Consider the following 72,089-nt stretch of genomic DNA (forward strand, 5'->3'; position numbering starts at 1 on the left):
ATCCTACGGACTGACCAGATCTGGTCTCTAAGAGACATCCATGGCAGAAGCAAGGCCTTTTCCTCTGCGTGTTTCTGTTCCTCAAGCTATTTCTGCAGCCATTCTCCTATTGTTGAATCTTAATACCCAGTGATCATGTTTACGGCTACAATGGTACGAGATACCTGGCTTCGCAAACTCCTTCACTCATATTAAAGTTATGTTGAGATTCTGGGTCAGTGTTTCTTGACACACAAAATAAGATTTTAAGCATATCTTAGCTTAACTGTCACAAAGCATTTTGCTATATTAATCAAAAAAGACCAGGTGTGTTTAGAAAATTAACAAATAGACCATTAGAATGCAGGGATAGAAGGACCTTAATAGCACAATAAGCTTTAATTAAATTTGTGTATTTGCTATGGAAGAAATGTAAGTTAACCGATTGGTCCCCTTACTGGGCATACCCAGGTCTTCAGTTAAAGTAGTCCCAGGGACGTTGGGTCACCTCCACGTGCACAGAATTGGTGATTGCGATGAAAGCACAATTTTCCACTGAACCATCATGTGGTAAACACTGGTGGTATCGGATAAAGAAAATATCTTTGCCACTTTAGCTGAAGAGGCATTCTGCCACCCACCCCTCTGCTTGCATGCGAGACCATGTGACTTGTTAGAAAAGGCATTTGTTCCCAGTGTTGGTGGTACTTCTGGCCACCACTGCTGTCGTGGAGAAACAGCCCTGGGTGTGCTAAGACAACACACCCCTAAAGAGGTTAGGTTGTGTGGGGAAAAAAAACTGTGAAGCTATTTGTGGGAATTAAAGAAACCAATGGTAACGATGCAATATAGGAAAGGAAATATTAAATGTTCTGGTGTGTTCAGTAAAATGTGAAACATTAAGCATGTTTCGGCCAAATATGGTATGGGCTTCCTCAGAATAAGAATACACTTTGTTGATTTAGAAGGGTATCTTGTGAGATATTTGATGCGCCTTCCTGACTGATCAGCTTGGATCACGTGGCACTGTTTCAGAGCAAGTGTATTGGGTGAATGTGTCACACAACTTACCTCCTGGGAGAATATAAGCAAGTGCACGTAACAGTTTAATTTCCAAACCATCCAAACATCACAAATTGTGCCGGTAAGCAAGGTCTCATAGGCTAAGTTGCTGATCTAATGCAGGGTTTTCAGTGTGCCTTGCAAATGTTTGCAGTGTATAGATTCTACTGTGTGTCCTTTTTCTGTAGACCTCAGGCTTCGCTAGAAAAATAGAAATGCAGCGTGTCGCTGCAGTGCTTAACATGTATATTAATGTCCGCTTCAAAGTTATGGCCCAATCCAAGCACTCTATGGGATTGTTTGTAAACCCACTGATGTGCAAACCACTTTCATGAGCAACGGACGGATATCGTAGGAAGTACTGTTAGGGAAGAAAATGACACTTTTAGAAAGAAGATGAGCTCAAAGACAGCTCAGTATTTTTTTTTTATTAACCTATTAATTTCACCAAAACTAGTTGACATTTCTTTATTTGCATAGGTGATGTTCGTTGAAAATCTGTGTAAATGGACAGAGGGACTAAAGAGAACAAGAATTTTGAAGGTGCAAAAGGCATTTAGCCGCTGGGAAGATGTTGGGCAAGCGTAACTATTTTGTATTGTGCTTAGTACCAAGAAAATGGTGTTAGAAGATTCCCCACTTTCTCTAGGCTCAAGCAGTCTGCACCCAATTGTATGTTTGCCTGGAAATTATTTTACTCTAATCAAAGGGCAAAGGCTTCTTTCTCTGGCTTTTTAACTTCCTCAAATAAATGATCAAAGGTTATCAGAAGTTGTGGTGATTATTTGTGGAACAGTATGCCTACCAGGTCCCGTGATAAGCCTGCATTTGAAGAACATTGCAAAGACCCGCTTAAAAGGAGATTGACCCCTGGTGGCTACTGGGTGGGTCATAAGGAAATATATGCAACCGGAATCACTTTGAGAGTAATTTATTAAGTTTCAACTTTTACTTAGACATACACATTTATTCTTACGATTATCAATAACTTGAGGATCGAGTTTCAAATAACAGATGCTACATTTTCAGGTAGGGAGAGTGTCCAAGGCGGTGACCGATTTCCCTCCAAATGGCCAGTTACACAAAACTTTGCAACCTGACGTTCCAGTTTGTCGTCATGGACCCTGCGGTCTTGGACCGGGAACAATCAGACATTGCCGTGGCTACACTGATAGGCTAAACATAGGGGCATATTCAGTCACCTTGCTGCACTGCGTGGCATGGAAAGGGCAGGCATGTGCCATAGTTAAGGCAATACAGCGATTTCCTGCCTTTTCCCCTGCGCTGGTGCCCTTTCCGCAGTCTAGTGCCAACGCAGGCACCCTTACGCCATGGTGCTTCCGTTGCATGCAGAATCGTTTTTGTGCAGCAAAGGGCACCTTTCTTCACAAAAACAACTCTCCAAAGCATATTCCTCCATTTGCGCTGCAACCCGATGCAGCGCACATAGAAATAAAGATATTTCTCCTTGTTGTGCCTCCCTTGGGAAGGCATAGCATCTTGGCGCATTCCCAGGTTTACCTCTTCTGGTAAATCTGGGAATGCGTCAAAATCCATGGGAGTTGCATAATAACAATCACGCAACGCCCACAGAACGCCTTTCCAGGGCAGAGTGAGGCAACGCAGCACTTTGCGTTGCTTTGCTTCCCGATTGATGGAGCCAAACAAAGTGGCCTTACGTGGCTTCATTAATGGCATTTAAGGTCTGCGTCGCGCATGTACCAGGTTGCAAACCGGTTTGTAAATATGGCTCTAGGTTTCTTGGCTGCTTTCAGTTTCCTTCCTTAGCTTGTGCTCTGTTCTGTTGTATGCGAGGATGGGTAGCGGTGTGAACTTCTAGCTTCAGTGTGGACCAGTAGAAATTGATTAGGCAGAGCTTCCTCCCTCCTCTGCCCGCTAAGTAACCAACAGGACCTGTGAGTTGTTGCAGATAAGTACAATGTGCAGATCCCAGTTCATAGATAAAGGAAATCTATGGGCCTGGTCCACATGTAAGGTGGTGCACTGTGGGGTGAAGGGTGCCCCAATGGCGACCCAGACAACCATTCAAAACAGCAGTCTAGGTGTCATCCTCCTTATATTAACTTTACACCAAAAGCTGGTTGTTGGATGAATTCCAGTTGACTCAAAGTCTGTCAGTATTGTGCATGCCTTTGTTTCAAAAGCATCAGCACCTGGAAGCCAAGCCAATTGGATTTTCCAATGCTTGTTGGTTATTGTTCCCATGAGCCATACACAGAGATCAACTGCATCATTATTTTTCGAAACCGACTGTTGAGTAAAGGCCAATTAAACCCTGAGACATGATCCAAAGAAACGAAATGCAATCTTAAAGTGTACTCACAATCGCACCATGGCAAGCACAAGCGATCAGGCTTTGGGGCAGGGAGGGCCAATGCTGGCTATAGCTTGGCCCAAAACAGAGGGAGAAGGAGAATTAACCAATCTGTGTGCATAGGCCTCATTAGCCAAGTAATAATGCAAACATTTTCGAACAGGAGACATGCCACTTTTAGCATACTTTTATTTTCTGACATGCCTATATTTGCATTTCAGCTCATTTGTAACAGAAACTGCATGTGAGTAGAAGCAGCCCATCCCGACCACTAGCTACAGTAAATAGCTTACATCGTCCTAAAGTAACACACTCAATTAAAAACCTTGGCTCGTGAGATCCAGTGACAAGGTGATGGGCATTACAAAGAGTAAAACACTTATTTTTTTCAGACTTCTGGAAATACACAAATATCAAGTCAGTGTTGGTAAAAACATGACAACACAGTATATATTGATAGGGCTGAGCATCCACTTCACTGAGTAGGGGAGAAACCTTTTCAGAAAGTTACTGAGGTTTGAGAACGAAATAAACTAGGTCACCTTCCGTTTCCACAGACAGGCCTTCTTAGTTCTCATGGATCACTGGACACACAAGTTCCATGCGACCAAACACCGGCAGAAAAGGCTGGAGTGGGACCAGCCACAGACCACTGAAATAATCTTCTCATTCGAGTAGAGCATTTTTCAGCATCTCTGCTGAATGTCACTGTCGGTGAGGAAAGCACCAGATGACACCACCAGATGACACCACAGAAAGCTCTGGTGCATGGGATGAGTTCGATCTGTTTGTGACGTCGCAGCATGGAGTGAGTTTTTTTTTTTTTAATTTTATTTTTTTAATGTTTTTGCAGTTTTATATATAGCGCTAGCTGGACCTGAATATTAGAGCGCTTTACATGTGCACCAGTTACATTACTCAAGGACACATTCAAGTTTTTTCGGCATGGGGGGATTAAGGCCCATAGTTATACTTCGATGCAAATCAGTTTACCGCCGGCTAACGCTATTCCAACGCGCCAGCCGGGTGCCTTATTTATGGAATGACGTTAGCCGGCGCTGCGGCCTGGTTAGCGTCAAAATAAATTACGGTAACTGGGCAGTGGAGGCGAAGGGAAGACTGCGGGTTGTGCGTCAAAGAATGGTGCAAGTCAGGTTAGAGTAAAAAATATTGGCTCTAACCTGACTAGCGCCATTTTTTTGACGCACAACCCCCATGGAAATGACTCCTGTCTTAGCAAAGAAAGGAGTCATGCCCCCCTGCCCAATGGCCATGCCCAGGGGACTTGTGTATGGCCATTGGGCAGGGGGGCATGTAGGCGGGCCCAAGTTAGGCCCCCCTATGCCAGTAAAAAAAAAGAAATTACACTTACCTGCACTCACCATGGATGGGTCCCCCCATCCATGGGTGTCCTCCAGGGGTGGGCAAGGGTGGCAGGGGGTATCCCTGGATGCAGGGAAGGGCACCTGTGGACTGCTGTCATGGTCTCCCACCATGGAAATTAGCCCAGAGGTCCCTTAATGCCTGCCCTGATCCAGGTGTTAAAAAAAGGCGCAGATCTGGCCGGGCACCTTATTTTAAGGCCCGCCTCCTCCTGTTCATCATTTTGACGCCAGAGGATAAATAAGGCGCACATGCCTTAGTCATTTTGTGCACTGGAACGCCTACCTTGCATGTCATTAGCGCAATAATGTAAACAAAAAGGTATCCAGAAGGGATAAATATAAACTTAACACAGTGAAAAGCTCAATTATTCACTAGAAAATGATTAATTTTATTACCAATTAAACTATAGTGTCCACAGGTACCTGTGCACCCAGGGAAATCTTATATACAACTAGGAGAAATATACAATATATACATATTATACATCACAAAAATCATCAAACAAAAATTCCATTAAAGCACCGTGAGAAAATATGATCTGCAAAGCCAATCCATGACCAGCAGTCACAAAAGAAGGAGATGACTGTTATCCATGGAGCGTATCTTGCCTCGGTGGGAAAGAGCAATCACCGAGAAAAAGTCCGATACAATCCGTAATTTCTTAGCTCATAAATTCCAAGAGTCACTCCTCGAAAAATACAGTCGACGTGTTTCGGCCTTAACAAATCCGGCCTCCTCAGGACAATAAAGACAGTGCCTGTATATACACAACATACAAAAATTACAAAAACCATTATGGTTCATAACAGCTATATATACAACCAGGCGGTAAAATACCACACCTGTTCACCAAAGAAACACCCAAGGTGCACGAAAGCAAATTTAAAGACAAGTGAATGATGACCAAGATGAATAAAAGTGCTTCCCAGCGCAAGGGCCTTAGCTACTAACAAAGTGGTTGCAAACAAATTACATATAGTCCCAGAGAAGGAGACAAAACCTGTGAAAGATATAGATAAGATATACAAAAATACGGAAAGAAACACATATGCAACCATATATTTAAATAGGATGCATATAAGGGGCATAGCCAGAGGGACTGACCTGGATGGCGAAGGAAACGGGATAAATCATTAAATACCACAAACCAACTAAAAATCTGGAAGAACCGGGGGATTAGAAATAATACACACACCGGTTACTAACTCAAAAACCATAAATACGGGCGCTACAACAAAACAAATAGAAAGCGTAGCGCATACCTTTAGTTAAACAACATTGCCGAGCCGGGCGTTTTCCGAAGTCATGGCTATTAGTAAAAGCGCGCACACGCAGTACGCGTTTAAATAAAGAACCCAAGCCCCGGAGAGGCTCTCTGGCTATGCGGAAACAGAGTAAACATTAAAGAGGTGACTACGCAGTGTCGAACTTTGACATTAATGTGTAGGCGCCATCTTGGAGTGTGCAAATATGCAAATAAAGTGGCAAACAACTTCAGAACCAACTGGCCCTCACAGTACATAAATATTGCATTACAAATACACATGTCTAAGAATTACTAAGTCACAAATAATAAACAGTGGAAACTCACAAAATTAAACATACAGAATACATAAAATAACCATAATAAAATATATGACATAGGAACAACCACAGCTACAGAATATTGTAAATATATTTACCAAGGAAACCCACTGAAGTGTAAATAAATACACTATTTACAATTAATAACAGAAAACAATCGACCTAGAAAACAAATAACTACAACAAAAAACTCAACTCATGGATTGGGGACACACCACATATATTACTGGGAAGTGCTGGCTGAACCAACTAGAACGAACACAGTCACATTTATATTAGGGCCCACATTTCAGACAAGTCATTGAGGCCCCTTCTGGCCATCCCAAATCTCTCAATCAGGCGACTTCCATTCTGTCCAGAGCGGAAGCATTTAGGTTGCCCGTGTTTATTTTATTGGCTACATACAAAATAGACCATCTAATGTCTTCTGGACGATGATCCTGTTGGATGTAGTGGTCAACCATTGGAGCGCCGCGAACAGCACATCTAATCCTGGACATGTGCTGAAGGATACGTGTTTTCACAGGTTGTGTCGTCTGGCCAATATAGGTCAGTTGACAAGGGCAAGTGATACAATAAATCACGTTCCGAGTATTACAATTTGAAAAACGTTGAGAGTGTATTTTGCCATTTAACTCCACCTGACTACTCTTCTGTGTGTATTGACAAGCAAGACAATTCATACATTGGAAATGTCCAATGATTGGGGGTAGAGCTAGCATGCTCCTCAGATCAGTCTTTTTTTTATTATTAGAGCTGAACAGAGCATGAACTAAGGAGTCATAGATGTTCCGACCCCTTTTAAAGGCAAACAAAGGTCTATCTATCCCTACGGGGAGAAGTAACTTCCAATTTCTTTCAATAATGGCTCTAATGCGATTTGCTTTGGGGTTGTACGTCAATACACACGTAAGGGGACGAGCTAGCTTTTTTGGCATGGGTACCAACAGATATTCTCGTGGGGTGTACCAAGCACGTTTAGCCGCCCCTTTGACGATCTTCTTCGGGTAACCCCTATTAATCAGTCTGGATATCAGTGCTTCAGCATTAAAGAAGTAATCTTCTTTATGAGTACAGTTACGGCGAATGCAGAGAAATTGGCCATAAGGCAGATTCTCTCTCAGGGGCCGGGGATGGTTACTTGAAAAATGCAAGAGGGTATTTCTATCGGTAGGCTTTTTAAAGAGACTAACCGAGATACACCCTTCAGTAGATTGAATCCATAGATCTAAAAAGTTGATCCGTTTACGATCAGATGACAAAGTAAACTTAAGATCAAGAGTTAAGTGATTAATCCAATGATGAAACGCAGAGAGGGCCTCCGTACCCCCTTCCCAAATCATGAAAATATCGTCAATATAACGCAACCACATTTTAATGTGGGTATAAAAGGGGTTATCCGTCTCGAAGATCCATTTGTCTTCAAAAAAAGCCATAACCAAATTCGCAATTTCTGGGGCGAAATTGCACCCCATTGCTACGCCCTTGACTTGTAGGTATAGCTCATTGTCAAATGTGAGCACATTATTTTTTAGACATACCGTGGCTAATGCAAGCAAAAAGGAGGAGGGAACCTTATGTGGAAGAGGCCTCTGCTCTAGGAAGACATACATAATTTGTAGTGCCTCATCTTGAGGGATGTTAGTGTAGAGAGCCTCGATATCTAGCGTGACCAAAAGGTAGGTTTTCACGTACAAAAAATGACACAAACTCCATAACTTTGGCGCTAGACAGGTCTAGCGCCAAAGTATAAATATGGAGTTTGTTTTTCGTTGAATCTGCACCAAAATAAATGACGCAAATCCGGCGCAAACCGAGCATAAATATGGGCCTTAGTCATTTGCCCACAATCAAAGGATGATGCGCCGACGCCAGGACTCAAACCTGGTTCCCGAGTTCGAAAGTTGACAACTCACATAGTCTCAGAGTATGGCGTGACAAACGGGTGTGCATGTGACAATGATATGTTGAGAGTTGAATCCGTGTGACACAACAAACTGTGAGAGTTGGGCCTGCATGTGACACACTAAAGCGGGCATGCCTGTGACATAAAGAGGCATGGGATGAGTCTGTTCTTTACAGTATGCACTGACCCGAACTTCATGCAACGTTTACAATAGGTGTATTTCAATCGGGGTGTAAGCTTTGCCGCATCAGTACAGACATGCTATGGGTAAATATGGCAGCATGAAATAGAAGTCTGGTTAATAATCTTGGCTAAACAGCCATTACCTGCAATGGAGCAAAATGGTATGTATGCGAGCTCCTGAGCAATTACTTCCAATGCAGCAAAAGCGTACTCCGGTGCAGCTGGTGAGATACCACACCATAGCGTTTTGCCAATCACAAATGCACACACAGCTGCCATGACAGAAACTACCTGCTTTTACACCAATGCAAACTGTAAAGGTGGCACAAGTAAATTAGCAAAATGTTGAGAGACGATCTAAAGTTTGACAGACACATAATCCATGCAACGGCTGGAGGGGTCAGTGGTCAGACAGGTCAGTGGATGACTGGGGGCTGACCTAAAGTCCTCTATGTATATTTATTGTTTGTTTTGTCTTGTCTTGGTATAGAGCGGTCTGTAGCCAGACCTTAAAAAGTGGCTTGTTCAGTTTCTCATACAGCTTTTAAGAATACAGAGTTGGCACAATACTTGGAGTGGCACTCTTACTGCAGGCAGGCATTAAATCTGCCGTTAGAAGTCTGCCATTGCATTTGTTGGGTGTTTTGTGGAGGGTGACATTTTTCAAAGGCACATACTTGGCCAATGCGAACACACATTCTTTACCATCCTCATGCCTTTGAGTTAGAACCGCTCCTATGCCTTTTTTCACTTGCATCTGTGGTGGCGATGGATTTTAGCGCAGGATCAAACCCTTGTAAAGGCAAGACCTTACAAATGTCATGTTTCACCATTTCAAAATTCCTTTGACATGCAGAGGACCACTCAAATGTATTAGTTACTTTTAACAGTTGCCTGATGTAGTAAGATTTACTCAAAACATTTTCTACAAACTTTGAGTAGAACTCTGCAAGACCCAAAAAGGCTCTTACTTCTTTGATTCCTGGCACAGGGAAGTTCCTTACTGCCTCCAACAAATCCTTTTTTTGGGCTTATACCCTCCACCGAATCTTCATGTCCCGGATATGTGACACTTTGTTTAGCTAACTTACATTTTATGAATTCTGCTGTCAACCCATTCCTTTTTAAAACGACCATTACTTTCTCAACCATATGATCATGCTCACTTTTATACCTTCCCATGATTAGGATATCGTCCTGACAAAATTTCACATTTGCAATATCTTTAAATAACTCAGACATTACCTTTCTGAACATGGCTTCCACTAATCTAAATGGGACTCTAATAAATCTGAAACACCCAAAGGGAGTAATCATCGTGGTCAGACTCTCTAAGGATGCAGCGGGACCTGATAGTATGCTCCCATAAGATCTATTGTAGATTAATTCTTGGTAGAAAAACTGCTCCACCAAAATATCCTTATGGAAGACCAAAATATCCTTATTGAGGACCCTCAAATCCACGCAGATTCTTTGTTTACCATTAGCTTTTAGTGCAATTACTAACCGGGACACCCACTTTGATGTCTCCACACGCTTTACTACACTGGCCATACACTATTTTTCAGCTCTCTTGCAACTTCCTTCCTAAGGGTCAACTAGGGGTTACCCTAAATCCTAATAGTCCAGAACGAGTACTAATATACTTCTAAGTGAAAGGTATGAGCCCTATATTTTAGAATCTTACCCAGAAGATTTTTTTTCAGAGCTACATGCGAGTTAAAGGTTTTCCAACATTGGATTGTCTAAAAACCAGAGGCACTACCGTGTGTACACAAAGAGAGAAATATACAATTTGCCTTGATCACACCAGCCTAAGAGTGAAGGGCCTTTTACATGTTGCTTCTCTGTTTTTAAACTTAAACAACACCTTCCTGACTCCCACCATATCAATACTTTCACCTTGAATGTTTTGGGGGAAAATATCAGCAGGATGCATGTCACCAATGACTGGAGAAAATTATTCCCTCTATGCATCCTTATTCGTTATAGTGTATGGTGACCCTCAGTCGGCCACAATAGATATATGTATTCTTCCAACTGACATTTCACATAGTTTTTTTTTTTTCTTCCTAAGAGTCTCTATACTCAGCATTTCATCTTGATACTCAATACACACAAGTTCAATTCATCCTCCTCAACACCATCCAATTCTGTGTCAGAGATGGAATTGAGTAACTTCACCAATGTATCTTTCTTTTCTACATACTTTGTAAAAATGTCCTATCAAACTACACACAAAGCATTTCTTGTCATTAGCTAAATGACCCACATTTCCACATCTTTAGCACCCTCCCTTAAAAACACGCTGGCCTGAATTGTCTTTATATTATGCTATAGTGGATTAGAATTCCTTTTTATTTACTGCACCTGGGCGATTAACATCTTTTTGGGGCGAATCTTCGCCACTACATTTTTGTCATGGTCTCTGGTTTCTTTAATTTTTATCTTTTTGCTCAGATATTACAGCTTTGGCACACATTCATCATGCAGAGTTGCTTCACCTACGGACCTTAAATTATCCTGGATATTTGGATTTGCTGCGTGCATCACTACTTGGTCATGAATTAACTTGTCATGGAGCTGAGTAAATCTACATGTTAAAGTTTTTAAGTGCTGCAACATAATCTTCTATGGGTTCTTCTTTACCCTGCTTCCTGTGAAGAAAATGTGTACAGGTCCAATGCAACACATATTGTGGGACAATATGTGTCTAGATCCTCTCACATTTTAAAAAACGTACTCCTGTTCTGGAGGTCTGGGTTTCTTTTGTATGTGGCTACTGACCTTTAATCCCACTGGACCCATGCAGTTTAATAAATACCCCCCCCCCCCGGTGTGAAGTCCTCATCTTCAAAAATAAATATATAATTTACAAAATATTCCCTCCACTCATTCAATTTCATTAGCTGTTCCCCGGTTGCTTGTAAGAACACTTGTGGTGGGGAAAGATTCCACACATTCCCTGAAGTCATGTTCACTACTTAAACATACAGAGACAATATAAATAACAGTTTGCGCCGCATGACTGTTTTTGTCTTGTGGGTAAATCAAGGTCTCCTCACAGTGTGAGGGCAATGCTCCTTGAAGCGATGACACTATGGAATTCAGAAGAGAATTGTGAAATTCACGTTTAAATGCACACGGCGTGTTGATGATCAAATGTAATCACCAGCGTACTTGTGACTGGCTTTTGGTTGAAGCGCAACGTGTTTTCTCACGTGGAGTCAACTAGGACCCTTCTAATTGTCTTTGCGGCCACAGCGCAACGATGCTCCCATGAGCAACCAGAAGCCTTCACTCACTGGCTGACCTGCTCGATGGTTCTACCAATCAGGAGCCTTCTAGTTCCAATACTCTTTGACTTAAAACATTCCAGGGCATGTATTGCCAGCTTTCGAGGCAATCTTGAGAGAAGCTCACATGATGTAGAACATTCAAAACTAAACAATGTGTTTGAATTACTTAACAGTACTTGCTGTGCACTTGGAAAATTAATGACATTTATGCCAAAGTTGCTTTCCGCTAAAGCAAGCATACTTGCTCGCAATTCTCCAGCTTCTACGATTGTTGCACTCTGATAACTGCTTCTGTACGTGACACGATGCAGAGTAATTGCTTTCTTTGCTCAAGAGGCATACGTGGATTCTTAGTACCAGGATCCTTGTTGCCAAATCTTTAATATGAGCCTGGACTTCGGTAAAATTCCCAAGCTTTATTATGGAAATCCTGGTACTAATTAAAGAACGCAGAACAGTCTCTGCTCAGCTTCAGTCCTAGAATGTCCCCACAGGATTCCAAATGAACTAACAAGTGGCCGTATGTTGCCCTGCTAGATACAAGCTAAGTGTCTATTTTACTATAGACCCCACACAATCCCCTGACCACCGGGAGTGCTTCAATTTAGGAAAAACTTGAAGACTAACCTCTTTACATAATAGTACTTCACAAATGCATTAACTGTCCACACCCAGCTTCCCCTCTTGCTTGTTGACTTTATGCTGAACATGTAAAGTCTTTTGGCCAGGGTTGGGCTACAGAAGTACTATTTTTATCCATACATATATATGCATGCATGACCTGCTTCACAACTGATTTTCTCCAATCCAGAAGTCCATCTTCAGAGCTTCTGACATGCTTTAATTTTTTGGCTTCATTGCTTTTATCCCTAGTTGATTTAATGTCTATACAAATATAGCCAAGAAAGGGGCCTGGAGAACCAGGTGAAACCTCCCTCAAACTAATGCAGATATTGTTAAGTATGGGGACACCTACTGCATGTACATTTTCATGCTGAACATTTAAAGCCCTCAGTTCTGTACACCTTGCTGCCCTGGCCCCACCTTTGTTATAGAACAGACCTTTGCCAGCCGAGTTGGCAGCCTCCTCTTTTACAAATACTTAGTCCAGGTAGTGGGAGTAAAATGTATTTATGGGGAAGGGAGGATGGGAAGTCCACATGCAGGAATGGTTGTGCTTGACTCCTTGGAGAAACACCGGATTCTCCAATCTGGGACAAAACAAATGGATGCCCACAGGAAGGGACGCAGACAGCCAGACTTGATGTCGCCCTTGAAGACATTACAGTGCTCAAGTGACTGTACCCACAGGTTGAGCAAGCTGAATCCCATAGTACAATGATGACTGGGACCTCCACATCCAAACCAGGGAATCATACTAGATCCTGGAGTGCACCACTATCATAAAACACCACAAAGTGTATCTTTTGATGTTTACAACTGTTCAATCAATCCCAAATGACATAAAAATTGATAAGAACGCTACTTTGACAAATATTGATTACTAACGAAGAAGATATCCAGACCAAATTAGTTTCCAGGTCCTTTGAAAGGACCTACAGAGTGCTAAACTTACAATTAGATGTAGCAGAATCTCTCTTCTGAGACACTGCACAACGAGGCACTACTGGAGTCCCTTTCTGCGAGGACAGAAGGAGTAAATTTGAGAAATTCCAAATGTTGTTTATGTTGTTGGTTGCAAATAAACACTTTTCTAAGCACAGCAAAATTAGTCTGTTAGGCCGTAATTAGGAGAACCTGTGCTTGTAGTACACAGAGATGCCGTAAGCAGAGCTCTCGCCACCAGGAAAACAAGGTATGGGGAGGTACATGAAATTGCCTATCGACACACAATCTGGTGAGTGGTGGGAGCCGAGATATGAATATAATTATTCAGTAATCAGTCCTTGGTATATATTATAAACATAGGCACCATGTGAAGGCTCAGTTTGAGGGTGCACATGGCACACCCGCCGTCTGGAGAAGTATGCTGATGGTAAACCAGAAATAATGACTTAGGTCTTCAATATTAGTTCAACTTCTTGCTGTTGGCATCCATCCCAAAAAAAATTCCATCCTCAACCTTTATCTTTTCATTTTAAAACCCACACCAGAAAAAACACCAACGAAAGATACAATACCTGGCTCAGCATTACAGTCAAACATAGTAAAATACTCTAGCCCCCATTCCCCGAAACAAAGACTCATCACTTTTTGAAAAATATTTAATTTATTATTCAATCTTATGCCACTGCACAGAAGGTGACTGTAACTCTATCCCTCTCCAACCCCTTAAAAAAATTAGAGATGCAGACCTTTCCTCAAAAACAAAGGTCTTTATTTCATTATATTCTTATTTAATCATTTGGTTTCATTTTTGGTGTCCAATTCCCATTTGTGGACACTGCATTTGATACAGTCAATGCTTCGTACTGAAGCTGCTGTTCATGACAAATCAACGCATAGTGTTTCAGCCTCAGTTGGAGTTGAAAGACATCAGTAAAGAGCCACCAGTCCTCTGTAAGCAGAAGCTTCTCCTCTCTTAGAAGGGAGCCGCCCTCCACCTGGCACGGCAGGGCTTGGGGGCACAGATAGGTAGGACCCACACTCTTTGAAATGAATGGAAACAAAAATGTATCGATCACATGCATGGGAGATGAGGGATAAAAAGTTGGCTGCTCTTTGTCAAATTTCTAATTAATAATTCTCTACGACTCTAAAGAAAATTGTTTTGACAAAATTCACCGAAGACGATCCAGGCAAAAGTGAAGCCTCTCCAGTAGTGACAGAGGTAAGAACAAGCTTATACTTGTCTAATGAAGGGAGCAGCACTGGGTGGCAGTCCAGACACTGCGAGGAGCAGCCATCAGAACTCAAGTGTCTGCCATAAAGCACGTTAGCCCAGGCTTAACAGAATATAGACACAATAATTCTAAGGTAGTAAGTTGAGAGCAGATGCTCCTTGAGCTCAGATGAAAAGTTCTAGCAATAGTCACTCTGTATTCAATCGTTAGTGAAGCTCTGTCCTCTGGCTTTGATATTCACTCTGATGTCTAGTGTCTGATGGTACAAATAGATCAGAAAACTTGCTGGAACATAGGTCTGTGCTCATTCTACCTTCTCTGCAATCATCAGCATTGTCTGAGAAAGGAGGAAATGCAAAATCTGGTCCAACTTACTCCTGTGCCCTGCTGGGATTGAATATTTTGGCCAAAAGTGGACGGCTTGACTGTGACTTCTCCTCAAACTCTTTGACTTTGGCCAGGCGCTGCTTCAGCTGCCGCTGGTCACCCTTGTCCATCTTACGAGCCTTCTTTGCCTGAATCTCCTCCTCAGTGCTGCGCTGAGTGAACTTCCAGCTCCGCTCAACCTTTGCCCCCGCTTCTTCTGCTGCCTGGCTGGCCCGCTTGAGGTCCGCCTTGGCAAACTTCTTGCTTTTCTCCACGTTTTGCAGGTAGAAGTTGGTCTCCCGCTTGGCCTGGGAAACCTCAGCCCGCATGCGTTGCTGCCTCACTTGTCGTTCGTACGCCAGGCGCTCGCTTAGGTGAGCCCATCGGAAGCGGTGAAGGTACTAGAATGAAATGAAAAACGTTGAGTTGACAGCTGGACATTATGAGCTATTTCTTGCCTCCCAAACTCACACAAACCATCAAGAGTTGCTGCAGCATGGATTTTGTAATTTACCTCCCCAAAAACGTAATATTTCATTTAAACAAGGGGAAAAAACTGGCGAAAAAGCCTTCTCAGAATTCTGATTTGCAGACTGCAGTCAACTTGAATTGTGTTAATTCCTCCATATTCTTGACACCTACTTTCCTAAACTGCTACAGTAGGGGAGGATGTTAGCTGGATGAAATAATGTAAGGACTCTTTTTTTGCTTTGATGATTGTTGTCACGTCTCACCTGGACATGGTGTCATGCACTGCTCAGATCTTTTATCCAGAACCTGCTGCACAGCTCAGCCAACTAGCTGTGAAGTGACTGGATGAGCAACTGACAGAAGACCACAGGTTGTGATATTACAAAACTGGTTCCTGCACAACCAACATGTCACAATAGATTTTCCTCCTGTTATGTTCTCACTACAGGTTTTTTCAGCCCCACTTCCAGCAGGCAAAGGGGCATTCACTACACTCGCTCTACTATGAGAACATGTTACCTTTTGTTGCCCACAAATCAAATTCTTCGAAATCCAAAGTTGAGATTGTAGGAAGCTGGCCTGGTGTGTGGTGAGCAACTATGGTGTTATCACTTTATACCCGGCCCAGGTAATTATAGGCCGTGTCCAGGAAGCCAGGGCTCTCTAGAGGTAGCTGTGGATGAGCAGCCAAGACGTATCTAGGAGAAGCCTATGCAATACCACTATAGCCACACAGTACTCTCACACGTGAAAGAACCACACAGTGTTATAGAAATAAAAGGTACTTTGTGATGGTAACACCAATACTAGAATACTTGTAGGCAGCCCCCCCCCCCCCCCCAACTGGAGGCAAGAAAACGCTCTAATTATATACACAATAACAATCAGTAAGCAGCATAAATGCAACAAGCATTGGCAAAAGTAACAAAAAATAGTGAGGGCCCGAGGGGAGGGCCAAACCATATACTAAAAAAGTGGAATGCGAGATTCAGTTCCCCACCCAAGGATATGGAATTTTTAGAAGGGAGCAGGAGGAACTAGGAGCCCCAAGACGTGAGTGCCAGAGTGATCTGGTTTCCCCAAAACTAACAGGAGGGCTTAGGAAAAGAATTGTGCAAAACCCAAATGTGGATTCTGGCAAAAGAGGACCTGCAAAAGAAGGGGACCAAGTCAAGTTCGTGATGGAGTATCTGGTTGTGGCAGGAGCCACTACCCACCCTACTGTGGATGCAGGACCAGGTCGAGGAGAGAGGAAAAAAGAACAGCTGTGCAGCACAGGAGATGAAGAAGAGACAATGAAGTGATGCAGATGGTGTCGGCTGTCAGGTTACAGTGGATCAGTGGTACTGGAGAACCACCAAAAAGCCTTGGCAAATGCAAAAGGAGGAGAAGACTGGTTGCAAGGTTGAAGAGGACCAGCAAAGCCCAGGGGACTCGACAGAAGGAGGGGAGTCCGGGGTGACACTCAGCAGTCAGGAGAGTCACCAGAACAGGAGACAGTCCCCCACAGGCAGCAGTCAAGTTGCAGTGAGGCCCACTCAGCACACCTGAAGAGGAGACCTGAAGAGGAGTCCCACATCGCTGGAGCTGCAGTGAGAAGACTGTACTTGGTATGAAGAAGTGCTGGCGGATGGGGCTACACGAAGCCTGAAGATCCTTTGGAGCAGGAGCAAACAAGCCATAGTAACGGCAAGAGTCACGATGCACCAGGGTACTGTCCTGCAAGGACTTAACACCTTCCAAGTTGGGTAGCTGGTCGAGAGGATCAAAGGGACTACCCCAGACCACCACCGGTGATGCAGGATCCACGCAGTTCTGGAGGACAGCAGATTCACACAGTCAGTCGATGTCGAAGTTGGTGCCTGCAGATGCAGAGGAGTGACTCCTTCCCTCCAAGGGACATTCCTTCATACTTCTTGGTGCGGGCTGGGTTATTGTCAACCTCAGAGGATGCACAGCCGGAGAAGTGTTGTAGTTGCTGGAAGGAGCCAGAGAAACAATGTTGTACAGAGGAGTCGTCACTGGACTTGCAGAAGATTAAGTAAGTGCAGGGGAGGCCTGCTGGACTCTTGAACGTCGAATCTGAAGCCCCACCCAAGAGACAGACCCTAAATAGCCCAGGAAGGGAGACTGGTCACCTAGCAAGAGGGAGCTGTGACGTCACCTACCTGACCTGGTCACTCAGATGCTCCCAAGGGCCTCTGCACATCTTAAATTCAAGATGGAAGAATGAGGTGGCCACCTAGAGGAGCTCTGGGCACCACGCCTGGGGTGGTGATGGACAAGGGAGTGGTCACTTCCCTTTCCTTTGTCCAGTTTCGCTCCAGAGCAGGGACCGGGGTCCGTGCACTGTTGCAAACCGGTTTATGAAGGAGGGCACCAAATGTGCCCTTTAAAGCATACCGGTGGCTTGGGGAGGCTACCCCTCCCAAGTCATGTCACACCTATTTCCAGGGGAGAGGGTGTTACCTCCCTCTCCCACAGGAAATCTTTTGTTCTGCCTGAGCTGGTCAAGCAGCAGGAGAGCAGAAACCTGTCTGAGGGGTGGCAGCAGCGCAGGCTGCTTGGAAAACCTCAGAAGACTGGTAGGAGCAATGGCGGGGGTCCTCTAAGGAGCCCCCAAAGTGCCATGGAATTATGCAACCAATTCTGGCAACTGTATTGGGTTATGATTCCAACATGTTTGATACCAAACATGCCCAGGTTCAGAGTTACCATTATGTAGCTGGACACAGGTAGTGACCGATGTCCGGTAAACGGGTACAATGGCTTCCCTGCACTTACGAAGTCCAGTGCAAAGGAGCTCAAGTTCATAGGGGCAGCTCTGCTCATGCAGGACTGCCCTCACACAGTTACCTGCACCCTGCCCTCTGGGCTAGGAGGGCCTACCATGGGGGTGAGTTACAGTGACTGGTGCAGTGACCTGTAGTGAAAGGGTGCATGCACCTTTTCATGCTGGCAGCAATGGCAGGCCTGCTGACACATTTTGCATTGGCTCCAATGGGTGACAATACATGCTGCAGCCCATGGGGAATCCCTGGTGCCCCAATGCCCTGGGTACCTAAGTATCATATTACTGGGGACACCAGTGTGCCAATTGCAGGGTGTGAAAAGTCCTAGGCAACCAAATTTAGAGGGAGAGAGCACACAATTCTCTGGGGTCCTGGTTAGCAAGATCCCAGTGAAAACAGTCTAAGCATACTGACTACAGGCAAGTATTGGGGGTAACCATGTTAAAAAGAGGGTACTTTCCTACACAGATCATCGGCAAAACCACAATATTATTAGGAGGAGCAGATGCCATGGTGATGGGAAATTAACGCTCAGTCACATTGCAAATGCTTAATAAAGCGAACAATCACGGGCCGCATTTTGTCCTTATTATGGGATAAAACTGTGGTAAAACCCGTTATGAGTCCAAGTTCATTTCAATGAAGAACAGCTGTGGGAGGGTGTTCATAACACAGTAAACCACTATGAGAATAAAAACAAAAGACAGCACCTTCATGTTCCAGAGGTCATCGTGGAATCTGTTCTTCTTGCGGGTGCCCATGGGGGTGTTGTTAAGACTGGTTGCCACCAGCTTGGCAACACGCTTGTCACGGAACTCCACCCAGCCCTCCGTGAAGTCCTTGGCATTGGTGCCCGCCTTCTTCTTTTTCTTACGTACAAAACGGTCTGGAAAAGTGAAGAACAGGAGGGGTGTTTTTTTGGTACAAGTAGGAGACAAGCTGACAAAATGTGAGACATGAAAAAAGGTACAGAAAAAGGAGATAAATGAAAGAAAGACGTTAAGTGAATGCAAACTGACAACCATATTTACTATTTACTTCCTCTAAAACCAGCTACATGTTTGTCAACATGGAAATAAGCTCTGGTTAAGTGCAGGAGAACTGTACAGGCCTGAGCACTTAGCTAGATGGACCATATAGAACAGTGTGCCTGGAAAAGATGCCGTAACTGTGATGGACACCGTTTGCAGAAAAACCTTCAAGTTTTGTGAAGAGTTAAAAGATTACAGACATTATTCAGTGTTGCATAGTTTGCACTGCAAAGGTGTATGGATATTTATTTGGCATAAATACTGCATCATAAGACTCGTTTCTAGCCACTGGATATGATGGTGTTCTTCCACATGCTCATACCCTCTGCATCCCACCCCATGACTGCATGGTTCCCAAACCTGATAACCAGGGGAGACACAGAGTCCTTCCAGGACATAAACCTCCACTCTTATTTATAGACACAACAGATAACTGGGAGGAGGTGAACGCAGAGAGCAGCAGCCCCGCAGAGACTGCACTGAACAGGAATGCACCACTTTGCTGTTGTCTGCCTTTTGCTTGCATGGACAGGACACATGGCGAAGGGATCGGTCTGCAATCATCGTGAGGTTTGGGACAGCACCGACCAGGTTTAGGTGAGCACCGCAATTCAGGATCTGTACACTAAGAGCAGATGCTGTACAAGGGAGAATGAACACCTGATTATCAGGCTCAAGCAGACCGCATCACTGATGCAGTTCAGGAAGGACCTCAAGACCTGGCTCTTTGACTGAACAGCACGCCCATAATCAGTGCCTTGAAACCCTATGGGTGATTAACCGTGCTTTACAAATCCATGATTGATCAGGTGAACCCTTCTGTTTCACTGATCAGGTGGTCGATGATAAACAGTTACTGGCCACTGCTAGTTAGTCACTTTTAAAGGAGGAAATCAGGGTGTGGCCAGTTTGGGCATCTCTTCAGTATTATTTCCACATTCCCATACATCCAGCACATCGCAAGTACCTCCGATTTTTCATTGTGGGGAAAACCTTATCAATTCAAGGTTCTACCATTCGGGTAACAACCGCTCCCAGGGTATTCACAAAATGTTTAGTGGTAGGGGCTGCATTCCTCAGAAGACAACATAGTCACGTCTTAGCATACTTAGACGATTGGCTACTCAAAGCCAATACCATCCAACAATGTCAGAAACATACTCAGTAAACATTCTACACACTCAGAGATTTACAGTCCGTTTTTTCAAATCTCATCTCTAACCCTCACAAATACAACCTTATCTGGGAGCAATTCTCAATTCTCACTCCGGGTTAGCATTTCCAAATCCAGCTCACACTCAAGCCTTTCAAACTCTTCTGTCTTAGTTACAGGGGGAAAGACACTTACACAGTGAGATCAGTGAGGAGGTTATTAGGGATGATGGCTTCATACATTGCCATCGTTCCTAATGCCAGATTACTCATGCGTCCCTTACAGCAGTGTCTATCTCGTCAGTGGTCTCAGTCACAGGGTTATCGACAAGATCTAGTGTTGGTGGACCGCGATACTCGCAGCTCTCTGCAGTGGTGGAATCCCATCAACCTCTCCAAGGGACGGCCCTTTCAAGACCCTGAGCCTCAGATCACACTCTCTAGAGATGCATCACAGATAGGTTGGGGAGCTCACCTCAACAACCTTACAATACAAGGCAGGTTGGATCCCATTCAACAAACTTTTCACATCAACCTCTTGGAGTTACTAGCAGCCTTTCTAGCACTCAGAGCATTTTGCTGCAACTCTCACAAAGTGGTTCTAGTCGGTGCAGACAACATGACAACCATGTATTATCTGCAGAAACAAGGGGGAGGTGGGGTAGACTTGTCTCAATTGGCCCTTCTTGCTCAGACAATTTGGAACATTCATTTACTGGCAGAATATCTATCAGTTTGAAGCCCTCTTACGCAGGATGCAGCAACAAGTCCACAAATGAGAACTTCACCCACAAGTCCGTCACCAATAATTTCACCTCTGGGGAACACTAGAAATAGACCTCTTCACCACGGCAGAAAACTCAAAATGCCAAAACTTTGAATCCAGATTCACCCTGCCCACAGTACAAGGGCAATACTCTGGATGAATTGGTCAGGGATATTTGCTTATGCTTTTCCGCCTCTCCCACTTATTCCATTTAAGGTTCACAAACTGAAACAATCATCACTCACCATGATCCTTGTAGCTCCCAAATGGGCACATCAGCCTTGGTACACAACACTGTTGGATCCGTCTGTAGGTTCCCCACCACAAACTTCCCAACAGGCCAGACCTTCTGACTCAAAACAGAGGTCAAATCAGACATCCAGACTCCAAAACACTCAATCTTGCAAGTGGGCTCCTGAAGTCATAGAGTGTAGCTATTTACAACTCCCCTCGGAATGTATGGACATTCTTAGAGAGGCACGTAAACCTACAAATAGCCAGTGTTACGCTGCAAAATGGAAATGTTTTGTCTGCTACTGTCAACCTAAACACATTGACCCACTCAAAGCACCAGTACAAGACATTGTTTGTTACCCGCTACATTTACAAAAGGCATATTCATCTATTAGACTTAATTTAGCAACTATAGCTGCTTACCTCAAAAACAGACAACATATTTCTTTGTTTAGAAGCCCTGTAATAAAAGCTATAATGGAAGGTCTTAAAAGGTTATTCCACCAAGGGTTCCCCCAGCTCCATTATGGAACCTTAATATTGTCCTTATTAGACTAATGGGTCCACCTTTCGAGCCCATGCACTCCTGCTCATTGCAATTTCTTGCATGGAAAGTTGCCTTTTTAGTGGCTTTCGCGTCACTAAGAAGTGTAAGTGAAATACAAGTTTTTACTTTAGAAGAACCCTTTTCCCAAGTACATAAAGATAGTCATCCTTAGGACAAACCCTACATTTCTTCCAGAAGTAGTTTCACCATTTCATATTAACGAATCAATTCAGCTACCTGTTTTTTACTACAGCCAGACTCAGTTGCTGAAGGAGCTCTGCACACCCTAGATGTTAAAAGAGTTCTTATGTATTACATTGACAGGACTAGAAGTTTTAGAAAACCTAAACAGCTGTTTGTAGCATTTTCAATGCCTCATAAAGATAATCGAATTGTTATAAAACGGGATAGCTAGATCGATAGTTAAGTGTATCCACACTTGTTTCCTTAAAGCTAAAAGCCAATTAACTACAGCTCCTACAGCACATTCTACCAGGTGAAAAGTTGCTTCTATGGCCTTTTTTTATGAAACATCCCAATAGCAAATATTTCTAAAGCTACTACTTGGTCTACACCACACATATTCACTAAGCACTATTGTGTAGATGTTTTAGCTTGCCAAGAAGCAAATGTTGGTCAGGCAATGCTTAGGACACTTTTTTAGACGACTCCAACTCCTACAGGCTAGCCACCTCTTGTGGAAGGGGACTGCTTTACAGTCTATGCAAAGCATGTGTATCTACAGCCACACATGCCAACAAACAAAAATTGTTACAAACACTCCCAGCCCAACACTAGATGGCACACTTATGCAAAGCATGTGAATCTGCAGCACTACATGCCACAAACAGATGTACATTGGGTAAGTGAATTTATATATATATGTGTTCGATGGCACGTGTAGCTGCACATACACATGCTGTGCATATACTTCTGCCATCTAGTGTTGGGCTCGGAGTGTTACAAGTTGTTTTTCTTCAAAGAAGTGTTTTTGAGTCACTGGATCGAGTGATGACTCCTCTTCGGTTCCATTGTGCATGGGCATCGACTCCATGTTAGATTGTTAACTTTCCGCTGTCGGGTTCGGACGCGTTTCCTTTCGCTCCGATAGTTCGATTAGAAAAACTTTGAAAACGCTTGATTTTCGTTGGTATTGTATCGATCGGGTTTACATCTTCTATTGACACATCGGTACCGTCAGAAAAGACATCTATACTCACCCTTTGGGTCACGCATGCCCAACTCGGGCCTGGTAGGGCCGACCACGTGGAAGCCTCATGGATCGTACTCCATTCCGATTCTGTCCTCGGTGCCACGCAAAATTCCCTTATACAGACCAACACCTCGTCTGTCTGTAATCTTTGCCTTTACCCAGATCATCGGGAAGAAAATTGCGAGGCCTGCCGAACCTTCCGATCTAAAAAGACACTTTGAGACAGAAAAGCACAAAGACTTGAGATGGTGTCCAAAACCTCTGAACATCTCGACGGCGAAGAGGAAGAGATCATGCAGACAGCAGTCTCAGTTCGAGGTTCCGACTCTGAACAGGAATCCCGGGAAGACAGACCGGTCCCAGCAGGACAACACATGAGTAGGCCTGCCCCTGTACCATCACAAAGACCGAAACATAAGGCCTTGGGTACGCCGCTGCTAGAAGGCTATGGCTCGACCCGAAAGAAGACATCCGGTGACCTAACTGCCAGTTCAGCACCGAAAAAAAGGCCACTCCTCCGAAACCATCGAAGTTGAGGAACCAATCAAAAAATTTGTAGAGCATGCTACTCACCTGTAAGGGTCTCAAGGCGCTGGGGGGGGGGGGAGAAAAAACTAAATAGGGTGGGGGGGAGCTGCCGATTACTGTTCGAAAAGCCATGTCTTGAGGTGTTTTCTGAATGACAGGAGGTCCTGTGTCTTGCAGTGGTTGGTGGGGAGGGAGTTCCAGGTTTTGGGGGCGAGGTAGGAGAAGGATCTGCCTCTGGCAGTGGCGCGTTGGCTGTGGGGGACTGTGGTGAGGGCGAGGTCGGCAGAGGTGGAGAGTGGGAGTTTGGAAGTTCACTCTTTCATTGAGGTAGGCTGGTCCAGTGTTGTAGAGGGATTTGTGTGCGTGGATGAGGAATTTGAAGATGACCCTTTTGTTGATAGGAAGCCAGTGATGGGATCTGAGGTGGGAGGAGATGTGTTCATGGCGTGGAAGGTTCAGGATGAGGCGAGCGGCTGCGTTCTGGATCCTCTGGAGTTTCTGCTGAATCTTGACTGTGGTGCCCGGCGTAGAGGGCGTTTCCGTAGTCTCGCATGCTGCTGATGAGTGCATGGGTGATGGTCTTTCTGGTTTCTATGGGTATCCATTTAAAGGTTTTTCGCAGCATGCGGAGGGTGTTGAAACAGGAGGTGATAGCGTTGATTTGCTGGGTCATGGAGAGAGAAGAATCTAAGATGACGCTGAGGTTGCATGCGTGGGTGGCGGGTGTTGGGGGGTGATCCTAGGGCGGTGGGCCACCAGGCGTCGTCCCATATTGTTTTGTTGGAGCCGAAGATGATGATTTCGGTTTTGTTGGAGTTTCGTTTGAGGTGGCTTGCTGTCATCCATTTGGCTGTGTCAAGGAGTCCGGCGTGGAGGTTGGCCTTGGTGGTGGTAGGGTTCCTGGTGAGGGAGATGACGAGCTGGGTGTTGTCTGCGTAGGATATGATGGTGATTCTGTGTGGCCGTAGGATGTTGGCGATCGGGCCATGTAAATGTTGAAAAGGGTGGGGCTGAGGGAGGACCCCTGGGGAACTCCGCAGATGATCTTGGCTGCTGGGGATTGGAAGGGAGGGAGGTGGACTTTCTGGATCCTTTCAGCAAGGAAGGAGACAAGCCAGTCCAGGGCCTTGTGTCGGGTTCCTGCGTTGTAGAGGCGTGTATGGAGTATTTGGTGACAGACAGTGTCGAAGGTTGCGGAGAAGTCCAGGAGGATGAGTGTGACGGTCTCACCCTTGTCGACTCTGGTTCTGATGTCGTCAGTACAGGCGATGAGGGCGGTCCCAGTGCTGAGGTTCTTGCAGAATCCAGACTGGGAGGCGTCAAGTGCATTGTTTTCCTCTAGGAAGTGAGACAGGCGGGTGTTCACTAACTTCTCAGCGACCTTGGCGGGGAAGGGGAGAAGAGAAATTGGGCGGTAGTTCGTGAGGTCATAAGGGTCTGCTTTGGGATTTTTCAGGAGTGCGGTTACTTCTGCGTGCTTCCAGGAGTCTGGGAAGGTGGCATAGTCGAAAGAGCTGTTGATTACAGCGCGGAGCTTGGGAGCGATGGTTGGGCTGGCTTTGTTGAAGATGCGGTGGGGGCAGGGGTCCGAGGGGGAGCCTGAGTGGATAGTGGATGGAATTCATTTTTTTTTTTGGTTTCCTCGTCGTTGGTAGGGGCCCAGGTGTGTAGTAGGTTGGGGCGGGGGAGTGAGTTGTTGTTGGTCGTGTCGGTGGGGGAAGGTGGTGGGTGCTGTGAAGCTGTTGTTTATGTCTAAAATTTCGCAGAGGTTTTGTGTGTGAGTGGGGTCGATGTTGCAGGCTTTGGGTTTGGTGAGCTCTTTGATGATGGTAAAGAGTTCCTTGCTGTTATGTGAGTTACTGTCTATGCGTTCCTTGTAGTAAGCCCTTTTGGTTGTCCGTATGAGTTGGTGAGTGCGTATGGTGGTTTTGAGGGTGGAGAAGTTGGTCACTGAGGGTTCCTGGTGCCAAGCTTTCTCTGTTTTGCGGCACTCACGCTTGGAAGCTTGGAGTTCAGTGGTGAACCAGGGGGCGTTCTTGATGTTGCGGGTGGTGATGTTTCTTCTAAGAGGGGCGAGTGAGTCAGCGCAAGTTGTAATCCATTGTGTAAGGTTATGGGCAGCAATGTTGGGGGGGGGGGGGGGAAGTTATGTGCGAGTTGGGCATTCAGGTGTTCTGTGGGGATCTGGGCCCACATGCGGCAGGGTGTGGTGTGCGTGCTGGGGGGGGGGGGGGGGGGGGGGGGTGTTTTCGACCAGGAGAAATGGACGAAAGGCTCCGTATCCGACTCGAGCAAACACCGTTTTTGGAGTCTAAAATTTGGAAACTCCTTCCGGAGCCGAGAACATCCTCTACACCATCTTTTTCGATACCGAAAAAGCCGGCTTCGGAGGCGAAAAGAGCAGGTTACACAGAGGAGCATGGACTTTCTAAGACACTCAAAGAAAGCCACAAAACCTCTGAAGAGGACTCTCAAGTACAGTCAATACTTGAAGTAATGGACGAAAGGCAAACCAGGATTCATATCCACAAAGAAACCAGCAAAATCCTAACACCACCTCCTCTAAAACCGAAGAGGAAATTAGCCTTCCAGGAGTAATTGGACACTACACAGCCTCCAGCTAAAGTGCCAAAGCCAAAGGAGAGACCACCACCTCCACAATTTTCTCCTCTTCACTCTCCACACCTGCATATCTCTCCTCCTACCAGTCCTACACCAATACAGTCACCATCACATTTGTTTGACTCGCAACAAGACAATGTAGACCCATGGGATCTTTATGATCCAGATCCCGTTCCTGACAACGGCCTAGACTGCTATCCCGCTAAAGCCTTCACCACCTGAGGATAGTACAGGGTACAATCAAGTTTTAGCTAGGGCTGCAGCATACCATAGTGTCACCATGCACACTGAACCGCTGGAGGAGGATTTTTTGTTTAATACACTCTCCTCGTCACATTCAACATACCAGTCGCTCCCAGGCATGCTAAAACACGCTGATCAAATATTTAGCGAGCCAGTTAAAGAAAGAATAATTACTCCCAGGATAGAGAAGAAATACAAGCCACCTCCCTCTGATCCTGTCTACATAACTCAACAACTCCCTCCAGACTCAGTAGTAGTAAGCGCTGCCAGAAAGAGGGCAAAGTCACAGTCATCTGGTGATGCACCCCCACCAGACAAAGAGTAGGAAATTTGATCCTGCAGGGAAGAGAGTTGCATTCCAAGCAGCCAATCAATGGAGAATAGCCATTTCACAGGTGGTGTTAGCTAGATACGACAGGGCCCATTGGGGTGAGAAGCAAGACATAATTCAGCATCTCCCCAAGGAGCATCAAAAAAGGCCCTAGAAACAGTGGCCAGGAGTGTCAACACTGCTGTAACAATAAGGAGGCATGCATGGCTCAGGCCCTCTGGTTTCAAACCCGAAATCCAACAAGCGGTATTGAATGTGATGTTCAATAAAAAACAACTTTTCGGCCCAGAAGTGGACACTGCAATTGAAAAATTGCATAAGGATTCAGACACCACAAAAGCTATGGGTGCACTAGACACCACTCCATACAGGGGATCCTTTCGGAAACCTTAGTTCAGAGGTGGATTTAGAGCTCAAACAGCAGAGGCATCCACATCGCAGGCAAAACCAGCCTACCAACCTCAAAACCAACGAGGTGGTTTTAAGGGCACATATAGAGGACAGTATCCCAGAAGTAGAGGGAAATATCAAACCTCTAAACAAACCTCACAGCACACTAAACAGTGACTTGTTTCATCCCCTTCCACTCCACACCTCCCCTGTGGGAGGAAGACTACAAAAGTTCCACACCAATTGGCAAAACATTACCACAGACAATTGGGTACTATCAATTATCTGCAATGGTTATTGCCTAGAATTGATTCAAACTCATTCCACCAAACCCACACAAATTATCCACAGAACACATCCGTCTGTTACAGGAAGAAGTCAAATCTCTATTACTCAAACAAGCAACAGAACCCGTGCCACAAAATCAAAAAGGGACGGGAGTTTACTCAATATACTTCATCATTCCCAAAAAGGATGGCATCCTAAGACCAATATTAGATCTCAGGATTCTCAATCTTTACATCCTGTCAGAACACTTTCACATGGTAACTCTCCAGGATGTTATCCCACTACTTCAAAAACACTATTTCATGGCAACATTAGACAAGGATGCGTATTTTCCTATATCCATCCATCCGGTGCACAGAAAATACCTCAGGTTTGTCATTCAAGGAAAGCACTATCAGTTCAAACTGTTACGCTTCGGAATAACAACAGCTCCAAGGTTATTTACAAAGTGCCTAGCGGTAGTCGCAGCCTACCTAAGAAGACAACATATACATGTCTTTCCATATCTAGACAATTGGCTAATAAAAGCAAACAGTCATACGCAGTGTCAAAACCATGCGCATTACGTAATACAAACCCTGCACACGCTAGGGTTCTCAATAAATTACCAAAAGTCGCAACTACAACCTGCGCAAATACAACAGTATTTAGGTGCAATACTAAATACTCGAAAAGCGCTAGCAAGCCCAAATATGCAAAGAATACAAGCGTTCCAAAATATAATCGCACAGATACAGACAGGTCAACAGTACACTGTCAGATTTGTCATGAAAATGTTAGGGATGATGGCATCATGTATTGCAGTTGTTCCACATGCAAGACTAAACATGCGGGCCTTACAACAGTGCCTTGCACAACAATGGTCACAGGCACACTGTCAACTTCAAGATCTAGTGTTGATAGACCGCCAAACACACATATCCCTTCAGTGGTGGAATTCCACAAATCTAAACAAAGGGCGGCCATTTCAAGACCCTGTGCCTCAGACCATAATTACAACAGATGCATCAATGATTGGCTGTGGAGCTCACCTCAACAATCACAACATCCAAGGACAATGGGATGCCCAACACAAACAGCTACACATAAATCAGTTAGAGTTGTTAGCTGTCTTCCTAGCACTCAAAGCTTTTCAGCCTCTTCTCACTCGGAAGAATGTCCTGATCAAAACAGACAACATGACCACCAAGCAAGGAGGAACATGTAGGAAGTTGGCTCTGTATGTGCTATTTCAAAGTAAGGAATAGCATGCACAGAGTCCAAGGGTTCCCCTTAGAGGTAAAATAGTGGTAAAAATAGATAATACTAATGCTCTATTTTGTGGTAGTGTGGTCGAGCAGTAGGCTTATCCAAGGAGTAGTGTTAAGCATTTGTTGTACATACACATAGACAATAAATGAGGTACACACACTCAGAGACAAATCCAGCCAATAGGTTTTTATATAGAAAAATATCTTTTCTTAGTTTATTTTAAGAACCACAGGTTCAAATTCTACATGTAATATCTCATTCGAAAGGTATTGCAGGTAAGTACTTTAGGAACTTCAAATCATCAAAATTGCATGTATACTTTTCAAGTTATTGACAAATAGCTGTTTTAAAAGTGGACACTTAGTGCAATTTTCACAGTTCCTAGGGGAGGTAAGTATTTGTTAGGTTTACCAGGTAAGTAAGACACTTACAGGGTTCAGTTCTTGGTCCAAGGTAGCCCACCGTTGGGGGTTCAGAGCAACCCCAAAGTCACCACACCAGCAGCTCAGGGCCGGTCAGGTGCAGAGTTCAAAGTGGTGCCCAAAACACATAGGCTAGAATGGAGAGAAGGGGGTGCCCCGGTTCCGGTCTGCTTGCAGGTAAGTACCCGCGTCTTCGGAGGGCAGACCAGGGGGGTTTTGTAGGGCACCGGGGGGGACACAAGTCCACACAGAAATTTCACCCTCAGCAGCGCGGGGGCGGCCGGGTGCAGTGTAGAAACAAGCGTCGGGTTTGTAATGGAAGTCAATGGGAGATCTAGGGATCTCTTCAGCGCTGCAGGCAGGCAAGGGGGGGGTTCCTCGGGGAAACCTCCACTTGGGCAAGGGAGAGGGACTCCTGGGGGTCACTCCTCCAGTGAAAGTCCGGTCCTTCAGGTCCTGGGGGCTGCGGGTGCAGGGTCTCTCCCAGGTGTCGGGACTTAGGATTCAAAGAGTCGCGGTCAGGGGAAGCCTCGGGATTCCCTCTGCAGGCGGCGCTGTGGGGGCTCAGGGGGGACAGGTTTTTGTACTCACAGTCTTAGAGTAGTCCTGGGGTCCCTCCTGAGGTGTTGGATCGCCACCAGCCGAGTCGGGGTCGCCGGGTGCAGTGTTGCAAGTCTCACGCCTTTTGCGGGGAGCTTACAGGGTTCTTTAAAGCTGCTGGAAACAAAGTTGCAGCCTTTCTTGGAGCAGGTCCGCTGTCCTCGGGAGTTTCTTGTCTTTTCGAAGCAGGGGCAGTCCTCAGAGGATGTCGAGGTCACTGGTCCCTTTGGAAGGCGTCGCTGGAGCAGGATCTTTGGAAGGCAGGAGACAGGCCGGTGAGTTTCTGGAGCCAAGGCAGTTGTCGTCTTCTGGTCTTCCTCTGCAGGGGTTTTTCAGCTAGGCAGTCCTTCTTCTTGTAGTTGCAGGAATCTAATTTTCTAGGGTTCAGGGTAGCCCTTAAATACTAAATTTAAGGGCGTGTTTTTAGGTCTGGGGGGTTAGTAGCCAATGGCTACTAGCCCTGAGGGTGGGTACACCCTCTTTGTGCCTCCTCCCAAGGGGAGGGGGTCACAATCCTAACCCTATTGGGGGAATCCTCCATCTGCAAGATGGAGGATTTCTAAAAGTCAGAGTCACCTCAGCTCAGGACACCTTAGGGGCTGTCCTGACTGGCCAGTGACTCCTCCTTGTTGCTTTCTTTGTTCCCTCCAGCCTTGCCGCCAAAAGTGGGGGCCGTGGCCGGAGGGGGCGGGCAACTCCACTAAGCTGGAGTGCCCTGCTGGGCTGTGACAAAGGGGTGAGCCTTTGAGGCTCACCGCCAGGTGTCACAGCTCCTGCCTGGGGGAGGTGTTAGCATCTCCACCCAGTGCAGGCTTTGTTACTGGCCTCAGAGTGACAAAGGCACTCTCCCCATGGGGCCAGCAACATGTCTCTGGTGTGGCAGGCTGCTGGAACTAGTCAGCCTACACAGACAGTCGGTTAAGTTTCAGGGGGCACCTCTAAGGTGCCCTCTGTGGTGTATTTTACAATAAAATGTACACTGGCATCAGTGTGCATTTATTGTTCTGAGAAGTTTGATACCAAACTTCCCAGTTTTCAGTGTAGCCATTATGGTGCTGTGGAGTTCGTGTTGGACAGACTCCCAGACCATATACTCTTATGGCTACCCTGCACTTACAATGTCTAAGGTTTTGTTTAGACACTGTAGGGGTACCATGCTCATGCACTGGTACCCTCACCTATGGTATAGTGCACCCTGCCTTAGGGCTGTAAGGCCTGCTAGAGGGGTGTCTTACCTATACTGCATAGGCAGTGAGAGGCTGGCATGGCACCCTGAGGGGAGTGCCATGTCGACTTACTCGTTTTGTCCTCACTAGCACACACAAGCTGGCAAGCAGTGTGTCTGTGCTGAGTGAGAGGTCTCCAGGGTGGCATAAGACATGCTGCATCCCTTAGAGACCTTCCTTGGCATCAGGGCCCTTGGTACTAGAAGTACCAGTTACAAGGGACTTATCTGGATGCCAGGGTCTGCCAATTGTGGATACAAAAGTACAGGTTAGGGAAAGAACACTGGTGCTGGGGCCTGGTTAGCAGGCCTCAGCACACTTTCAATTGTAAACATAGCATCAGCAAAGGCAAAAAGTCAGGGGGCAACCATGCCAAGGAGGCATTTCCTTACACAACCCCCCCCCAAACGAAAGAGGATGAGACTAACCTTTCCCAAGAGAGTCTTCATTTTCTAAGTGGAAGAACCTGGAAAGGCCATCTGCATTGGCATGGGCAGTCCCAGGTCTGTGTTCCACTATAAAGTCCATTCCCTGTAGGGAGATGGACCACCTCAACAGTTTAGGATTTTCACCTTTCATTTGCATCAGCCATTTGAGAGGTCTGTGGTCAGTTTGAACTAGGAAGTGAGTCCCGAAGAGGTATGGTCTCAGCTTCTTCAGGGACCAAACCACAGCAAAGGCCTCCCTCTCAATGGCACTCCAACGCTGCTCCCTGGGGAGTAACCTCCTGCTAATGAAAGCAACAGGCTGGTCAAGGCCATCATCATTTGTTTGGGACAAAACTGCCCCTATCCCATGTTCAGAGGCATCAGTCTGCACAATGAACTGCTTAGAATAATCTGGAGCTTTGAGAACTGGTGCTGAGCACATTGCCTGTTTCAGGGTGTCAAAGGCCTGTTGGCAGTCCACAGTCCAGTTCACTTTCTTGGGCATTTTCTTGGAGGTGAGCTCAGTGAGGGCTGTCACAATGGATCCATATCCCTTCACAAACCTCCTGTAGTACCCAGTCAAGCCAAGGAATGCCCTGACTTGAGTCTGGGTTTTTGGAGCTACCCAGTCCAGAATGGTCTGGATCTTGGGTTGGAGTGGCTGAACTTGGCCTCCACCTACAAGGTGGCCCAAGTAAACCACAGTTCCCTGCCCTATCTGGCATTTGGATGCCTTGATAGAGAGGCCTGCAGATTGCAGAGCCTTCAAAACCTTCTTCAGGTGGACCAGGTGATCCTGCCAGGTGGAGCTAAAGACAGCAATATCATCAAGATAAGCTGTGCTAAAGGACTCCAAGCCAGCAAGGACTTGATTCACCAACCTTTGGAAGGTGGCAGGGGCATTCTTTAAACCAAAGGGCATAACAGTAAACTGATAATGCCCATCAGGTGTGGAGAATGCTGTCTTTTCTTTTGCTCCAGGTGCCATTTTTATTTGCCAGTACCCTGCTGTCAAGTCAAAGGTACTTAGAAATTTGGCAGCACCTAATTTATCAATGAGCTCATCAGCTCTTGGAATTGGATGGGCATCTGTCTTGGTGACAGAATTGAGCCCTCTGTAGTCCACACAAAACCTCATCTCTTTCTTTCCATCTTTGGTGTGAGGTTTGGGGACTAAGACTACTGGGCTAGCCCAGGGGCTGTCAGAGCGCTCAATGACTCCCAATTCCAGCATCTTGTGGACTTCCATCTTGATGCTTTCCTTAACATGGTCAGACTGTCTGAAGATTTTGTTCTTGACAGGCATGCTGTCTCCTGTGTCCACATCATGGGTACACAGGTGTGTCTGACCAGGGGTTAGGGAGAAAAGCTCAGGAAACTGTTGTAGGACTCTCCTACAATCAGCCTGCTGTTGGCCAGAGAGGGTGTCTGAGTAGATCACTCCATCTACTGTGCCATCTTTTGGGTCTGATGACAGAAGATCAGGGAGAGGTTCACTCTCTGCCTCCTGATCCTCATCTGTTACCATTAACAGATTCACATCAGCCCTGTCATGGAAGAGCTTAAGGCGGTTCACATGGATCACCCTCTTGGGGCTCCTGCTTGTGCCCAGGTCCACCAGGTAGGTGACCTGACTCTTCCTCTCTAGCACTGGGTAAGGGCCACTCCATTTGTCCTGGAGTGCCCTGGGAGCCACAGGCTCCAGAACCCAGACTTTCTGCCCTGGTTGGAACTCAACCAGTGCAGCCTTTTGGTCATACCAAAACTTCTGGAGTTGTTGGCTGGCCTCAAGGTTTTTGGTTGCCTTTTCCATGTACTCTGCCATTCTAGAGCGAAGGCCAAGTACATAGTCCACTATGTCCTGTTTAGGCTCATGGAGAGGTCTCTCCCAGCCTTCCTTAACAAGGGCAAGTGGTCCCCTTACAGGATGACCAAACAGAAGTTCAAAGGGTGAGAACCCCACTCCCTTCTGTGGTACCTCCCTGTAAGCGAAAAGCAGACATGGCAGGAGGACATCCCATCTCCTTTTGAGTTTTTCTGGGAGCCCCATGATCATGCCCTTTAATGTCTTGTTGAATCTCTCAACTAAGCCATTAGTTTGTGGATGGTAAGGTGTAGTGAATTTATAAGTCACTCCACACTCATTCCACATGTGCTTTAGGTATGCTGACATGAAGTTGGTACCTCTGTCAGACACCACCTCCTTAGGGAAACCCACTCTGGTAAAGATACCAATGAGGGCCTTGGCTACTGCAGGGGCAGTAGTCGACCTAAGGGGAATAGCTTCAGGATACCTGGTAGCATGATCCACTACTACCAGGATATACATATTTCCTGAGGCTGTGGGAGGTTCCAGTGGACCAACTATGTCCACACCCACTCGTTCAAAGGGCACCCCCACCACAGGAAGTGGAATGAGGGGGGCCTTTGGATGCCCACCTGTCTTACCACTGGCTTGACAGGTGGGGCAGGAGAGGCAAAACTCCTTAACCATGTTGGACATATTGGGCCAGTAGAAGTGGTTGACTAACCTCTCCCACGTCTTGGTTTGTCCCAAATGTCCAGCAAGGGGAATGTCATGGGCCAATGTTAGGATGAACTCTCTGAACAGCTGAGGCACTACCACTCTCCTAGTGGCACCAGGTTTGGGGTCTCTGGCCTCAGTGTACAGGAGCCCATCTTCCCAATAGACCCTATGTGTTCCATTTTTCTTGCCTTTGGACTCTTCAGCAGCTTGCTGCCTAAGGCCTTCAAGAGAGGGACAGGTTTCTTGTCCCTTACACAGCTCCTCCCTTGAGGGTCCCCCTGGGCCTAAGAGCTCAACCTGATAAGGTTCAAGCTCCAAAGGCTCAGTTCCCTCAGAGGGCAGAACTTCTTCCTGAGAAGAGAGGTTCCCTTTCTTTTGCTGTGTTGCAGTTGGTTTCCCAACTGACTTTCCTGTTCTCTTGGTAGGCTGGGCCATTTTTCCAGACTCCAGCTCTACTTTTTCACCCTGTGCCTTGCATTGTGCTCTTGTTTTCACACACACCAGTTCAGGGATACCCAGCATTGCTGCATGGGTTTTTAGCTCTACCTCAGCCCATGCTGAGGACTCCAGGTCATTTCCAAGCAGACAGTCCACTGGGATATTTGAGGAGACCACCACCTGCTTCAGGCCATTGACCCCTCCCCATTCTAAAGTAACCATTGCCATGGGATGTACTTTTCTCTGATTGTCAGCGTTGGTGACTGTGTAAGTTTTTCCAGTCAGGTATTGGCCAGGGGAAACCAGTTTCTCTGTCACCATGGTGACACTGGCACCTGTATCCCTCAGGCCCTCTATTCTAGTCCCATTAATTAAGAGTTGCTGTCTGTATTTTTGCATGTTAGGCGGCCAGACAGCTAGTGTGGCTAAATCCACCCCACCCTCAGAAACTAGAGTAGCTTCAGTGTGGACCCTGATTTGCTCTGGGCACACTGTTGATCCCACTTGGAGACTAGCCATTCCAGTGTTACCTGGATTGGAGTTTGGAGTGGAACTTTTCTTGGGACAGGCCTTGTCTCCAGTTTGGTGTCCATGCTGTTTACAGCTATGACACCAGGCCTTTTTGGGATCAAAGTTTTTACCCTTGTACCCATTGTTTTGTGAAGAGGCTCTGGGCCCACCCTCCTGTGCAGGTTTTTGGGGGCCTGTAGAAGACTCTTTACTATTTTTAGTTTTGGTTGTCTCATCACCCTTCTGCTGGGGAGTCTTCGTGACCCCTTTCTTTTGGTCACCCCCTGTTGAAGTCTTGGACACCCTTGTCTTGACCCAATGGTCCGCCTTCTTTCCCAATCCTTGGGGAGAAATTGGTCCTAGGTCTACCAGATGCTGATGCAGTTTATCATTGAAACAATTACTTAACAGGTGTTCTTTCACAAATAAATTGTACAGCCCATCATAATTACTTACACCACTGCCTTGAATCCAACCATCTAGTGTTTTCACTGAGTAGTCAACAAAGTCAACCCAGGTCTGGCTCGAGGATTTTTGAGCCCCCCTGAACCTAATCCTGTACTCCTCAGTGGAGAATCCAAAGCCCTCAATCAGGGTACCCTTCATGAGGTCATAAGATTCTGCATCTTTTCCAGAGAGTGTGAGGAGTCTATCCCTACACTTTCCAGTGAACATTTCCCAAAGGAGAGCACCCCAGTGAGATCTGTTCACTTTTCTGGTTACACAAGCCCTCTCAAAAGCTGTGAACCATTTGGTGATGTCATCACCATCTTCATATTTAGTTACAATCCCTTTGGGGATTTTCAACATGTCAGGAGAATCTCTGACCCTATTTATGTTGCTGCCACCATTGATGGGTCCTAGGCCCATCTCTTGTCTTTCCCTCTCTATGGCTAGGATCTGTCTTTCCAAAGCCAATCTTTTGGCCATCCTGGCTAACTGGATGTCCTCTTCACTGGAGTTATCCTCAGTGATTTCAGAGTTGTTGGTCCCTCCTGTGAGGGAACCAGCATCTCTGACTATTATTTGTGGAGTCAGGGCTTGAGAAGCCCTGCTCTCCCTAAGTAGGACTGGAGGGGGGGAATTTCCCTCCAAGTCACTATCTTCATCCTCTGAGTTGCCATCCTCAGAGGGGTTGGCCTTTTCAAACTCTGCCAAAAGCTCCTGGAGCTGTACTTTGGTAGGTTTGGGGCCCATTGCTATTTTCTTTAGTTTACAGAGTGACCTTAGCTCTCTCATCTGTAGATGGAGGTAAGGTGTGGTGTCGAGTTCCACCACATTCACATCTGTGCTAGACATTATGCTTCTAAAAGTTGGAATACTTTTTAAGAAACTAAAACTGGTTCTAGAATCTAATTCAAACTTTTACAAACTTTTAAACTCTAAAAGAAATGCTAAACAGGATCTAACACAAGGCCCTAGCAGGTCTTTTAAGAATTTAGAAAACTTTTCAAATTGCAAAAATCAATTTCTAATGACAATTTTGGAATTTGTCGTGTGATCAGGTATTGGCTGAGTAGTCCAGCAAATGCAAAGTCTTGTACCCCACCGCTGATCCACCAATGTAGGAAGTTGGCTCTGTATGTGCTATTTCAAAGTAAGGAATAGCATGCACAGAGTCCAAGGGTTCCCCTTAGAGGTAAAATAGTGGTAAAAATAGATAATACTAATGCTCTATTTTGTGGTAGTGTGGTCGAGCAGTAGGCTTATCCAAGGAGTAGTGTTAAGCATTTGTTGTACATACACATAGACAATAAATGAGGTACACACACTCAGAGACAAATCCAGCCAATAGGTTTTTATATAGAAAAATATCTTTTCTTAGTTTATTTTAAGAACCACAGGTTCAAATTCTACATGTAATATCTCATTCGAAAGGTATTGCAGGTAAGTACTTTAGGAACTTCAAATCATCAAAATTGCATGTATACTTTTCAAGTTATTGACAAATAGCTGTTTTAAAAGTGGACACTTAGTGCAATTTTCACAGTTCCTAGGGGAGGTAAGTATTTGTTAGGTTTACCAGGTAAGTAAGACACTTACAGGGTTCAGTTCTTGGTCCAAGGTAGCCCACCGTTGGGGGTTCAGAGCAACCCCAAAGTCACCACACCAGCAGCTCAGGGCCGGTCAGGTGCAGAGTTCAAAGTGGTGCCCAAAACACATAGGCTAGAATGGAGAGAAGGGGGTGCCCCGGTTCCGGTCTGCTTGCAGGTAAGTACCCGCGTCTTCGGAGGGCAGACCAGGGGGGTTTTGTAGGGCACCGGGGGGGACACAAGTCCACACAGAAATTTCACCCTCAGCAGCGCGGGGGCGGCCGGGTGCAGTGTAGAAACAAGCGTCGGGTTTGTAATGGAAGTCAATGGGAGATCTAGGGATCTCTTCAGCGCTGCAGGCAGGCAAGGGGGGGGTTCCTCGGGGAAACCTCCACTTGGGCAAGGGAGAGGGACTCCTGGGGGTCACTCCTCCAGTGAAAGTCCGGTCCTTCAGGTCCTGGGGGCTGCGGGTGCAGGGTCTCTCCCAGGTGTCGGGACTTAGGATTCAAAGAGTCGCGGTCAGGGGAAGCCTCGGGATTCCCTCTGCAGGCGGCGCTGTGGGGGCTCAGGGGGGACAGGTTTTTGTACTCACAGTCTTAGAGTAGTCCTGGGGTCCCTCCTGAGGTGTTGGATCGCCACCAGCCGAGTCGGGGTCGCCGGGTGCAGTGTTGCAAGTCTCACGCCTTTTGCGGGGAGCTTACAGGGTTCTTTAAAGCTGCTGGAAACAAAGTTGCAGCCTTTCTTGGAGCAGGTCCGCTGTCCTCGGGAGTTTCTTGTCTTTTCGAAGCAGGGGCAGTCCTCAGAGGATGTCGAGGTCACTGGTCCCTTTGGAAGGCGTCGCTGGAGCAGGATCTTTGGAAGGCAGGAGACAGGCCGGTGAGTTTCTGGAGCCAAGGCAGTTGTCGTCTTCTGGTCTTCCTCTGCAGGGGTTTTTCAGCTAGGCAGTCCTTCTTCTTGTAGTTGCAGGAATCTAATTTTCTAGGGTTCAGGGTAGCCCTTAAATACTAAATTTAAGGGCGTGTTTTTAGGTCTGGGGGGTTAGTAGCCAATGGCTACTAGCCCTGAGGGTGGGTACACCCTCTTTGTGCCTCCTCCCAAGGGGAGGGGGTCACAATCCTAACCCTATTGGGGGAATCCTCCATCTGCAAGATGGAGGATTTCTAAAAGTCAGAGTCACCTCAGCTCAGGACACCTTAGGGGCTGTCCTGACTGGCCAGTGACTCCTCCTTGTTGCTTTCTTTGTTCCCTCCAGCCTTGCCGCCAAAAGTGGGGGCCGTGGCCGGAGGGGGCGGGCAACTCCACTAAGCTGGAGTGCCCTGCTGGGCTGTGACAAAGGGGTGAGCCTTTGAGGCTCACCGCCAGGTGTCACAGCTCCTGCCTGGGGGAGGTGTTAGCATCTCCACCCAGTGCAGGCTTTGTTACTGGCCTCAGAGTGACAAAGGCACTCTCCCCATGGGGCCAGCAACATGTCTCTGGTGTGGCAGGCTGCTGGAACTAGTCAGCCTACACAGACAGTCGGTTAAGTTTCAGGGGGCACCTCTAAGGTGCCCTCTGTGGTGTATTTTACAATAAAATGTACACTGGCATCAGTGTGCATTTATTGTTCTGAGAAGTTTGATACCAAACTTCCCAGTTTTCAGTGTAGCCATTATGGTGCTGTGGAGTTCGTGTTGGACAGACTCCCAGACCATATACTCTTATGGCTACCCTGCACTTACAATGTCTAAGGTTTTGTTTAGACACTGTAGGGGTACCATGCTCATGCACTGGTACCCTCACCTATGGTATAGTGCACCCTGCCTTAGGGCTGTAAGGCCTGCTAGAGGGGTGTCTTACCTATACTGCATAGGCAGTGAGAGGCTGGCATGGCACCCTGAGGGGAGTGCCATGTCGACTTACTCGTTTTGTCCTCACTAGCACACACAAGCTGGCAAGCAGTGTGTCTGTGCTGAGTGAGAGGTCTCCAGGGTGGCATAAGACATGCTGCATCCCTTAGAGACCTTCCTTGGCATCAGGGCCCTTGGTACTAGAAGTACCAGTTACAAGGGACTTATCTGGATGCCAGGGTCTGCCAATTGTGGATACAAAAGTACAGGTTAGGGAAAGAACACTGGTGCTGGGGCCTGGTTAGCAGGCCTCAGCACACTTTCAATTGTAAACATAGCATCAGCAAAGGCAAAAAGTCAGGGGGCAACCATGCCAAGGAGGCATTTCCTTACAGAACACATTTGTCCCAACTCTCCCTCCTAGGTCAAAAAATTTGGAAATGGGCAATACATAACCCAATTCACTTGGTAGCACAATACATTCCAGGGATACACAACCAACTCGCAGATGTTCTCAGCAGAACTCATCAACAAACACAAGAGTGGGAGATTCACCCTCAAGTACTTCAAAAATACTTTCAACAATGGGGAACACCAAAAATAGATCTGTTCGCCACAAGCGAAAACGCAAAATGCCAAAACTTTGTATCCAGACACCCACATCTCCTATCCAAGGGCAATGCTCGATGGATCAATTGGTCAGGGATATTTGCTTACGCTTTTCCCCCTCTCCCACTCATTCCATTTATAGTCAACAAATGGCGTCAAAAGACATTCAATATGATACTCATAGCATCAACGTGGTCCCGTCAACAGTGGTACACACCATTTTTGGACCTATCAGTAGTACCACACTCCAAACTCTCAAACAGACCAGACCGGTTGACACAAAACAAAGGGCAGATCAGACCACCAAATCCCAACACCCTCAATCTGGCGATTTGGCTCCTTAGGTCATAGAGTTTGGGTATTTACAACTACCATCAGAATGTATGGATGTGATTAAGCAAGCAAGAAAACCCACTACTAGACAGTTCTATGCTAACAAATGGAAAATATTTGTATATTACTGTCAATCTAAACAGACTGTCCCTCTTACAGCATCAATACAAGATACTGTATGCTATTTACTTCATTTACAAAAATCAAATATAGCATTATCTTCCATTAAAATACATCTTACTGCAATTTCAGCATATTTACAAAATATACAGCACAGCTCTTTATTTACAGTTCCTGTTATTAAAGCCTTCATGGAAGGCTTAAAACTCATCATTCCACCCAGGACACCTCCAGTTCCTTCTTGGAATTTAAACATAATGCTTACGCGACTTATGGCCCACCATTTGAACCTATGCACTCATGTGAAATACTATTCTTAACATGGAAGGTTGCTTTCCTAGTCGCAATTACATTGTTGCGAAGAGTCAGTGAGATTCAAGCTTTCACTATTGAAGAACCGTTACTACAAGTACACAAACATAAAGTTGTACTACGAACTAACCCCATATTTCTTCCAAAAGTAGTATTACCTTTTCATATCAATCAAACAGTGGAACTGCCAGTCTTCTTCCCACAGCCAGATTCTGTGGCAGAAAGAGCTCTACATACATTAGACATTAATGTACTATGTAGATAGAACTAAACCATTCAGGAAAACTAAACAGCTGTTTGTAACCTTTCAAAAACCTCATACAGGTAACCCCGTTTTAAAACCAGGATTAGCAAGATGGATAGTAAGATGCATCCAAACATGCTATGTTAAAGCCAAAAGGCAACTCTTAGTTACTCCTAAAGCACATTCCACAAGGAAGAAAGCTGCTACAATGGCTTTTATAGGAAATATTCCAATGGCTGAAATATGTAAAGCAGCTACTTGGTCAACACCACATACATTCACTAAACACTATTGTGTAGATGTTTTAGCAACACAGCAAGCCACAGTAGGTCAAGCTGTACTCAGAACATTATTTCAAACAACTTCACAGGCTAACAACTGCTTTTATGGGAGGACTAACTGCTTTGTAGTCTATGCACAGCATGTGTATCTGCAGCTACACATGCCATCGAACGGAAAATGTCACTTACCCAGTGTACATCTGTTCGTGGCATGTACCGCTGCAGATTCACATGCACCCTCCTACCTCCCTGGCAGCCTGTAGTCGTTTAAGTTAACAACATTTGTACATATGTAGATATATATGTATATCTATTTAAAATTCCATAAGCATGGACATCTCTTTTCTTTATACTCTATCACTCCTACCTTACCCTCTGTGGGAAAACAATCTAACACAGAGTCGATGCCCATGCGCAATGGAGCGAAGAGGAGGAGTCACTCGAACCTGCGACTCAAAAAACACTTCTTTGAAGAAAAACAACTTGTAACACTCCGATCCCAACACTAGATGGCAGAAGTATATGCACAGCATGTGAATCTGCAGCGGAACATGCCACGAACAGATGTACACTGGGTAAGTGAGATTTTCCATAGATATATATATATATATTTTCCCACAGACGGGTGAGGTAAAGAATTATCTAACAAAGGGCTTGATGCCCATGCGCAGTATCACCAAGAGGAGGAGTCACACGATTTCATGACTCGAAAAAATTATTCGAATAAAAACAACTTGCAACACTCAGAACCCAACACTAAATGGTGGACTTATGCAAAGCATGTGAATATACAGTACTACATGCCATGAACAGGTGTCTACTGGGAAAATAACATTTTCCTTACCATTGCAACCATAGGCACGTTTTTAAAGGGGACTAGGAACTTTCATACATAAAACTGAAGCTAAACATACACGTTAACTTTGGATTACCATACAAGATAGGGGGACAGCCTTACTAATAGGGAAATGCAGGTGGCCCCACTCTCATTCTGAAAATGCAGAGCTGACTAATGTGGTCAAACACAAGGAAGCATTAGCACCCATCCTGAAAGGTACGGCCTTGTGGCAAAAGGCCTACAACAATAAGAAGCCAATGACACAACCGCCAGACAACTCTGTGTACTCCTTCGTAACACCTTTGAGGGGTCTCTTGTATTTGTTTTTTAGACAAATAGTCTTCTATTAAGAAATGCATCCGGTCATCAAGTCGAGAGCACATGAAGTAGTAACCCCTAGGTTACGTGAACCACTAGTTTACTTGATTCAACTAGTCTAGAAAAGAATCATATCCTCCCACATGTAGTCGCAGCTAGTGGATAGCAGCAGTAACTACTACACAATGCTAAGGCTTTTTCATCATAAATGTTGCTACATGTCCCCAAACATCTGGTGGTCATAATATGTGTTCTGGTGCACCGTAAGCAGCTTTTCATCAAACACGGTTTTGTCAGATTAGACACCATCCTGGTGGTATAGAAGGCACACTTCCGGGCTGCAGATAACCTGCAAGCGAATTAACTGTATACTGAGAGAAACTGACATCATACAGCACGCCACACAAGGCCCTCAACATGCACACACACAGCATTGGTTTGTAAAAAGGGTGAGCTCTGGATGCCCGAGGTGCACTAAAGATTTTGTCCTCTATAGATCACTACACTTCAGCATCATGTGACTAAGCTCTTTTTATCACTCACTTTGCATGCAACTTTCCTCTGGCTGGAGAGCGTGGCTATCTCTAAGGCACTATTTCTGCATGAGAGTTTTTAACCCACGATTTGTCCCCCCGCCTTGCCGAGAAAAATATAGTTTGAATTTAAACATTCTTTCCTAAGATACACCAGGCTTCGAGTATAGGCATTCTGATTAAACCATTCAAGGACCAACCAATCCCAAAGCAGGTAACTAACTACATTTCACTTCAGAGTGGTAATAAACTTTGACTAGGAAACAGATTCAAGGTAATTAATTATGCGGTGCAGTGCAACCAGCAGAATGTCTGTCGGCAGAAAGAACACATCCCAAAGTCCTCATAATGAAACTAATATGGCCTCAGTGTTAACTGCTGGTCTCTGAACCAATCACTGAGCAGATCTGCAGATTGACACATGCAAATTTTAAAAGGTTTGAGGAGGTGCACAAAAGAAATGGGATTCAACCACAACTGTAAATGTTCTGTTGAGGAAGCAGAATTAGGGAACATCAAGACCATCGAGTTTAGTCAGTCAGCCACCTTCTCTGTCATTCAACTACCCACCAGGTCAAACACTAAATGAAAGTTAGACTCTTGTTTACAGATGTCGAATGGCTTTCCCGACTCACCCTCTGCCTGTAGGAATATGCGCCCAACCTCACCATGGACACTCATCATGTTACGTATATGCCGGGGCCGCATGCGGGGTGGAATGTGTCCCAAGTAAATGATGCCTGGGATAACCTTCTTGTCCGCAGTTTTGGGCTCCTCGTCATCCTCTTCGTCGAGATCACCCTTATCTTCTCCTATCGCTGGGATCTCCTCTTCCATGGGCCCCTCTTTGCGTTCCACATCAGACATGGTGAGCTAGTGATGTAAAAACACAAAGAATTGGATAGTATCTACTTGCTGACCTTACTATGTATTAGAATAAGGTCTGCAGTTAAGGATAGACCCTCCCAGTAAGTAGGTCCCCCCGTAGAAAATGTGCAAGTCAAACAAGAGGAGTTTTATTTCTAAGCCTGACCAGTCATTGGCCTCTACTGAGATCCGCTATAATCTTGCCAATTGGGACAATGAATATTACTGAAGCAGAAGCTTGAATACATAAATTGACTCAAAACTAACTCTGCTCAAACAGGATTATAATTCAGAACACAATGCCATGCTGTCAAATGTATTTCTCACTTGAAGATCTTCAAAGAAGGGTGATAATGTGGACCTTCATTGACTGGCATGCTCAAAAGGGGTGAAAAAACAAAAAGAACATGTATTAAAAAATAAAAAAATAAAACCACTGACATTTTAAAACTCAAGCTGAAATAGATCAGGGCATCTGTGCTTGACTAATATTTCCATTAACAAAATCTTTCAAAATATACATATTATTGGATTACCTTCACATTTTCCCCAGGCTAATAAGTGGCGTAACAAATATAATATGTCTAGCAGAGCCCATGAGTTGTCAATGACCCCTAGATTTGTTTCACTGCGGAGATCCACTTGCAGTCTTCCAAAGCTGACACTCAGCTTCTTCCAGTAAATTGTTTTCCTGATCCCTCCAATGAGTGACAATTTGCGAGAAAGGCTATTTGAGGACTTACAAAGGGTGTATTTCAAGGTTTTCAACAAGAGGTATTCTGGGACCTTCCAACAAAAGGCTTAGCTGATTTCCCATTGAGTAGTTTGTGGCACCTGACACATTGCTCTCAATACCCTAAAATGTTGCTTGCCAGTGGTTCCATACCTCAGTTTTCTTTTTCCACAGCTACACAAAATTTTCCTTGTAAAGAGCATGTGGAGCATTTCCAAATCCCATTCTTTCAATGGGCCCTCTTAACAGTTGTTCACCGGAGGCCTGTTGTGGTAGGAACACAAATGACCCAGGAATAGAACTGAGTACTGTAGTCAGGCAAAGGGGACCATAAAACTCCTGCTGACGTTGCTGATTATGTCAGCAAGATCAATAAGGTGGGAGGCAATACGATTATGCAACTCCTTTTTGTGCTTCTGGGTCCAAGAGTGACAGTATATAATGATACTGCCACGAGAGTAACATCGACACTGACTATATACAACCATCAAGATGTATTACTCAGTTTTCGTTTTTCTCTTTATTATTACTCTTGGATTTAACATCTAGGATGAGTTCTAACAGAGCATGTAGTGAGCCAAGGCCCAGCTAAACAGAACCAATAAAACATCGTTCATGTTGCTAGATGCAGCATGATTAAATTTACAGAGTGGGCATACCAGCCAGCTTTATCTGAAATAGCACAACACATTAGCTGATGCATTATAGAAACTGGAACAAGGAGCATGAAGGCATTTGGAAATATTTATACTGGCCATTATGAAATATGGAAACATATTGCTGTCATTAAGGAAGTTAGTCAAATGCACAGAACCTGCAAGTGATGTGCACAAACGTGTATCATCTCTCGTTCTAAACTAAATTCAGGCTACATAAATATCTAAACATATTTACGCTTAAATCCCACCACGTTTTGACAAATGTGTCTAAGGAGCTCCATTTCCACTAACTTTTCCAAACATGTACTTGACTAGAGTCCTACACCTTCCTTGTATAACAATAATTCGCAACAAGCTGTACCTATGTTACAGACAAAATGTTCGTAAAAATGTATAATATTCCACAGTTTTCTAAAAACCTTCTTTGCAATAAACATTTGGCTCCTTGTAGATGGGTCTTTAAATCAAATGCAGATCAGAGTTACTCGCTTACACTGGGTTTTGAATTGATTGTTTTTCACTGATTTTACAAATAAATTATGCCGTGTTCAGTTGTCACCACAGTTTTGGGGTTGGGGGGCGTTTTAGAGTGAAGAGTACGGTGGGACCGTTAAAGGGTCGTCATGACTGATCTTTCGATGAAAGTGATATTGGATTTGCCACCAAGGAGCGTGTGGGGTTCAAGTGAGCGTCATGTTGAGGTTCTCCAAGAGGTAGCTTCAGAACATATAATGAAAGGGTGTTTCGCAGATCCCCTAGGAACAGTCATAAAAGTCCTGAAATAAGTGGTAATTTTCAGGTCAATTTTTCCTCCAGTGCTTTTATTTTGCTTGAAAACCCACCTCCTGGCAAAATGGGGTGAAGTTCCTAAACTTCGTACTATTGTGAAGTATTAAACCTGGCACAGGTTCACCGATGATGGTAATCTGACGCGAGTGGTTTAAGTAAATGGTGATGTCAGTTGGTCTTTTTTTATATAGAATGTTATTTTTTATATAGAATGGGTAGATACAATAACTACCCAATAACACTTGACCCATTTGTTAGTTTGACTTTTCAGTTAGTTCTGTATATATAACAAACATGGAACTATACTTAAATGTAGTAGCCTCTTACCCCTCTTTGCTTCTCCCCCTCCCTTCTAGTAGAGGGATCATTATCACCCCCTCTCTTCTAGTAGAGGCATCATTATCAGTCCCCTCCCTTCTAGTAGAGGCATCATTATCACCCCCTCTCTTCTAGTAGAGGCATCATTATCACCCCCTCTCTTCTAGTAGAGGCATCATTATCACCCCCTCCCTTCTAGTAGAGGCATCATTATCACCCCCTCCCTTCTAGTAGAGGCATCATTATCACCCCCACTCTTCTAGTAGAGGCATCATTATCACCCCCTCCCTTCTAGTAGAGGCATCATTATCACCCCCTCCCTTCTAGTAGAGGCATCATTATCAGTCCCCACTCCCCAATCAAGCACAACACACGGGGCAGCCTCGCGCTCATCCACTAACCAGCACTTTGTGGACTCGTTGGGACAAGAGGGCCTGATCGTAGGATACTGCAAAGGAATGCAACCTTTCACCACCTAACTTGGCCTCGTGCATTTTGCGTTAAAAAAATATGCTCTATAAAATATCACTGTAGATAAATCCTGTCACGTGCAATTCCTTTTTTTGTACCTTGTCTGAGATGCAAAAGGACTTTAGGGTGAACAAAAAATTGCATTTTTTTTCTATTCATGGTGACGTGATGCCGCAGGCTCTAAAAATTGGCTGAAAGGGGTCCTAGTAGCAAATTAACAACTACAATATCAAAACTAAAAGGAGGGTCTAATAATGTTTACACCTTTTCAGAATGAACTGGGGGCGCCGCGAACGCACCGTGTCTTACCTCCTAGAGCCCTCGGCTGTCTCTGCTCCACTCCCGAAGCCTGGTCAGGGCAGCAGGCACTACATACATGCCAACTACAGTGCAACTGTTGAACTGCGAGATGCCATGAGCAGCAGGGTAAGGAAGCATGCTCTGAATTGATTGACAGGCTGAAGGGGCGGTACGAGCGTGGAATTTGTGGATCTGCGCCTTCCTATTGGTTGGAAATAAAGAAGCCGCTCCAATTATGAAGGGTAAAAGCTTTCCGCTTACAGCACCGGAAGCGACCGCCCTCTGCGCCGGAAGAGGCCCCTTCACTACACCGGAAGTTATGGCCCAGCCGCAGCAGAGCCGGAGGGTCAGGCAGTGCACTAATGTCTCTAATGGATCTTGCCTTTGAATGAGCAGCGCGGCAGTGTCGTGGGGCGCGCTTCTCCTTATCAGTCTTAAAGGGAAAGGGGGTAGCAAGGGCTTCTTTGGTGAAAGATGTTAACATTGACTGTAGACCGGTGTGTTATTGTATTTCAACCAGTGAAAGCTCAGTGACTGTTTATGGAGAGAGTTGTCGGACAAAAGTCAGTGCGCCCCTCTGCAGACTATGAGCTCCCACTGTGTTAGTGCCGCATACTGTGGGGTATAGACCAGGGCTCTGCAGAAACCCTGGAGAAGTCTTCGTGGTTGTCAGCATGCTCCTTCTGAGCATTGCAGGGGCCTGGGGGAGGCTTGGAAGAATCAGTATAGCTGGGTCTGCCCAGTTAGTGAGCTGTAAGCTGACAGGATGCACACCCAGGATGGCGTCAAGGGTTTGTTTTTCTGGATATGGCCAATAGCAGTGGCCAAGAAAACTGGACAGAGGTGGCACTCTAAACAAAAGGTCGGTTAGGTGTTGGTTCCGTTCCTGTCTGCATGGAGTGAATCAAGAGTTTGCTCACAGAGCACAGAGGGTTTTCCCAGATGGTGTGCTTTTTTTAATTTTTTTTTAAACTAACTGCTCTTTCTGCGATATATCTTGATTCATTTTTTAGGTCTCACCTACCAGGCACAGCAAGCTATAACATTGCAAAACACCTATTGTTTACTTAAAAGAACTTAAAGCTTTCCACTCTGTTGGATTTGTGGTCACTCTCGTTTGCTTCCTTCTTATTTGACAATTTGCCTTCCTTTCTTGTGTTTGGTCCTACCCTGGGGCCTCTTTACAGTCCCTCTGATTGGCTGATTTCATCTTTCCACTGGTCATTTTTAGGGAACGACATTTTTATTTTTTATTCAGCGCTTTGTGAGAGTGAAGGCGTATCCTAGCTATTTCCCTCTCGTATGGCTTGCCTTCCTCAAATACACCCCCCACCCACATTGTTGCCCCCATTCCCCCCACCGCTCCCAGCTTGTGTGTAAAAACGCAGCAGTAGGGTTATTTTTGCTTGGGGTATAGCCGAGGGACCGAAAATTAAGGGTTGGTTTTGCTTTATGTCCTGCATTTCACATTCTGTGTAAAAGCATAAGCTTTGGCACACAAGGGTTTTATGGCATTGGGGATAGGGCCATTTTCTGCAATTAGGTGACGTCTGAGGTAGGAGGTGTACATAGCACAATGCTTTTCGGGGAGGCCCGTAAATCTGCTCCCTGGGCTACTGCCAAAGACCAAACAGTTGTACCGTGTGGAAAGGTAATTAGGTCTTGGCAAATTGTTTTGCTTTCCCCTTCGGACACTGCATTATTCTTTTTAAATCCTTCAGAGCTTCCGAACTAAAACGTATTGGAAAAATAAACCATGCTGCGTTATGAAGATTGAAAAGATCGTTTTGAAGTACCATAATACAAGGTAGCTTTTCCTCCATTATTTTGGGATTTTTTTTCTTTTACTTTTTTTTTTAAACAACACCTTACAGACCAAACATTGGCAAAGCCAACAGCTGAGTGCTCTCATTACATAGGCACAATGTTTTGGCTCTGTCAGTGCTAGTTTAATTTGCCTGTATAGTGTTTCAACGCAAGCTACATCAAAGAAATCGCTCAAATGTATTTTATGCAATTCTTGACGCTGAACTAATTTGACCAATCTGATTATTTTTTTTGGGCATCACCTCCCACTCATGGACTCAGTCAAATTATGGAGTGGGCAGTATACTGACTTTGTCATTGTCATGATGAAGACTCCTTGATTTTTTCACAAGGATTGCAACATTGATGTAACTCTCAAAAACGGAATCCATGCGCCGATTGGCATTGCTCTAGTTGAACATGGTTTTCTGAAAGCCTTCTTATAAGGTTATTTGTTTAGCATGTCGTTTTGTTTTTTTCTGAATTTGTAAATTATTTACCGCAAAGCACTACCATGCACTGTGCGCTGGCAGACCTGCACATCAAAATCTCCTTCAGATATGCTTCATTTTTGCTATGAGAAATATCCTGTCAGAAAGTGTACAAGTACGACATACGCTTTTCTTTTGACTTCAGACTCCGAGTGCAATTCCCCTGCTTTATGTATGAAATACTATACATGCTGTCATTTGTTTCTCTTAGAGTAAACACTTGGAAATAATCACATTGGCTGCTAAGATTATAAAATAAATCCTATCAAAACACCATTGGTTTCTGTAGGAAGGGTACAGCAGCAGTCTAGAGGTTATCAGGAGGCAGCACTGTGGGTCCTGGGTCAGTGCTGCATGCATTATGAGATCTTCTCTGTAAGGCTTCAGGCAGGTCTGATGATCTTTGAGTGAGCAAGGGGCTGGTTTCTGTATTCAGCCTGTGCACACTTCGGTAAGTCCTAAAAGGGGTTTAACTGTGATGAGGTATAGTGAGCCTTGATGGGACAGTTCACCGAGCTTGGGGGTAATTGCAGTGAGTTGGGTTTAGGGGTGCGGGGCATCCTTTCGCAGACACCATGCAGGCTATGAATATCTACTTTATTATTTTAGATTCTATGTTTGGATGGTAAAGAACAGCTAGAAATGTTTTGTGTATCAGTAAGAAGTGTGGCCGAAAAAGTGATTACTATATGGTTAGCTCTTTCCTTAGCTCTGCATTGGCAGTAGTCTGATTTCGGAGTGCGGTGATCGAGCTTTATTGGATGTGACTCTTTTAAGGGTTTCCTTTCGCTCTACTTATAGCAGGTGTAGAAATATCACATTGCTGCTGCTGTCTTCCTCTTAGTTACAGATGTTCCACACAAATCCCAATAGTTTAGCAAGAATTATCCTGGCTTGGCTAATTGAAAGTGAATGATCCATATCTTAATTTTCTGTGTTGTATTTATTTCTTTTTTTGCTGCAGCTATTTTCCTTTTTAGAAATGAACATAGTTCCTTTACCAGAGCAGGAGCGCACTAGTGGAATACCAGCTGGCGTATCCAATGAAAGAGCTGCTGTGTCGCGTGAAGTCTCCTTTTCACAAATTATTAGAAATGGGCCACAAGTAGCACAAGATGGATTGTGTTGCCAAAAAACTTGCATTGTAAATAGTGTGTTTCTTTCTGTGGTACCTTGAAGTTTTCCCAGTGACTTAAATGTCCTGACAAGGCACTATTTATTAACATCTTTGCAAATATAACTCTAAGGCTGCCTATATTTAGGTCTGCATTTTTATTAAATACTTTATTAATTGAAGAAGTACAATGTTAGAGGCACATCTTATTTTGGATCTCACTTTTAAAACTTTGTACACCCAGGTGTGTCAGGATAGCCACTACCCTTTTTGTTGCAAAAAACCAACCTGTGTAGTGATTGTTTTTACAGTCTCAAGCATTTCATAGTTTTATTTCACTTTGTATTTACACTAGTCAGAAAAAAACATTCCGCTATCATCCTTACTTTCTTAAGTGTAGGTTCCCCCACCTTCCCACTATGGTTGCTCAGTAGGTTTGTAAATCTGATTCTGTCCATTTAGTTGGTTCGTACTTCTCTGAATAGGACTCCAGCTATTTGTTTTAATTGGGAGTTAAACCAGACTTGTGACCTGGGCCTGCTGTTTCTCCTTTGGGACACAACGATGCCCAGTAAACCTAAGTAAGGTGAGTGAGTATTCACCTGAGCTCCCTGTTATGCCCCTCACCCCCACACACTTTAGTGTCGTTATTTTCTGTGCTGTGGCTCTTACATCTTTGTGCAACTTCATATCATGTGAAACAAAACTGATAAAGCCAGTAGGTCTTGCCTACGAGAGAGCTATTGGCTTTCATTGTTTTCATAGTCATGACGAACAGCTGCGTTGCTACTGGCTGAAAGTAAAGAAATATATGCTATGATGTGGCCAGCGCTGGACCGACTGGAGCCAATAGTCATTACACTTTTTTAATTGCTGTTTTCTATCTATGTACTATGATACGTTATGCATGCCCTCTGCATAAAATCAAGTTTTATCAATTTCTAAGCTCCTGTGTTATATGATTTACCTATTTCCTCTTCCACCTCCACTCACACCCACATATCTGGCCAGTATGTATATTTCTCGGTCCTGTACCCATTTACTCCACAACTTTGATCAATACACTGTGAAAAGTCTCCTAAAATTAACCTCCCGCCCTCATCATGGCTGCCTGCAGCATCACAGACAGGAGGCGAGTCAGGAAATGTACTCGTTTGAACTGCCTTGATTATTTTATTTATTTATTGGATTTATATAGCGCACAGCTACCCGGAGGTTTCCCGGCGCCTAGGACAATGCAAGGCAAAGGCAGGATTAGGAGATCAACTTGGACGGTTACTGGTTAAAGAGCCATGTCTTAAGCTCCTTACGAAATCTAATGAACACCCTTTCATGACGTAAGTAGGAAGGAAGAGAATTCCAGAGAGAGGGAGCTAGGAAGGCAAAAGAACGTCCCCCCATTTTGGCACGTCTGATTCTGGGCACCTGGAATTTTAGTTGATTGGAAGATCGAAGCAAACGAGAGGGCCGGTAGTGTTGGACCAAAATTCTAAGGTAGTTGGGAGCTAGGCCCGTATTAATTCTATGCATGTAGCATAGGGCTTTGAATTTGGTGCGGTTCTCAATTCTCAGCCAATGTAGTTCACGAAGTGCACCAGAGGTAGGAGCGCTTCTGGGAAGTTGGCAAAGAAGCCTGGCCGCAGAGTTCTGAACAACTTGAAGTTTGTGTAGTACTTCTTTTTTCGCACCCAGATAGAGCACGTTTCCGTAGTCCAGTCTAGAAATAACCAGCGCTTGGACCACTGTTCTTTGGGTAGCTGCAGGAAGCATCCAGAGAATTTTACGAAGCCACTTCAGGATAGCAAAGCAGGTAGAAGCTACTTTGGTCACCTGTTGTTTCATAGTCAACTGGTCATCGATGATGATGCCCAGGTTACGTACAGAGAGAGAAGGAATTGGGGGGATACCCATCTCAGAGGGCCAATGTTGGGGGCCCCAGAGTGATTTTTTGTTTCCAAATATGAGGAGTTCTGTCTTTCCTCCATTAAGTTTGAGTTTATTAAAGTGCATCCAGTTGGCTATCTTAGATAATCCTGTTTGCAAAGAGGGTGGGTTGGAGGTTTCTTTGGAAGAGAGTGAAAAAATAAGTTGAGTGTCATCAGCGTAAGAATAGATAGTTAGACCAGCTTGTTCTGCTATGCTCGCCAAAGGACTGACATATATATTGAAAAGTAGTGGACTGAGAATGGAGCCCTGGGGAACTCCATAAGGGGATGCGTGAGTCAGGGAGGAAGCTGTGTGAGAGAAAACCTGAAAAGTCCTATTGGATAAAAAGCTGGACAACCAGTATGATTAGTCAGTCATACTGGAGGAACTGGTCCTGCGGCTCCACAAATTCATCTCTGATCGCTGCAGAGGCATTCACTTTATCTTCTCTGAAATGATAGACCACACATGTCTAGACCATACCAGGTTTGTTGCTTTCCTAAATTGTTCTTCTGCTTGTAAGGCTGTAGAGTGACTCCATCTTCAGTTTTCATCTCTCCATCTTACTTATGGACCACAGCTACTACCACTAACTACTACCATTAGGGTATGTCTAGCTGCCATGAAGGCAACTCTGTCTTCAACATGAATACTGGGTACATTATATCAGCTAGTAGAATTTTCACTGCTCTCTCTTCTGGAGGCCTCCAATGTGCTCTATACTGTAGAAGTGTTCAGTGAAATACGGGTATATATCTCTGCACCATACCTTCCAGACCTGTCATATGAATTCCTTGATCTCCCGTCACCTGTCACCCTGGTTTGCAAACTGTTTGGATCAGGTATTTAAATGGCTTGACTCAATGTAACACTTCTTTCTTTGGAAGTAAGACACCCTTTAGAGGCAGTAAAAGCATTTCCCTTTGGGCACACTGACCTGTTGCCATCAGTGGGTGTCTCAGCCCAATGTCTTCCAATAGACTCTGCGTGACCTTTCTGGAGTAGATTGTGCTTCACGAAGAGGTCATCTGATGCAGAAATTATTTTTTTCTTCTGCATTCATAGACCACCTGCCCAGCTAATTCCCAGCGGGGTCGAGACTTTCATAATCATCCCTGCCAGATCCAGCTCAGTCTGGAGACGAGCCCAGATATTGTTTTCCTAGTGTTCATGCCATATTTCTTCTACAACCCTAGTGTATAACAAAACAATCTGCACAGAGAAAGCCTGTAATTTGTCGCCAGTATCAACTGTGTGAAACTGGTTCTGGCCCAGTTCTTTTCCTGCTACAAACATGATTGGAATGGATTATAACTCTGCCTCATACCCTATGTCTCTGCCAGGTTTCTAGCCTTTGGCGAGCTTCGATTAGTCGATATCCCAAATTCATCAAGAAGCCCTCACATTTCACACGCATTGATGTGTTGAGGAGATATTACTTGAATCATATGTTCAAAGAGTACAGAACCCATTTCTGTTCAAAAAGTGAAGGTTGGAATACTTGAAATATGGAGGGTAGGAATGCTTGAAGTAGGCACCAAGCTGTGTACCATACCAACTCACATTAACAGCCTACTCGGATATGGCACCTTCCACCCTGCAGTCTCAAAGATAGCTGTCGGTATGGGCAGTGTCCTATGATTCTTACAAACTGTTCCACTAAAAATGAATAAGTGCTGATAATTCCAAAACCAAATTGAATGCGTGAGGATATTCCAAGAAACTAGTGAGGGACGCCTGCAAAAGAGCACTGTTCACTCCACGTGATACTCTACTTGAAAAGAGGTTGAAACCACATGAATAAAACTTGTGTCTCTCTCTACAGTTAGCCATGTAACAAATCAGTTCAAGACAAGCATTGACAAAGCCAATAAGGTTTGCCTTCAGGCCCTATTTTTTAGCCTTGCTGCACAGCATCCCCCGTGCCAATGGAGCAGCACAGCGTGGCATAGAGTAGAGAGGCGTGGAGTGACGTACAGTAGAGTAGAGTGGTGTGGTGTAGACTACAGTGGCGTAGAGAGGAGTGGAGTAGACAAATGTCATAGTGTAAAGTGGCACAGGATGAAGTAGAGTGGCATTATATTGTGTGAAGTGTGGTCGAGTGGCAGTGTGTGGGGTGGTGTACAGTACAGTACAGTACAGTGGCGTAGAGTACAGCGGCGTATCGTGCACTGGGATAGAGTGCAGTGGAGGGGAACGGTCCAGAAAAAGGTGCAGTGGCATAGAGTACAGCGGTGAACAATGCAGTGGCATAGAATGCAGTGGTGTAGAGTAGATGGCAAGGGTGCAGAGTGCAGTGGCACAGAGTAGAGGTCAGTGCACCCTACGCCACTGCACACCACTAAACTACTCTGCACCATTCTACTCTACTCTATGCCACTCTACTCTGCACTGCTCTAGTCTCTACCACTCTGCACCACTGCACTCTACACTGCTCTATTCTGCACACTGTGCCCCACTGCACTCTTTGCCTCTACTCTGCACCACTTTACTCTATGCCACTTAGAGTAGAGTGCAGTGGTGTACACTAGAGTGGTGCAGAGTAGAGTCAGTGGTGTGAAGTGCAGTGGTCTAGAGTGGAGTGATGCAGCATATAGTGCAGTGGCTTAGAGTGCAGTGACCTAGAGTGGTGCAGCGTAGAGTCAGAGGTGTGAAGTGCAGTGGTCTAGAGTGGAGTGATGCAGCATATAGTGCAGTGGCTTAGAGTGCAGTGACCTAGAGTGGTGCAGCGTAGAGTCAGAGGTGTGAAGTGCAGTGGTCTAGAGTGGAGTGATGCAGCATATAGTGCAGTGGCTTAGAGTGCAGTGACCTAGAGTGGTGCAGCGTAGAGTCAGTGGTGTGAAGTGCAGTGGTCTAGAGTGGAGTGATGCAGCATATAGTGCAGTGGCTTAGAGTGCAGTGACCTAGAGTGTGGCAGCGTAGAGTCATTGGTGTGAAGTGCAGTGGTCTAGCGTGGAGTGATGCAGCATATAGTGCAGTGGCCTAGAGTGCAGTGACCTAGAGTGGTGCAGCGTAGAGTCATTGGTGTGAAGTGCAGTGGTCTAGCGTGGAGTGATGCAGCATATAGTGCAGTGGCCTAGAGTGCAGTGACCTAGAGTGGTGCAGCGTAGAGTCAGAGGTGTGAAGTGCAGTGGTCTAGCGTGGAGTGATGCAGCATATAGTGCAGTGGCCTAGAGTGCAGTGACCTAGAGTGGTGCAGCGTAGAGTCAGAGGTGTGAAGTGCAGTGGTCTAGAGTGGAGTGATGCAGCATATAGTGCAGTGGCTTAGAGTGCAGTGACCTAGAGTGGTGCAGCGTAGAGTCAGAGGTGTGAAGTGCAGTGGTCTAGCGTGGAGTGATGCAGCATATAGTGCAGTGGCTTAGAGTGCAGTGACCTAGAGTGGTGCAGCGTAGAGTCAGTGGTGTGAAGTGCAGTGGTCTACAGTGGAGTGATGCAGCATATAGTGCAGTGGCTTAGGGTGCAGTGACCTAGAGTGGTGCAGCGTAGAGTCAGAGGTGTGAAGTGCAGTGGTCTAGAGTGGAGTGATGCAGCATATAGTGCAGTGGCTTAGAGTGCAGTGACCTAGAGTGGTGCAGCGTAGAGTCAGAGGTGTGAAGTGCAGTGGTCTAGCGTGGAGTGATGCAGCATATAGTGCAGTGGCTTAGAGTGCAGTGACCTAGAGTGGTGCAGCGTAGAGTCAGTAGTGTGAAGTGCAGTGGTCTAGAGTGGAGTGATGCAGCATATAGTGCAGTGACCTAGAGTGCAGTGACCTAGAGTGGGGCAGCGTAGAGTCAGTGGTGTGAAGTGCAGTGGTCTAGAGTGGAGTGATGCAGCATTTAGTGCAGTGGCTTAGAGTGCAGTGACCTAGAGTGGTGCAGCGTAGAGTCAGAGGTGTGAAGTGCAGTGGTCTAGCGTGGAGTGATGCAGCATATAGTGCAGTGGCCTAGAGTGCAGTGACCTAGAGTGGTGCAGCGTAGAGTCAGAGGTGTGAAGTGCAGTGGTCTGGAGTGGAGTGATGCAGCATATAGTGCAGTGGCTTAGAGTGCAGTGACCTAGAGTGGGGCAGCGTAGAGTCAGTGGTGTGAAGTGCAGTGGTCTAGAGTGGAGTGATGCAGCATATAGTGCAGTGGCTTAGAGTGCAGTGACCTAGAGTGGTGCAGCGTAGAGTCAGTGGTGTGAAGTGCAGTGGTCTAGAGTGGAGTGATGCAGCATATAGTGCAGTGGCTTAGAGTGCAGTGACCTAGAGTGGTGCAGCGTAGAGTCAGTGGTGTGAAGTGCAGTGGTCTAGAGTGGAGTGATGCAGCATATAGTGCAGTGGCTTAGAGTGCAGTGACCTAGAGTGGTGCAGCGTAGAGTCAGTGGTGTGAAGTGCAGTGGTCTAGAGTGGAGTGATGCAGCATATAGTGCAGTGGCTTAGAGTGCAGTGACCTAGAGTGGTGCAGCGTAGAGTCAGTGGTGTGAAGTGCAGTGGTCTAGAGTGGAGTGATGCAGCATATAGTGCAGTGGCTTAGAGTGCAGTGACCTAGAGTGGTGCAGCGTAGAGTCAGTGGTGTGAAGTGCAGTGGTCTAGAGTGGAGTGATGCAGCATATAGTGCAGTGGCTTAGAGTGCAGTGACCTAGAGTGGTGCAGCGTAGAGTCAGTGGTGTGAAGTGCAGTGGTCTAGAGTGGAGTGATGCAGCATATAGTGCAGTGGCTTAGAGTGCAGTGACCTAGAGTGGTGCAGCGTAGAGTCAGAGGTGTGAAGTGCAGTGGTCTAGAGTGGAGTGATGCAGCATATAGTGCAGTGGCTTAGAGTGCAGTGACCTAGAGTGGTGCAGCGTAGAGTCAGAGGTGTGAAGTGCAGTGGTCTAGCGTGGAGTGATGCAGCATATAGTGCAGTGGCTTAGAGTGCAGTGACCTAGAGTGGTGCAGCGTAGAGTCAGAGGTGTGAAGTGCAGTGGTCTAGCGTGGAGTGATGCAGCATATAGTGCAGTGGCTTAGAGTGCAGTGACCTAGAGTGGTGCAGCGTAGAGTCAGTGGTGTGAAGTTCAGTGGTCTAGCGTGGAGTGATGCAGCATATAGTGCAGTGGCTTAGAGTTCAGTGACCTAGAGTGGTGCAGCGTAGAGTCAGTGGTGTGAAGTTCAGTGGTCTAGCGTGGAGTGATGCAGCATATAGTGCAGTGGCTTAGAGTGCAGTGACCTAGAGTGGTGCAGCGTAGAGTCAGAGGTGTGAAGTGCAGTGGTCTAGAGTGGAGTGATGCAGCATATAGTGCAGTGGCTTAGAGTGCAGTGACCTAGAGTGGTGCAGCGTAGAGTCAGCGGTGTGAAGTGCAGTGGTCTAGAGTGGAGTGATGCAGCATATAGTGCAGTGGCTTAGAGTGCAGTGACCTAGAGTGGTGCAGCGTAGAGTCAGCGGTGTGAAGTGCAGTGGTCTAGCGTGGAGTGATGCAGCATATAGTGCAGTGGCTTAGAGTGCAGTGACCTAGAGTGGTGCAGCGTAGAGTTAGTAGTGTGAAGTGCAGTGGTCTAGAGTGGAGTGATGCAGCATATAGTGCAGTGACCTAGAGTGCAGTGACCTAGAGTGGTGCAGCGTAGAGTCAGTAGTGTGAAGTGCAGTGGTCTAGAGTGGAGTGATGCAGCATATAGTGCAGTGGCTTAGAGTGCAGTGACCTAGAGTGGTGCAGCGTAGAGTCAGTAGTGTGAAGTGCAGTGGTCTAGAGTGGAGTGATGCAGCATATAGTGCAGTGGCTTAGAGTGCAGTGACCTAGAGTGGTGCAGCGTAGAGTCAGAGGTGTGAAGTGCAGTGGTCTAGCGTGGAGTGATGCAGCATATAGTGCAGTGACCTAGAGTGGTGCAGACTACTGTGTCAGAGTTCAGTGGCATAAATTGCCATGGCTTTGAGTGCAGCAGGCAGTATATCAGTGCAGAGTAGAGTGAAACTAACCAATGGCAAGCTGTGAGCAGGCTGTAAGCCCACTTAATGTAAACAACATGTGTTGCAAAGGCAGTGCATGCACTGCCTAGGCGAAACCTAAAAACCATCTGCATGCAGCAATCAAGCAATCAACATTTTCCTCAACAATTCTTCTCAAGATGGCCAGGGAACATCTGGGCACCCACAAAACAAACCCTCTTGTTCAATGAGAAGACTGCGTGCTGCACCCAGTTCGACTGAAAAGGAGGAATCTGGGAAGGGGCCTGGCTGCTGACTGATGAGAGTTTGAGAGACCATTTTGCTTAGAGAGATATGATCAAGTATCACAATCCTGAGTGGAATCTGCCACTAGTAGCACGAGTCAGAGTGGGTGGGAAAATGTTCTTCAGAAGGAGGTAAAGTGTAGATAAAATGAATAACCAATTGTATGAGAGGTATGGCTGTCAGTAAATGAGAAAAAACATAAAGCCCATGAAGCAGTCGTTTTTTTCTATTTGGTGATCCAACTCAGATTGGCAAAGAAAAATGATGCTGAAAAGATAGTTTTTTTTCCTTCAAGGGTAGGGGTGCTTGTGAGGAAGGTTTGAAACAATGAAGGGGTTGGGAGAAGCACAAGGGAGAGGCAGCGCAATAAGGAAGGGGGTCCGCGAACCACATGGGCAAGAGTGACAGAGAATGAGGGGTGGAAGCATACATGGGAGGCAGCTGGAAACAACATGCACTCTCATGGAGCGCTTAACTAAGAATAAGAACAAGTTCCTGGAGAGTGAGCACTCGTGGAAGAATAGAAGTTGCCAAGGTGAGAGGCTGTAGAGAAGCTTGCAGGGACAAACACAAGCTGCAGGTGCTTAAACAAGCAAAGGCAGCAAATAGAATGCAAGAACATGTGAGTGGCAATAGGATAAGCCAATAGCAGGGCCAGCTTCAGCGCTGGCGGTGCTCTGTGCAACTGTCTTTTTCGGCACCCCATCACCCCTCTCCAGACTCAAAGCAAACACAATGGAGAGTCAATGATGAAATACTTAAACAGGAAAATAATGTACAAATCGTTGAAGACACAGTTCAGAACTTCCTTAAAGATAACAAAGAAAACAAATCCTCTAATACCACTAGATGGGAAGCTCTGAATGCCACAGTAAGGGTGCTGGTTATCAAAATTAGAGCTAGCGTGAACAAATATGTGAATAGTAAGCTCTTAGAAATGAAGCAGCAAATCATTGACTTAGAAAAACAGCCCATCTCCTCTAAAGATAATCTCATGCTAAATGAAATTGTCAAGAAAAATATCACTATTAGGATCTGACAGGAAGGTAATATCTCTATTAATAAATGATGAAAAATGTGTAGGGGGCCAATGTACATCCCTCACACACCCTTCTGTTTACCAGAATTCTCTTAGCGAACTCTCCTTTATAGACCCACCGAACTAGCGCAAGTGTGTTGGTATGGAGCAGATAAATGCATATGACTGTTAAAAAGTTATAATAACTAGGTTAATGCCTTGATGTGCCATAAATAGGTGTTTGTGAAATTCAGGTAATTTGCTTTAGCACAATTAAATGAAATTTCAGGAAAAATATGTGAAATTACATGTAATTATGAGGATTGCAAAACTGGCATTTGGCACTATCTTTTAACGTGAAATTGGCCTCACGTCCAATTTGAATGTGAGGATGCATTTTGCACAAAAAAGTGCAAAAAACCAAAAGCACAGTGAGTAAAAGCTGCTTGGATTCTGTTGTTTGCTTTCTTCCTGTGTTTTTTTCAGTTACTATTTAATATTTACCTCCAATGCCACATAATTCCACAGTGCGGCTTAATAGTATAACTTCTGAAGTTTCACGTAAAAACATTTTCACCCAGGGCTAGTCATAAGTACATTCAGTATAGACCTGAGACCTATCCACCAGTGACTAGTAACCTAAACATCATATGATAAGTACAGCCTGAATTACATGCGGACGGACATCATATAGCAAGTGCAGTTCCATAAACACAGGTACAAGCCTGTATGTGCAAGTTACTGCTCCAGTATCCAGGTAGAGACTTCTATATAGCCTCACATGCCAAAGTGCATACTCACAAGCACAGAAACAACTTCACATACTCAGTACCACTTCACATGCAAAAGGGCAGGGTCATATACAGCCCTGTTTAGTGTCACCCATCTCGTGTTAGAATAACGCATTTCCGGTCATTTTCCCGCATTACCACAATGCCTGAGATTGTCTTGCATGTCCTGAAGTGTGGTAAAACCTTCTTGTTCCAGTTTCTCACTTTGCTAGGGAAGCTCCGAGTAGTGCTTATCAAAGGCCACAAGGTGGCACTGGAGTACAACAGGAGGTAGAGGATTCTCGCTGTAGTACGATATTTACATGGTTCTCTCGTCTTCATCGCTTGTTTTTGCTTGCAAGAAAGTCTCCTTCATAGTCATTGAAATGTCACTCATAATTACACTGACATTTTGAAAATGTCACACATAGCAATATGAAACCTTGGCAGCTGTGCATATGGCAAGGCCCTGCTTCATATATGAAAGAGACAGTGGCGTCCGGCAGCTCTAGGAGGTAGGGGGGCAGGCGGGAAGCACACACACATGCATTCTTCCACACACACACACACGCACTCACATGCTCACGCACTCACGCACATCCATTAACAACACTCATAACAGTCAAACATGCACGCACGCACCAAAAATTAATTTTAAAAGTTCACACACACTCATTCTTTCACACACACGCACGCACGCACATCCATTAACAACACTCATAACATTCAAACATGCATGCACGCACCAAACATTCATTTTAAAACACATACACACACATTCTTTCACACACGCACATCCATTAACACTCATAACATTCAAACATGCACGCACCAAACATTCATTTTAAAAGATCACACACACTCATTCTTTCACACCTGCATGCACGCACATCCATTACCAACACTCACAACATTCAAACATGCATGCACGCACCAAACATTTATTTTAAAACATCATATACACACACACACACACACACACACACTTACCTTCAGCCTCGGAGGTCCCAGGAGAGTTGGGGCTGCTGCCTTGAGGGAAGGCAGCAGTCCCAGCCTCGTCACAGAGTGGGATGGGGTCAGTGAGACTGCTGTCTCCCCACACTCTGACACGAAGTGTCACTGATTGACACTCGCCCTGGGCGCTTCAGGGCTTGAACCTGAAGCGTCCTGGTCGAAGTCAATGGGTGACGCTTTCCTCGTCACCCAGGGCAGGGCCTTGAGGCACCTTTGCTGAGCCGAGGAGGTCACGCCCATAGGAGCTGTGACCTCCTCAGCCCAGCAAAGATCAGCTCAGGCAGCCAGGAGTCTGCGCAAATCGCACATGTCTGCGTCTGGCTGCCTGAACTGAACATGAAGAGTGTCTGTCAGGCTGACCTTTGTTCAGCCTGACAGACACTATTCATGAGGGGCAAAAGGTGAGGGTGGCGTGGCCCCTCCGCTCTAAAGGCCAGGCTGCACCTGGAAATAGAGCCATATGCACTCATATACTGGCTCCTAGGCTTTCATTTTGTTAAGTATCTCTGCAGCCCCTAGTCAGGGCCGTCACAAGGGGGAAGAGGCCAGGGTTGTTTGCCCCAAGCCCGATCTTTTCAGTACTTCGCACTGCCACTGCTTAACATGGTTATGTTATGTTTCAGAATGGCAGGCTCGGGCTGCATATGTAACATGCTTTTCATCAAATAGCCGCTAGGTGGTGCAATAAGCTAAAGCTGCCTTATGTGTGCTCTAGTGTATTGTTTTTTTTTCCTCAAACGATGTGAACATAGTCTTTTGCGTGACATTTGTGACCTGGGCCCCAGAAAAGCTTCTGCTGGGCCTACCCTTAACCCTCTCATGCAGTCTTGCTGAGAAGTATCTGTATGTGGCTAGTGCAAAGCAGCCTTCTGCTGGGGCTCAGTTCCACCTTTTACTGGGCAGCAGTGAAATTACTTTCAGACATTTGATGGCAGATTTGGCATTGGAAAATATGCTATTGTCCAGTCTTTAATGGCAATTTAGGGTTGTTCCCAGTTCCACCAGAGGTGTTTTTGGTCTTTTGGAATTTGAGAAATATATTTGGGAGGCGCTTGAAAAATGGTCCTCGTTTCCATTCCACTGATCGGGCATGTATACCTGACTTTTTACTCATGCTGTTGGAAATAGCAGCTCCAGGGAGCGATGGGGGGCCCGAGGGGAGGTGGAGCAAACCAAGAGTTTCTTACAAGAAAACCAGAAGGCAGATTTGTGAACTGTCAGGTCTAGAGGCTGTTTCCCAATCTGAGAGGGTATCCTGGTGCTGAAGCAGCAGCTGTGCAGGTCGAGCCACTGGCGTAACAAAGGCCCCCGCAGCTCCCGTGGTGCAGCGGGGCCCCAAGCTCTAGGGAGGCCCCCTCACCACAGTACACTGTGCATGGGCGGCAGACCCCTGACTGGGTCAAGTAGGGAGGGGTGGTGGTGGTGCCCTCAAGGTACTTTGCAGCTGGCCCCCCTCAAGTTTTGTTACGCCACTGTGTCGAGCTAGGGTTGGGCTGGATGAAGAGCTCAGGGCTTTTGTTCTTGCAGAATTCAAGAACTGAGGACGAGCCTCTGGTGTGCCAGGGCAGGTCATTCCAGGCTTTAGGAGAGAGAGGAAGTGAGGGGTTTAAATGCTGTTTATTTCTCAGTCTCTTGCTTGAGGTGTGATGCGTCTGTGTTGTAAAGGGCTCTGTGGGAGGAGCAGAGGGATCTGAATTGTGATTGGCTCTCTCCAGAGGTGGTGGCAGAAGGCAAAAAGAGGCAGACTCAGGAATGACCCACTGACTGGCAGGAGTCCGCTGAAAGGGAAGCTTTTTGGTTTTTGGGTTTAAAGGTGGCCGAGGGCGGCTTCAGCACTGCCATCAGCAGATTTTGGATGAGAGGAGACCCCTCTAAATCTGTGAAGATTACACCTGGTGCTTTTGCCCAAAATGGGTTCTCTTTGACGTTTCAAATAGCGGTTTGCCAGCAGAGCTCCCAGACAGGTCTTTCACTGCCAGGTACACAGAGAGGGGTTGGGTCACCGCCGGGCTGTTCTTCCCTGGCTGGCAGGTTCGATGTGACAGTGATGTTTTTGGATACCGAGGCTTCAGCCTGATTACTCCATGTTCATTTTGATAATTTTGAGATGCAGTTTTGTTTCCTTGTTGATCTGTGATACACTGTGAGAGCTCAACTGGTTCAAAGGGTCAGACTGGGCTTGTCCATTTCAACCAAAAGCTTTATTCCTTCAGCCTCTTTCTAGCCATTGGCTTGAGACTCTGTCAATCACATCCTCGGACAGCACTTTGGAGCAATCATTTGTAACCTAATACTATTAGGTGGTTGGGTGTACCCTTCCACCTCCACTCCAATGCATGTACCCAACTGAATGAAGGACTACTTTACAACTAGGATCTTCTCTGTGTCTTATCAAGGTGTCTCACCCTCAAGTGTGCCACTCCATTGCGTTAATGCTGCATGCGTTAGCACATTTAACCCAGACCTATTGGCTTTGTCAATGCTTATTTACTCTTGTTCCACACTACCGAGCCTCTTGTGCCTTCTTCTTGTCACCTGCTGCCCTTTCTGTCTTGAGCTTGTAGTGCTTTGTGATGAGAAGACCGCATCGGGTGGAGGTGGGAGCCCGGGGTTGGGAGATGCGGCTCATACAACCTGAGCCCATCTCTTCATTTGCAGACTGGTCGCTACTATCCATGACTCCCAGGCGTCTTGTGCATGTCATTTATTGGAGTAAAGAGCCACGTGCACAGGATGTTGTCTCAGTGACCATTAAAGAGTGTTTGACTGGAAATACTCCTTCACCAGGGGAGACAAGTTAATCCCTATTGCAAATATTCACAGTGATGCCTGGAAAAGGGTTTTGCAAACCAGGGTTGAGGTGCATTGACTGATATGTCTCTGCCCAGGGTCAGGTTGGCCTGTAGGGCAATGAGGCAGTGCCCAATGGGCTGATCTGGCAGGTCAGTGTGCTGGCGTTTTTTTTTAGCAGTTTGTGGGCCTATTTTATGGTCTGTTGGGTCGGTTTCTACTGCTGATTTCTCTGTTACCACACACATTGCCTGCAGCAAACCCAAATTCATGCAGTCTCCCATACCTTGAAAAATATCCATACAGCTTGTGTTTACAAACTCGAAACTGGCCTGATTTGCTAATGTGGGTCACTATTTTAGCTATTGGGATCACTAATAGGGTACCTGCTTGTTTCTGAGAAGTGCCGGCACTCTCCAATTAAAAGTATTACGTTTTTCTTGAGATGTGCCGGTGCTCTCCCTCTCAAAATAAAAAAGTGCAGGTACTCTGTACCGGACAGTAACGGCCCACTTCAAGCACTGCCTGTACTGGAATAACCGAAGACTGTTTGATGGGAAAGAGGGTTATTGGAGGAGCTATATGTGACCCTCCGTGCTGGAATAATAGCGTACGCCTCCGGTCTCGACTGGGGTGCAGATGTACCTTGATGTATGCATTTCAGTAGTGGAAGATTTGGGGGCTATAGGAAAGGAGTAAGTTATGCTAGAGATGCACTAGTAGACCCGTGTGTGGGTCTCAGTACTGGAATGGCACGGGTACTGGGGCCATGCTAGAGATGCACTGGTGGACCCCTGTGTGGGTCTCAGTACTGGAATGGTACAGGGTACCGGAGCCATGCTAACGAAGAACTGGTGGACCAGTGTGTGAAGCTCAGTACTGGAATAGTACAGGGTACCAGGGCCACGCTAGAGATGCACTGGTGAACCATGTGTGAGTCTCAGTACTTGAATGGTACAGAGTACCGGGGCCATGCTAGACGTGCAGGCCATGCTAGAGATGCCCTTGAGGACCCGTGTGTGAGTGTCAGTACTGGAATGGTACAGGGTACCGGGCTGTGCTAAAGATGCACTGGTGGATCCGTGTGTGAGTCTCAGTACTTGAATGGTACAGGGCACTGGGGCCACGCTAGAGTTGCACTGTTGGATCTGTGTGTGAGTCTCAGTACTAGAATGGTAGGGGGTACAGGGGCCATGCTAGACATGCACTGGTGGATCTGTGTGTGTCTCAGTACTGGAATGGTACAGGGTACAGGGGCCATGCTAGAGATGCTCAGTTGGACCCGTGTGTAAGTCTCAGTACTGGAATGGTACAGGGTACCATGGCCATACTAGAGATGCACTGGTAGGCCTGTGTGTGAGTCTCAGTACTAGAATGGTACGGGGTAATGAGGTGATGCTATAGATGCACCGATAGATCCGTGTGTGGGTCTCAATACTAGAATGGTAGGGGGTACCGGGGGCATGCTAGAGAAGCACTGGTGGACTTGAGTGTGAGTCTCAGTACTAGAATGGTAGGTGCACTTGGCCATGCTAGAGATGCACTGGTGGACCTGAGTGTGAGTCTCAGTACTGGAATGGTAGGGGGCACTGGTGCCATGCTAGAGATGCACTGGTGGACCCGTATGTGAGGCTCGGTACTGGAATGGTACAGGATACCGGGGCCATGCTAGAGATGCACTGGTGGATCTGTGTGTGAGTCTCAGTACTGTAATGGTACAGGGTACCAGGGCCATTCTAGAGATGCACCGGTGGACCAGTGTGTGGGTCTCAGTACTGGAATGGTACGGGGTAACGGGGTTATACTATAGATGCACTGATAGATCAGTGTGTGGGTCTCAGTACTAGAATGGTAGGGGGTACCAAGGGCATGCTAGAGAAGCACGGGTGGACCCATGTGTGAGTCTCAGTACTGGAATGGTACAGGGTACCGGGCCATGCTAGAGATGCACTGGTGGACTCGTGTGTGAGTCTCATTACTGGAATGGAATGGTCCTGGGTACCCAGGCCATGCTAGAGATGCACTGGAGGACCCATCTGTGAGTCTCAGTACTGGAATGGTACTGGGTGCTGGGGCCACGCTAGAGATGCACTGGTGGACACTTCAGTGAGTCTAGGTACTAGAAGGGTAGGGGGTACCGGGGCCATGCTAGAGATGCACTAGTAGACCCGTGTGTGAGCCTCAGTACTGGAATAGTACTGGGTACCGGGCCATGCTAGAAATGCACTGATAGACCCATGTGTGAGTCTCAGTACTGGAATGGTAGGGAGCACTGGGGCCATTCTAGAGATGCACTGGTGGACCCGTGTGTGGGTCTCAGCACTAGAATGGTACTGGGGCCATGCTAAGAATGCACTGGTGGACCCGTGTGTGGGTCTCAGTACTGGAATGGTAGGGGGTACCGGGGCCACGCTAGAGATGCACTGGTGGACCCATGTGTGGGTCTCAGCACTAGAATGGTAGGGGGTACCGAGGCCATGCTAGAGATGCACTGGAGGACCCGTCTGTGAGTCTCAGTACTGGAATGGTACAGGTACCGGGGCCATGCTAGAGATGCACTGGTGGACCTTTGTGTGAGTCTCAGTACTAGACTGGTAGGGGGCACCAGGGCCATGCTCGAGATGCACTGGTGGATCTGTGTGTGAGTCTCAGTACTGGAATGGTAGGGGTACCGGGCCACGCTAGAGATGCACTGGTAGACCTGTGAGTGAGTCTCAGTACTGGAATGGTACATGGTAGAGATGCTCTTGTTGACCAGTGTATGGGTCTCAATACTAGAACGGTACAGGTACCGGGGCCATGCTAGAGATGCTCTGGTGGACCCATGTGTGGGTCTCAGTACTAGAATGGTACAGCTGCTGGGGCACCGCTAGAGATGCCCTGGTGGACCCCTGTGTGAGTCTCAGTACTGGAATGGTACGTGTACCGGGGCCATGCTAGAGATGCTCAGTTGGACCCGTATGTGAGTCTCAGTACTGGAATGGTACAGGGTACCAGGGCCATGCTAGAGATGCTCTGGTGGACCCTGTGTGGGTCTCAGTACTAGAATGGTACAGGGTACCGGGCACTCTAGAAATGCACGGGTGGACCCGTGTGTGGGTCTCAGTACTGGAATGGTACTGGGTACCGGGCCATGCTAGAGATGCTCAGTTGGACCCATGTGTGGGTCTCAGTACTGGAATGGTACGGGTACAAGGGCCATGCTAGAGATGCTCAGTTGGACCCCTGTGTGAGTCTCAGTACTGGAATGGTACGGGTACTGGGGCATGCTAGAGATGCTCTGGTGGACCCGTGTGTGGGTCTCAGTACTGGAATGGTACAGGTACCGGGGCCACGCTAGAGATGCACTGGTGGACCTTTGTGTGAGTCTCACTACTAGAATGGTAGGGGGCACCAGGTCCATGCTCGAGATGCACTGGTGGATCTGTGTGTGAGTCTCAGTACTGGAATGGTAGGGGTACTGGGCCACGCTAGAGATGCACTGGTAGACCTGTGAGTGAGTCTCAGTACTGGAATGGTACATGGTAGAGATGCTCTGGTGAACCAGTGTATGGGTCTCAATACTAGAACGGTACAGGTACCGGGCCATGCTAGAGATGCTCAGTTGGACCCGTGTGTGTCTCAGTACTGGAATGGTACAGGGTACCAGGGCCATGCTAGAGATGCTCTGGTGGACCCTGTGTAGGTCTCAGTACTAGAATGGTACTGGGTACCGGGCATGCTAGAAATGCACTGGTGGACCCGTGTGTGGGTCTCAGTACTGGAATAGTACTGGGTACCGGGCCATGCTAGAGATGCTCAGTTGGACCCGTGTGTGGGTCTCAGTACTAGAATTGTACGAGTACCAGGGCACCGCTAGAGATGCTCTGGTGGACCCGTGTGTGAATCTCAGTACTAGAATGGTACAGGGTACCTGGCCATGCTAGAGATGCACTGGTGGACCTGTGTGTGAGTCTCAGTATTAGAATGGTACAGGGTACCGGGCCATGCTAGAGATGCACTTGTAGACCTGTGTTTGGGTCTCAGTATTAGAATGGTACAGGGTACCGGGCCATGCTAGAGATGTACTGGAGGACCCGTGTGTGAGTTTCAGTACTAGAATGGTACGGGTACCAGGGCCACGATAGAGATGCACTGGTGGACCCGTGTGTGAGTCTCAGTACTAGAATGGTACAGGGTACCGGGGCCATGCTAGAGATGTACTGGAGGACCCATGTGTGAGTTTCAGTACTAGAATGGTACCGGTACCGGGGCCATGCTATAGATGCACTGGTGGACCCGAGTATCCGTGTCAGTACTAGAATGATAGGGGCACCGGGGATATGCTAGACATGCACAGGTAGACCTGTATGTGAGTCTCAGTAGTGGAATGGGACCAGGTACCGGGGCCGTGCTAGAGATTCACTGGAGGACCCGTGTGTGATTCTCAGTACTGGAATGGCGCTGGGTACTGAGGGCATACTAGAGATGCACTGGTAGACCTGTGTATCTGTCTCAGTACTAGAATGGTTGGGGGCACTGGGGCCATGCTAGAGAAGCACTGGTGGACCTGAGTGTGAGTCTCAGTACTAGAATGGTAGGGGGTACAGGGGCCATGCTAGAGAAGCAGTGGTGGACCCGTGTGTGAGTCTCGCTATTAGAATGGCAGGGGATACCGGGGCCATGCTATAGATGCACTGGTGGACCTGTTTGTGAGTCTCAGTACTGGAATAGGACGGGTACTGGGTCCATGCTAGAGATGCATTGGTAGATGCGTGTGTGAGTCTCAGTATTAGAATGATAGGGGGTACTGGGGAAATGCTATTGATGCCCTGGTGGACCCATGTGTGAGTCTCAGTACTGGAATGGTACAGGTACCGGGGCTATGGTAGAGATGCACTGGTGGACCTGAGTGTGGGTCTCAGTACTAGAATAGTAGGGGGTACAGGGGCCATGCTAGAGAAGCACTGGTGGACCTGAGTGTGGGTCTCAGTACTGGAATGGTAGGGGGCACTGGGGCCATGCTAGAGAAGCACTGGTGAACCTGAGTGTGAGTCTCAGTACTGGAGTGGTACAGGGTACCAGGGCCATGGTAGAGATGCACTGGTGGATCTCTGTGTGAGTCTCAGTTCTGGAATAGGACGGGTACCGGGTCCATGCTAGAGATGCATTGGTAGATGCGTGTGTGAGTCTCAGTATTAGAATGATAGGGGGTACTGGGGAAATGCTATTGATGCCCTGGTGGACCCATGTGTGAGTCTCAGTACTGGAATGGTACAGGTACCGGGGCTATGGTAGAGATGCACTGGTGGACCTGAGTGTGGGTCTCAGTACTGGAATGGTAGGGGGCACTGGGGCTATGCTAGAGAAGCACTGGTGAACCTGAGTGTGTCTCAGTACTAGAATGGTAGGGGGTACCGGGGCCACGCCAGAGATGCACTGGTGGATCTGTGTGTGAGTCTCAGTACTGGAATGGTAGGGGTACCGGGGCCATGCTAGAGATGCACTGGTAGACCCGTGAGTGAGTCTCAGTACTGGAATGGTAGGGGGTACCGGGGCCACGCTAGAGATGCTCTGGTGGATCTGTGTGTGAGTCTCAGTACTAGAATGGTACGGGTACCGGGGCACCGCTAGAGATGCCCTGGTGGACCCCTGTGTGAGTCTCGGTACTGGAATGGGACGTGTACCGGACCGTGCTAGAGATGCTCAGTTGGACCCATGTGTAAGTCTCAGTACTGGAATGGTACAGGGTACCGGGGCCACGCTAGAGATGCACTGGTAGACCTGTGAGTGAGTCTCAGTACTGGAATGGTACAGGGTACCGGGGCCATGCTAGAGATGCTGTGGTGGACCCTATGTGGGTCTCAGTACTAAAATGGTACAGGGTACTGGGGCACACTAGAAATGCACGGGTGGACCCGTGTGTGGGTCTCAGTACTGGAATGGCAGGGGTACCGGGCCACGCTAGAGATGCTCTGGTGGACCCGTGTGTGGGTCTCAGCACTAGAATGGTACTGGGTACCGGGGCACCGCTAGAGATGTACTGGTGGATCTGTGTGTGAGTCTCAGTACTGGAATCGTAGGGGTACCGGGGCCATGCTAGAGATGCTCTGGTGGACCCGTGTGTGGGTCTCAGTACTAGAATGGTACGGGTACCGGGGCACCGCTAGAGATGCCCTGGTGGACCCCTGTGTGAGTCTCGGTACTGGAATGGTACGTGTACCGGGACCACGCTAGAGATGCTCAGTTGGACCCGTGTGTAAGTCTCAGTACTGTAATGGTACAGGGTACCGGAGCCACGCTAGAGATGCACTGGTAGACCTGTGAGTGAGTCTCAATACTGGAATGGTACAGGGTACCGGGGCACGCTAGAGATGCACTGGTAGACCTGTGAGAGAGTCTCAGTACTGGAATGGTACAGGGTACCGGGGCCATGCTAGAGATGCTCTGGGGGACCCTGTGTGGGTCTCAGTACTAAAATGGTACAGGGTACGGGGCCATGCTAGAGATGCTCAGTTGGAACTGTGTGTGGGTCTCAGTACTGGAATGGTACGGGTACCGGGGCCATGCTAGAGATGCTCAGTTGGACCCCTGTGTGAGTCTTAGCACTGGAATGGTACTGGGTACCGGGCCATGCTAGAAATGCTCAGTTGGACCCGTGAGTGAGTCTCAGTACTGGAATGGTACTGGGTACCGGGCCATGCTAGAGATGCTCAGTTGGACCCCTGTGTGAGTCTTAGCACTGGAATGGTACTGGGTACCGGGCCATGCTAGAGATGCTCAGTTGGACCCGTGTGTGGGTCTCAGTACTGGAATGGTACTGGGTACCGGGCCATGCTAGAGATGCTCAGTTGGACCCGTGTGTGGGTCTCAGTACTAGCCCAGCGGTGGCTGCTGCTGAGGGCGCATGTGCTGCCCCTTGGGGCGCGCCCCTCGCCCCTCAGGTGCCTCGGGGTCCGGGGTGCGGTAACTCCCCCGCTTGCCTCTTCTCCTCTTTAAGCCGCGCATCCCTCCCGCCCCGGGTACCAGTGAGGCCGACAGATGTCTCCATCCCGCCCCCCGCCCGCCCGCGCTGCAAACGCTGCATCAAATATTAATTATCTCGGCTCCATCCCTCTCGTTTATTTTAATTAAGGGATGATTCTAATTGAGTGGGTTCGGATTTAGCTGGGGGGAGGGGGGGGTGGAGGGTGCGAAGATGTTTACGATACGAGCTCATGACATAACAGCCTGAGACCTGACCCCACCTCTGCTGCAGACCTGGGGAACCTTTCCTGCAGCTCTGTTAATGCATCTCAGTCCTTGCTTCTGCACCCTTACTGGCCCAGTACTCACACTCAGCTCTGTTAATGCACCTCAGTCCTTGCTGCTGCACCCTTACTGGCCCAGTACTCACACTCAGCTCTGTTAATGCACCTCACTCCTTGCCTGCTGCACCCTTTCTGTTCCAGTACTCACACTCAGCTCTGTTAATGCACCTCACTCATTGCTTCTGCACCCTTACTGGCCCAGTACTCACACTCAGCTCTGTTAATGCACTTCAGTCCTTGCTGCAGCACCCTTACTGGTCCAGTACTCACACTCAGCTCTGTTAATGCACCTCACTCATTGCTTCTGCACCCTTACTGGCCCAGTACTCACACTCAGCTCTGTTAATGCACCTCAGTACTTCCTGCAGCACCCTTACTGGTCCAGTACTCACACTCAGCTCTGTTAATGCACCTCACTCCTTGCCTGCTGCACCCTTTCTGTTCCAGTACTCACACTCAGCTCTGTTAATGCACCTTACTCCTTGCTTCTGCACCCTTACTGGCCCAGTACTCACACTCAGCTCTGTTAATGCACCTCAGTACTTCCTGCAGCACCCTTACTGGCCCAGTACTCACACTCATCTCTGTTAATGCACCTCAGTCCTTGCTGCAGCACCCTTACTGGCCCAGTACTCACAGCCACACTCAGCTCTGTTAATGCACCTCAGTCCTTGCGGCAGCACCCTACTGACCCAGTACTCACACTCATCTCTGTTAATGCACCTCAGTCCATGCTGCTGCACCCTTTCTGTTCCAGTACTCACACTCAGCTCTGTTAATGCACCTCAGTCCTTGCTGCTGCACTCTTGATGTTCCAGTACTCAGAGGCACACTCATCTCTGTTAATGCACCTCAGTCCTTGCATGTTGCACCCTTACTGGCCCAGTACTCACACTCAGCTCTGTTAATGCACCCCAGTCCTTCCTGCAGCACCCTTACTGGCCCAGTACTCACACTCAGCTCTGTTAATGCACCTCAGTCCTTGCTTGCTGCACCCTTACTGGTCCAGTACTCACACTCAGCTCTGTTAATGCACCTCAGTCCTTGCTGCAGCACCCTTACTGGTCCAGTACTCAGAGCCACGCTCATCTCTGTTAATGCACCTCAGTCCTTGCTGCTGCACCCTTAGCAGCCTAGTACTCAGAGCCACACTCAGCTCTGTTAATGCACCTCAGTCCTTGTGGCAGCACCCTTACTGGCCCAGTACTCACACTC

The 72,089-nt window shown here is 46.6% G+C and overlaps 2 protein-coding genes across 7 annotated transcripts in view; one reads left to right on the forward strand and one right to left on the reverse strand.

Moving 5' to 3' along the window:
• LOC138260995 (catechol O-methyltransferase-like) overlaps positions 1-1,812 on the forward strand; it is a 97,341-nt gene extending 95,529 nt beyond the window's left edge. For all 5 annotated transcript variants that reach the window (XM_069209582.1, XM_069209581.1, XM_069209580.1 and 2 more), the window contains one exon: positions 1-1,812. This exon is cut by the window's left edge and continues 1,588 nt beyond it. The gene's annotated coding sequence lies outside the window, so the exon portion shown is untranslated.
• A 12,133-nt stretch (positions 1,813-13,945) lies between these two features.
• Positions 13,946-46,718, reverse strand: ABT1 (activator of basal transcription 1). Of its 2 annotated transcripts, none has more exons than XM_069209585.1 (4): positions 46,498-46,718; positions 42,997-43,234; positions 18,878-19,053; positions 13,946-15,305 (listed from the first exon to the last, which is right to left on the reverse strand). In XM_069209585.1, exons 2-4 carry the CDS (start codon positions 43,226-43,228, stop codon positions 14,910-14,912), a joined length of 804 nt encoding a protein of 267 aa, XP_069065686.1. In that variant the 5' UTR covers positions 43,229-43,234; positions 46,498-46,718; the 3' UTR covers positions 13,946-14,909. The 2 variants fall into 2 exon arrangements, with proteins under 2 accessions (XP_069065686.1, XP_069065685.1); XM_069209584.1 differs by having other exon boundaries at positions 46,508-46,716.
• Positions 46,719-72,089: the final 25,371 nt, after the last annotated feature.

This window comes from Pleurodeles waltl, chromosome 10, assembly GCF_031143425.1.
Source record: "Pleurodeles waltl isolate 20211129_DDA chromosome 10, aPleWal1.hap1.20221129, whole genome shotgun sequence".
Taxonomy (NCBI): domain Eukaryota; kingdom Metazoa; phylum Chordata; class Amphibia; order Caudata; family Salamandridae; genus Pleurodeles; species Pleurodeles waltl.

What these genes read in the sequence shown, in the direction of transcription:
- ABT1 (XM_069209585.1), bottom strand. Translation starts at nt 43,228, where the DNA reads ATGTCTGATGTGGAACGCAAAGAGGGGCCCATGGAAGAGGAGATCCCA. An exon ending in CATATTCCTACAGGCAGAGG is followed by an intron (nt 19,054 to 42,996) that starts GTGAGTCGGGAA and finishes TCACTTTTCCAG; the next exon opens with ACCGTTTTGTACGTAAGAAA. An exon ending in ATGACCTCTGGAACATGAAG is followed by an intron (nt 15,306 to 18,877) that starts GTGCTGTCTTTT and finishes ATTTCATTCTAG; the next exon opens with TACCTTCACCGCTTCCGATG.